This window comes from Lathamus discolor, chromosome 5 (assembly GCF_037157495.1).
Source record: "Lathamus discolor isolate bLatDis1 chromosome 5, bLatDis1.hap1, whole genome shotgun sequence".
NCBI classification, from domain to species: Eukaryota; Metazoa; Chordata; class Aves; order Psittaciformes; family Psittacidae; genus Lathamus; species Lathamus discolor.
In genome coordinates, this window is record NC_088888.1 from 100,712,068 (window position 1) to 100,784,156 (window position 72,089).

Consider the following 72,089-nt stretch of genomic DNA (forward strand, 5'->3'; position numbering starts at 1 on the left):
GCATAATCACACCGCACATTCACAGGGCTGAGGCTTTGAAGCCTGTGAAGCATTCACTTCGTAGGAAGCTTAGGCAAACCAAGCAGCTGCTGAAGAAAGAGAGTTTAAATACTTCTGGTTTTATTGCATCACGGAAAAAATGATCATTTATCTCATTAAGATGGAGAATTTTTACTGGAGAACCCCTGCTGGGTTTATAAGCTTGCCTGCTGTGCTGACTAGTAACTGAAAGAGCAGTGTTGTCCCTTTGCCTGGGGATAGATGTTGGGCTTTGTGGCAAGGTAAGGAAGGTAAATTGGTGACAGATTCGAGTTGTTTGGGTTTTTTAAAATGTGCAGTCTCCCCTGATTTAAACAGATGGGGCACATAAAATAAATACATGCAACTGCAATTTATTTCACTTGCAAAAATCTCAGCTCTAATAGTTACATGTGTGCAGGGAGGCCTGGCTTATAGCTATAGGGTCTGGGACTGAGAATCAAAAGAAAGAAATTTTTAAAAAAGGAAATGATTTCTTTCTTAATCTCTTGGTCTGTCCATGAGGGAAGTTCATTACAAGGGCACTTTCAAAAGCATCACAGCCAAAGATGAATAAATCATACTGCAGCACTTGAGGTCCATTTCGATCATGACATGGAGATGTTTCCTCTGCTGGGCTGTGCCTGTGTGCTTTCTGGCTGCAGAAGCAGACAAATGGGTATGTCTGCCTGGATGCAACTTTAAGCAACTGAGCCCAACACTGAGCTCAAGCCCAACAGATCTGCCCCCAAGCCTGATGTCTCACCCTTCACATACCAAAGCAGTGCAGGCAGCAGGCAACATGCCATGCGAACTACCCACTTGGTGCCTCAGCTCTTTGGTGAACCACTGACAGTTCTACTGTCTGTCTTATAAAATGAAGAATTAAATTGCACCTGCACACGTCAGCACACACACACACTCACACACTGATTTAAAAATGAACTTTTTAGAGTACAGTTAGTCTGCAATGTTGTTGTCGTACAAAATGGGACCACTTGGAAGCATTTCCACGTGCTGCTGAGACTGGCTGAAGAGTCCAGCGGGGAAAACATGCAAATAATCAAGGTTAATCACTGCTGTGGCCCTCCACCCCTCAGCTATGGCACAGCAGGCATTTTCCCTGTGAAAAGCAAAACGTCAAGGGCTACATTCTTGGGAGTCACTGCACCCTGTACACATCCCAGTTTTTAAATCCCAAAGCCACAGGTACGGAGAGCTGACCCAACACTGCTGGTGGACCCAAAATCAAATGCTCAAATTCTACCAATATATGTAAGACAACTGAAGGTACATTTGGGCTTTGGAAGGAGTTCACTTGTAACATTTATGTTCATCACAGACCCCAACAAGATCTATGTCCTTGCATATCCTTAATGTACTTGCCAGCTATGTGATCAGTTTGTGTACCTGTCGATGAAAGTTGCATTTCAATAGGCTTTGCATTCTATCCCCTGTCACTGCCTTTCACTCTAAAGTTTAATTCTTCATGGGAAGTGCCTCTTACCCTAGTTTAATAGTTTAATTTTTCATGGGAAGTAAGTTTGAGGGCAGTGGTGTTCATATGATGGTCTTCTTATGGTGGTGATGGCAGAAAGTTATCTGGAAGGCATCCTAGTTTTGGCTGCATGCTCTTCATACAAATTGTTTATATAATAGTCATATATAGAGCTTGCTACATCTTTCTGGAGGCACTGCTGTACTAGGGTGAAGTATGAAGTTGCTGATCTCCTCTTACAGCATCCTCTACCAGCTCCAAGAGGGAATATTCAACATAGTCCTCAACCCATAAACATGTCTGAGTTTACTAAGATCCTGTAGAGCAGAGCAGAGCAGAGCAAAGGTACTTCTTTTAACAAAATGCTTGGTTCTATCCTAGAGGGAGTCAGCATTACTGGTTGTTGAAATAAGGGTTCTCCTTTGGTTTTGCTCTTACATTTTGCAAGACCTGTTAACCTCCAAGGTCTCCAGTTCCTGGATGCTTCTATACTAACAAAGGCATCACATGAACAAATATTAATAGCAGTCTCAAGAGATTAATCAAAGTCTTCTTGTCTGCAGAGGCTAAATTACATTCAGCCTTGGAAGTGACAAAATTTACTGATTTCAGATGTTGAAAAAAGCTTACCTTTTTGTAAGTTCCTAATAATCCACCCTTCTAATTGTTTTCAGGCACTATTAATTCACTAATATTCCATTACAGGTATCATGTGATCACTCTCCTACTCTGGAAGGAGGGCTTTAATTTAGTTATGATTGTAGGAATGTAATCTCAGAAGAAAATGAAAACGAGTACTTAGCAGATGTATGAAGTATTACATGTTATGCAAGCCTGTGACATGACTGGGGACTTCTTATTACACACCTCTTATTTCAGTACAAACCCACCTTTGCTGTTTTGAAGGCAAGTGCACATCTTATGTTGGTCATTCAGTCTGAAAAACTATGTATCTCTCTGCTCTTCAGCCAGTTCTGGGGCGGTTCTTTATTACAGTATTTTAGGACTAGCTATCTTCTCCATCTTCCACTTTTGCATCCAAGGCTTTCCTTGCAAGAGGTGTAACGTTTCAGCAGTAAAACAATAGCGTTCCTTTAGATTTGCCATGGTAGTATTGAAAACACAAACTTGGCTTGACTTCTCTGTATTCTTACAGAGAACTTAATGCACTTTTAATTCTTTAGCCAGCTGTTTAAAGGTGCTCCATGCAGCTATTTACAAGAATTTAGAATGAAAATGTGAAATGCTACACTGAAGTTCAAAGCAGAACTTCTCTAAGCATATTACACACCTTCCTCCGGCGTTACTCAGAGGACTTTCCTCAACACACAAGAGTATGTTTTGACAGGACACCCATCTCTACATTGTGCCTTACAGTAAGCAGTGCAAAGCTCCTTTTTACGAGATCTTAAAAGTCTGCTCCACTTCACAGCTTGCCTTCCATCCCCACCCATGTCACTCATGCAGAGCAGTCTTGCTGTGAAGCGTAAGGGTACACAAGATCCAGTCCACTGTGCAAAAGTTATGCTGAGAGTCCAAGTAAACAATCATTCTAAATCATAGAATCATAGACTCATAGAATAGTTAGGGTTGGAAAGGACCTTAAGATCATCTAGTTCCAACCCCCCTGCCATGGGAAGGGACACCTCACACCAAACCATGCCACCCAAGGCTTTGTCCAATCTGGCCTTGAACACCGCCAGGGATGGAGCACTCACAACCTCCCTGGGCAACCCATTCGAGTGCCTCACCACCCTCACAGGAAAGAACTTCTTCCTTATATCCAATCTAAACTTCCCTTGTTAAAGTTTTAATCCATTACCCCTTGTCCTATCACTACCGTCCCCAATGAGGAGTCCCTCCCCAGCATCCCTATAGCCCCCTTCAGACAGTGGAAGGCTGCTATGAGGTCTCCTCCACGCAGCCTTCTCTTCTCCAGGCTGAACAGCCCCAACTTTCCCAGCCTGTCTTCATGGAGGAGGTGCTCCAGTCCCCTGATCATCCTCGTGGCCCTCCTCTGGATTTGTTCCAACAGTTCCACGTCCTTTTCATGTTGAGGACACCAGAACTGCACGCAGTACTCCAAGTGAGGTTTCACGAGAGCAGAGTAGAGGTACAGGATCACCTCCTTCGACCTGCTGTTCACTCTCCTTTCGATGCAGCCCAGGATACGGCTGGCCTTCTGGGCTGTGAGCACATACTACCGGCTCATGTTCATTTTCTCATCAACCAACACCAAGTCCTTCTCCACAGGGCTGCTCTGAATCTCCTCTCTGCCCAACCTGTAGCTGTTCTTCCATACTTATTCTATATACCTTAAAGCAGCCTTCCAATACCTAAAGGGGTCTACAAGAAGTGTGGAGGGACTTTTTACAAGGACAGATAGGGACCGATCAAGGAGGAATGGCTTTAAGCTGAAAGAGGAGCATGTTGCTCTTGGACACTGAGAAGATTCCTTCACTGTCAGCTTCAAGCTGACAGAGGGTAGATAGGAAGAAACTGTTTACTGTGAGAGTGGTGAGGCACTGGCACAGGTTGCCCAGAGAAGTTGTAGATGCTCCATACCTGGCAGTGTTCAAGGCCAGGTTAGATGGGCCATTGAGCAATCTGATCTTGTGGAAGCTGTCCTTGCCATGGCAGGGGGGTTGGAACCAGACGATCTTTAAGGTCCTTTCCAACCCAAAACATTCTATGATTTTATTAACTGCTAGAAAATCTTATAAATGTAGAGCAAAGTAAGAAGTCATAAATATCAATATGAATCCTCAAGTTGTATGAATTAAAAAAGTCACCACAGCTTTACATAATGCCCATGTATTTATTTGGAGCCCATTTTATTTCTCCCAACCCTTCACAACAGGTTTACTAGTACAGAAGAATCTTCTGCTTTATAACAAAGCTACCATGTCACAACTGTTGGTTGCTGATCTTTCACAGTGAAAGAATGAATGCTAAATCTTTTTTTTTAATATTTTTTATTTAAAAGAATATTCAGTAATATTCAGTAAGCTGCATCATACAGACTTATCTAATCTCATTACTGAGTTAAAGTGCCATCACCCAAGCCAAACACACACTGAAAAGCGTATTCTCTTCAGTCTGGGTGAAGTCTTATGAACTTTGAATGCAGAGGGTTCATTACATGCAAAGCCTTATAAAGACCATAATGAGACTGTCAAGTACATTTTTTAATGAAACCAGCGTGTCTGCAAATCAAGAAATAGCAAGTTCAGCACACATGAAAATAAAAACACAGTTTACACAACCAAGTGTATATACTCACTGAATAACAGTGACATCACTAAAAAAAGCCTTTGTGCTTCACAGCTAAACTGTATGCAGCTCAACAGTTTTGTTTGCTGCACAATCAGGCTGCCAACAGCACTGAGGCCTGAACAATTCCAGTGTAAGGTAACAGTAGAACTCTTCACTCCATTCTTCATGGTGATGGCTCAAAAAAAGACTACAACATATTATTATTAGGACCTATTTTCAAAACCTTTTTACAGAAGTGTTTCACCATCAGTACCCTGCATTGTCCAGCCCAACTGCAAGTAGTGCAACATGATAAATATACATATGTATTGCAAAACAGTTTTGCTTAATTTTTATTTCTAAAACATGAGTTTCCAAGCAGATTAATCAGAAATTATATTCACACCCTAAAACTATTTATTTCAGACATTTTTTGAATGCCTGTGTCTATTAAATAAAGATTATCCTTTATTTCAAAACAGAGTTCCAGCATAAATCACTCCCTTAATACTTACTGAGCAAAGTAATCTGCATTCCCACAGCATTTAAACTGAGAATTAGACTGTTGCAAATATGCATTGCATAGTTATCCGCATTCTTTTTTGCAGATTCCCCTGGCACTTATTTCAATAAGCCAACCATCACTTCACTGATATCCCACAACTTTCTCGCAATCAAGTCATCCATGGCTTTGGGCAGGAGTTCTTCCTCTTTGCAGTCCCCGAAGTATTTTCCTGACACACCTTCGACATCAGGAGAAGAGGCTAAATAAATAGTAGTCTGGGCTCCTTCCAAAGGTGTTTTGAAGAAAGCCCATGACACCAAGTTGAATAGGGGTTTAGCCAGCAAAGGAATATTGACATATCTGCCTAGATTTGTTCTGACAATTCCAGGATGAAGTGAATTGACGGTGACTCCTGTTCCTTCTAACCGACGGGCTAGCTCCCTTGCAAATAATATGTTAGCCAGTTTACTCCGACTGTAACAAAAGCTTTTATTGTAACTTATTTCACTGTTCAGGTCTTCAAAGTTGATCTCTCCGTATTTGTAAAGCTTTGAGGATACTACAATAACCCTGCTTGGAGCAGAATTTTTGAGGAGGCCCAGAAGAAGGTTGGTAAGCAAGAAATGACCCAAGTGGTTTACACCAAACTGCATCTCAAAACCATCCTCTGTCTTCATGTACGGACACTGGAATATTCCTGCATTATTTATCAGAACATCCAGCCTTGGCTCTTCCTTTAGACAGGAAAGAAAAAAATTATTCAGTTTTAGAATTGTCATGCAAAACATACCACTATGCTTACTATTTATCACTGGCCGTTGTTAGGAATGATTTCATTCCTAGTTTTCTGAATTGTAACTTCCTGATATTCTCTTAGAGCACTTCTGAAAAAAACACAAACCCTAAGTTGAACTAGCATTAAAGAGAGCACTTGACCCCACCAGTATACAGGTACATGAGGCTAGGTCTGTATCTACTTTCAATGCAGGCCAAGAAAACAATCATCTGCATCTCTAAGAGCAGCTTTTTCTATAGCAATTCAGTGATAATTTATCTTTGTAATGGATTTTGTTTTCCTCTAAAAAGTATGTGTTTATTGCACTGCAAAAGCACACACATTAATTTATGGCAAACCTCAGCCACAGGCAAGGGGTCTAATGTGCAAAAGACACGGATGTGGAACAGAAAGCAGTAGCCAAAAAACTAATCTCAGGATTGAAGAGAAACTATTACATTGCAGACCCAGCGTCTTACTGGGAGCATGTCATGAAGAACTTTGCAAAACAGCGTTTTCAAGATTTTAAACACTGTCTTATTTTAAAATCACATCATTGTACTGCTTGGTGAGAACTATGGAGCAGAACTCATACAAAAGTAACATTCATGTTCATACAACTTGAGACTTAGCAGGTCTACTCAATAACTAAGACAGGCTTGAAGTATTTATGACATGCTCAGCACATGCTATTTGACGGATCAGTATTCTGGTTCAGGTTGGTAGAAAACAGACTCAAGGACGTATGTTACACTCTACAGAATCAGGAAACGTAACCAACAGAGGGTGGTACAGATAATTTAAATATATCATGCACTTCATGCTCCAACATCCACTCAAAAATTAAGAGCTCTCCAATCTACCCAAACCAGTAACTTCTAAATAAACCCCAATCAAACAAGCAACAAATAACCCAGATTAAAGCAAGCTGCCTAAAGAAGCTGCAAATTCAACACTTTCACCCACCTCTGACAAAAGACTGTGAAAGTATCACAGGAAATTTATGCATGCACAAATCATAAGTGAATTTGTATTCCCTTTATAGAAAAAGCAGCATGAATTTTCTTTACTGTTCATTCTTTAAACCCAATGCAGGCACTGGAAAGCATTTTATCTGATGATAAAAATAGAGAACCTCAAAATGAATTTTGTACCATTTGCCTTTTATTTGACTGCCATTAGCAGCAATACTACATAGAGTGCAAAATCAAAATCTGCACTTAGCATTCAGTTAACAATGCTGGCATCTGATCACACAGAGCATCAAGTACTTCAACCTCAAGACTGACTTCTGTGGGACCTGAGGTTGCATAGTGTTTCATATAATTGGGTCCCTGAGGCGTGATCCAAAGACCATCACTCACTTCTCTCTACCCAAAGGGACATAATGGTTACCATCACTAAATTGGGGCAAGACTGAAGAAGTACTGACTGCAGATCTGCTCATTGAAGTGACCTTTCTTCTTTAGAGAAAAACACTGCTTTAGAAACTTTCTGCAGCATCTGACTGAAGGATTTATTTTGCAAGACTTTCACACTTCAAGAAGCAAGAGTTCCACATGTGGTATTTGCTGAGACTCCTACATTTTGTAACCATAGAATGGTTTGGGTTTGAAGGGGCCTTTCAGATCATCCTGTTCCAACCCTCCTGCCACTGGCAGGGATATGATCCACTAGACCAGACTGCTCAAAGCCCTGTCCAGCCCGGCCTTGAACACTGCCAGGTATGGGGCATCTACAACTTCTGTGGGAAACCTGTGCCAGGGCTTCACCACCCTCACAGTGAAAAATTTATTTCTAGTATCTAATCTAAATCTCCCCTTTGTCAGTTTAAAGCCATTAACCCTTGTCCTATCACTACGTACTGTTACAAAAAGGCTTATAGATAATCTAGAGTAGTATGATCAATGTGAAGCAAGTAGTGACTATGCCCAAGTGCAACAGACTGCACAAAACACTGCTCTGATAGCCAATCTTATCTCTTGTAGCTCCTGAGCTCACTTCCATTTTCTCCAGTTTTCCATAAACCCCACCAACATCTCAAAGTCTTTTATTTTTCTGCAGTGAGATAAAGGAGTGCAAGATGTGATCAACTGCAGCTGTGCAGAGGAAAGATCCCACAAATTAAGTGAGGTGGTGGGAGTGCACAGTTTCCCCATTCTGACTATATTTAAATATTCTTCATCTCAACACAAAAACCCACAAAACCCCCCAAAGAAACCAACCCAACAATCCCCCAAATAATGAGCTCCAAAAACAAGCCCCAAAAAGGTTAAAAAACATGAACTTGGGTGGCACAGCTCTTGAAATTATTTCTTGAACTCACACCCCTTGCAATTCAGATGATTCTGGGATTATTCTGAAAAGCTCAACTTAAAATGCAGGTGTCAGCAGCACCCTGTAGGTACACGCACTCTCTTTTCCTTCACTCCTTGCTTAAAAGTCACTTATACCAGCTTTACTAACAAGGAGATGCTAACAAATTCATGTCTGGATATTTTGTACTAAAAAAAAGGCAATTCTTAGAAGTCAGACGGGTTTATTTTTTTTTTTGGCATTTATGATGGGTGGGTTATATCCTTTCATTTATGTGTATTTTCCCAGAACACTGAAGGAAAGCTAGACTTTATTGCTGGATTTGAATGCATATGACCTCAAAGTACACCACTAATGAAGTTAAAACTTTGAATTTTCCCAGATATCTAAATTTTAGAAAAGCTATTTGAAAATTAATGCCCCGGGATGTCTGAACAGATGCTGACAAGTACGTAAGGACTGCTCTGAGCAGCAGCAGAAATACTAAGCCTGGCTTCCCATGACTTTGTGTCTCATGGCTTGAGTAGCTAGATGTGGTGAGATGAGAGTCCCAAACAACACTTTTCATGGAACTGAAATACTTCAATGGAAATGGAGGAATACTGCCTCCAACAGTGCCTCCATTTGCTTACCAGTGTCTAATAACACTGTTTAACTCACCTAGCGGCATTTCTGTCAGGTGAATCAACTGGATGCACCTGTTCTCCTTAAACTCAGGTTTTCGGGAACTCTGCAGAAACATTATATATTCAAAAATGTGTATCTACTAAACTCTGCTAGCACCGGTGAAGAGATTAGAAAATGTGCATGGGGGGACAGAGTCTGAGGAGGTGGCAGAAGGAAGGCTGGAGCTGTGAACAGCGCATTTGTGAACTTTTATTTCTCTGGAGACGAAGCTGAGCTGTAACACCAACCTGAAGCAAAAAAGGCAGGTTAAAGCAGAGTAACTGAAGATCGTAGGGCTGAACCACCTCTCCTGTGAAGACAGGCTGAGAGAGTCGGGCTTGTTCTGCCTGGATAAGAGGAAGCTCCAGAGGAGACCTTAGAGCAGCCTTCCAGTACCTAAAGTGGGCGTACAAGAAAGCTGGAGATGGACTTCTTACAAGGACATGTAGGGATAGGACAAGTGGGCATGGCTTTAAACTGAATGAGGCTAGATTTCGATGAGATATTAGGAAGAAATTCTTTCCTGGGAGGGTGCTGAGGCACTGGCACAGGTTGCCCAGAGAAGCTGTGGCTGACTCATCCCTGGCAGTGTTCAAAGTCAGGTAGGATGGGGCTTTGAGCAACCTGCTCTATTGGAAGGTGTCTCTGCCCATGGCAGGGGGTTTGGAACTGGGTGATCTTTAAGGTCCCTTTCAAACCAAATCATTCTGTGATTCTATGAATTAAGAGAAAAGACAAATCATTTATCGCAAGCAGAAGCACTTCCTTTTCAGAACAGGAAAGAGCTAGAATAGCTTGGACTATAACAGACCAAACTAGTACGAACTTTATGCTTCCAGGTACTAATCCACGGCCAATTTACTTATACCCTCCTTGCGAACCCTGCGGCGAACCCTGTAACACCCCATACCCCGACCCGGACCGCCTGACGAGCAGAGCTCGGAGGACGCCGCCGCGCTGTCAGCACCCAGCTCAAGCACCCCGTGGCCTCCTCGGCAGGCGAACGGCTCCACCGCACCTCGGCGTGCCCGCTCTCCCCGCAGGCCGGGCCCGCGCCCCGCCGCCGCCCGGCCGTACCTGGAGGACGCGGTGGCAGAAGGCGCGGACAGAGCGGAGCGAGGCCAGGTCCAGCTCGCGCACCACCAGCTCGCCGCCGCCGCCCTCATCCTCCGCCCGCTCGCCCACCTCGGCCCGGATCTCGCGGGCTGCCCGCTCGGCCCGCGCCCGGTCGCGGCAGCCCATGATGACGCGCGCCCGCATCCGCAGCAGCTCGGCCGCCGCCGCCCGGCCCAGACCGCTGTTGGCCCCCGTGATGATGACCGTCTTGCCCCGCATGGAGGCCCCACACACGGCGGCGGCCCGAGCCGCGCCGCGCAGCCAGCGCCAGGCGGCCAGCAAGATTCCCCCGCCCAGCGTCAGCCCCAGCGCCGCCGCGGCCATCCCGCCGAGCCGAGCGGCGCTCCGCCCGCAGAGCCCGCAGCGGGCCCGCTGGGGGCGCCTTCGCATTGGCCAACGTGCCGTTGTGCATTGTGGGGGATGTAGTTCTCTGCCGCGAGGCGGAGGGCTTGATGAACTCGTTCTTTTTTACCGAATGTATATCAAATTATACGTGCTCCTTTTCCGGGTTAAGTAGAGGAGGCCCGCACACCTAACCAACCTAACGTCACTGTGGTTTTGGCAGAATAGGTAACATGCCGTGATTCCGAGACTGGTTTTTTCCCTACATGCTGGCTTTGCCAATCATGACAAATGGCTATGGGAGGGGCTGGAGGGGGCTCTCGATAGATAGAGTCAGCTAATTTACAATTCATCCATTCATACAATTCACAGTACAAATTAAGCTCTTAAAATCGACTGTGCTTGATTAACAAATATATGTAACAACAACATCACATAATAACAGAATCATAGAATTGTTTGGGTTGGAAGGGACCTTAAAACTTGTCTACTTCCAGCCCCCTACCATGAGCAGGGACACATTTCACTAGACCACGTTGCTCAGAGCCGCGTCCAACCTGCCCTTGAACACTGCTAGGGATGGGGCAACCACAGCTTCTCTGGGCAACCTGTGCCAGGGCCTCAACACCCTCACAGTGAAGAACTTCTTTCTAATATCTAATCTAAATCTACCTGCCTTCGGTTTAAAGCAATTTCCCCTTGTCCTATCCCTACGCGCCTTCTAGAACTTCCCTCTCCAGATTACTTTCCCTTTAGGTACTGGGAGCTGCAATAAGGTTTCCCTGGAGCCTTCTCTTCCCCAGGCTGAACAAGCCCAGCTCTCTCAGCCTGTCTTCACAGGAGAGGTACTCCAGCCCACAGAGCATCTCTGTGGCCTCCTCTGGACTCACTCCAACAGGTCCTTGTCCTTCTTATGTTGGGGCCCCAGAAAATCACACTGTTTGATAAACTGTGAGTGACCTTTTCCTTTCAGGAACTGGAGAGTCTGAGTCAATTAATAAATCATAATTGTGTTGATGCCATTTCAATATGCTCCTGTAGGAAATCCCATAAATTTAACAGCAATGTAGTTTGCCAGTTCCCAACAACCTTTTAAGAGTTGATATTTGTTTACTTTTTTTTGCCACTGCATTTGCCAAATGTATTGATTTACTCTCATAACTAACTGTGATGTTGACTACTAAGGCCTGGTCCTCCTTAACAGCTACCAGGTCTGCTCTGTATTAGTTTTGTTCGTCCTTCAGCAACAGCTCCTGGATTCCCACCTGTTCTTTCTTCTTGGTTTCATTTGCTAATGTATCACATATCATCATTATGCCTCTTAATTCCAGCAATTTGGTGGCCATTGCAGGCCAAGCATAGCCCCAGAGGGCACTTACAGTATTTCACTATCAGTCTTTGAGTCTCATGGCAGACTAAATGCTTCTGCAATAGCCATTCTGTCTACCTTGAGTCTTCAGCCTGAGACACAGAGGCTGTGTCCATAGATGCGGTGGAGCTGAGAAGGCTCCCAGTATAGAAATACAACATTTCTGCTGATATACTGCAACAGCAGCCTGGGGCAGAATTCTGGCCCAAGGCTGTGGGCTAATCAGGGCTCTCCTGCAGCTTGTGAGCTCCTGCTAGGCAGTTTGGAAGCAGCCATCATGTTCTCAACAATTAGCATGTGTGTGGACTTTTCCATGCCATATGGCCTTTGTGCCAATAGAATGCTCTTGGAAAGTTTAGGGTAGAAGTAGAAAGAGAATATATCAGAAAGATATGCTGAGACCTACCCCCATGCTGCCTCCAAGACCAGATTTCTTTCTTAGATATTTCAGCACATTCTGAGGCTCTGGATCAAGTTGGATCATGTGTTTGAGAATAGCAGAGATGTTAGTACATGGCCAAGCATGTCTTGGTACCTGCACGTTGCAAGCAAAAATTATAGGATCGGGAAGTGTTACGAGGTTGTTATGGTGGTATCTGCTCTGATAGCTACTCTAGAATCTAAAAGAAGAAAATGAACTCTACCCAGAGGAAATCAGGACAGCATACCAGTGAGGTGACAGTCAGACCTGCTGAACACATAGTTCTAGGACCAGCCTTAGCTTAGAGGCAGCCTATTTGAGGTAACCAAATTTAGTGGTCTTCAGGACCAAGAGGGTCTGTTCCATCCCAGCGTGGAAGAAGTGAGACTGTTTGCAGAACATACGTGTATGTCCACTCACTCACCTCACAAGCACGCTCACATTCACTGGTCCCTTAAATATTAGCATGGACCCTAAATCCATCCAATATCTATATCCAGAGACATTGGCACCGGCTCTGCTGGTGTTTTTTCTCAGATGCTGGTTTATCCTGTTGCCCAGTTTGACATGTGGTGATGGTACACATATGCGCATAATGTGGGTCCCTCAAATAGCTGGTTTGCTAGCTCATGCCTCAAATGGACCTCTCCACCTCTTGTCACCAAGACCCCTGGGCTCCTCAGACCTGCAAACTTAATTTTGAATCCTTAACCCAAAACCTGTTTTCAGCCATCAACTTCATGTCATGTCTCCAGATCCTGCTTTTACTCATCCTAGACCTTGATGAACTCATCCAAGGCAACATGAACCCATCCAGGGAGTCAGGAGTGGCCACTGAGGGTTCATCATCAAAATCTCTTCCACCCTAGCCCTGAGAGAGATGCTAATAGAAAGGTACAGAGACAATTAAAAGTAACTGAATTTTTATCAACAGCAACATAAGTTAAAAAAAAAGGTGTTTGACAAAAAAAAAAAAAAAACCAACCAGACAACAAACCCCTCCCCCCCAGAAAACAAACAACAGTAGTAGAGTTCAGTGCAGATTTAGGAATAAGGCAGGAACAATGAGGATAGAACACGAATTAGGAGAAGTTCAGGATCAGGACTTGGTACCAGCATGCAGGTGAGTTGAGTCCCAGGAGACAACCGTCTATGGGGGAGACCAGAAACAAGCTTGGCTGATAATAAGCATGTCTGTCTTGAGTCAAGACCTAGAACATTTGGGTAAATGCGTAAGAAACACAAGAGGAAACCCATCAATGTTTTGTCAGGTTTCTGGTGGCTGGTCTGAATGCAAACGTTTGCAGTAGTAACCACCCCTTAACTGTCATATATTGATGCTACCCACAGTCACACTGCTGCAGTCTGTTCTGAGGCTGACTTCAGGTTACAGCTGAAGAAACATATCAGATTTTTCAGGAAGAAACCTCACCATGTCCTCTCTGGCTGTCTCTCATACTTCTCAGGCAGTTCAAGGGCTGTGCAGGTACCACACTTAAACACAGTGAATTCGCTGAGAGACCTGTCTTTGTATTGTCCTGGTTTTACCACTAGTCGTTTTTCTCCTTAGTAGCTGGTGCAAGCTCTGTGTTTTGACTTCCAGCCTGGGAAGAGAGCTGATAACACCAATTATTTTTAATTGTTGCTAAATAATGTTTGTTCTGGCTAAGGACGTTGTGAGTCTCATGCACTGCCGGGGATGAGGGGAGGCCGGGAGGAAGCAGAGACAGGACACCTGACCCAAACTGACCAAAGAAGTATTCCATACCACAGCACGTCATGCCTGGGATATAACTGGGGGTTATCCAGAAGGGAGGGGACTGCAGGGTTGGAGGAGGCATCGGTCTGTGCTCGGCTGGGGGGAGTGGGGCGAGTTATCAGTCGGCTGGTGTTGAGGTGTTGTATTCTTTCCCCTTGTTATTTCCCTTATCGTTGTTGTTATTAGTGGTAGCAGTAGTGATTTGTGTTATACCTTAGTTACTGAACTGTTCCTATCTCAACCCGTGGGAGCTGCATTCTTTTCGATTCTCCTCTCCGTCCCTCCGGGAGTAGGGGGAGGGCAAGAAGTGGGGGAGTGAGAGAGCGACTGTATGATTTATGGGTGACTTTGTTTAAACCACGACAGTATTCACCACAGAAAAATCTTTCTCCGTTCTTGGCTCTTCACTCTATTGGGAGACTCATGTCTACACCAAAGGGTATTTTAACCAGGCCACACCATTGTGCCTGCTTCTGATACAGGTGGCTTTTGGCATCCTTAACATGACATAAGAGCCATAATCAGTCTGAGGTGTTCTCCTATATGGTCTGTCATAGTAAATCATATCACTGGGAGGTGTCAGAGACATGCCTACCTCTGCTGCCCAATGACCTTGCACTGCTTTCTCAACCTATCTGTTGCACTCGAGATGGGTGTGTGCTCTTTAGTAATACTGCACACCCACACAGGTTACAACATCCAGCAAAGGAGTCCAAGGGACAGTGGGTACCTGATTACTGCGTCCTCAGGACAGATCACAGTCCAGGAATACAGAAGGATGCACGCTGGAACACATGTGATGATGACCATTTCCAAATTTTCACCTGAAATAGTTTCCTCCAGATGTTTGTTTCACTATGCTACCCTGGACACTCTAAGGATGCCTTGGAGGTGCAAAGTAAAAGAGGAACATGGGTTTATTAAGTCTTGGTAGCTGGTGTGAGGTATCCAACACACATGGAGAATATGTTCTCTTGTAACAAAAAAAATAAAAAAGTCAGCCTTCAAGAACTGATTTCCAACATTTCTGTCCACAGCAATTGGTAGCAGTAGGAGACATCATTACCTTTTGTCTTACCTGGACTCATCGCTGTGATGTGGTGCACAAACCTGGAAGCTAAGGGAACAAGGACTGGCTTTGCCTGACAAAAGTTATATTTCCACACAGAATTCGATCTGTGTTATCATTAATCCTCTTCCAGATTTTGGCTGGGATGACAGTTTCTTTTTCACAGGTCTGTCTTCTGGTGTTATAAACAAGCTGATAGACAGGACGGAATTTTGGCTGGGATGACAGTTTCTTTTTCACAGGTCTGTCTTCTGGTGTTATAAACAAGATGATAGACAGGACAGACCAGAACCATAGGACTCGTCTCTATCCCCCTATTGAAAAACATTATCAGTTGTTGTAACTGTGACTGAAGTTCCAGGACATAAACTCGTGGTACCTTCATGACCATGAGAAGCAAGATGGTTTTTGTTGGGTTTTGTTGCTATTTGCTTGCTTGTTTTGTTTTGTGGACTGGAATGCTACTAAGAGACAATTGTGGTCTAGGTGTACAAAAAATAGAAAGTCCTTTTCCTCAACTCTCACCCCATTTCAGAGAATTGTCTTGAAAATTATTTGGACACACTAGCCAAGTTGTGTCTTGGAGCAGCAAAGAATAATTGCAATGGGCAGAGATTAATTGGCAACCCTGAGTCTCCCCAAACATCCCGATTAGCCTGGAAGGCACTTGCATGAATGAATGAGGCTCCACTTACCCAATGTGCTGCCAGCTGGATATGCAGAGAAGCAGCTGTCAAGCTTGGGACAGTTGCATTATAATTAAAATGCAGTGCATAATCTGAACAAACATCTAAAGGCACTTTACTCAACTAGTTTAGGAGAAGTGATTGCAGGAGAAGTGATGCGGACCTTAACTTCATCTTCTGGATGTTAATCTCAATTTGAATTCTAGCACAAGGAATGTAAATTCTACTATGTAATTTTAATATGCGAACCCTTTCTCTTCACACATGCCTTGGTGCTGTCAGAAATGACACTGGAAGAGGTAGCTCTCAAGTACTACTGGAGCTGAAAGCTCCTCCTAGCCTGTAGGTTTAATTTTTTCTGTAGGAGGATGGTTGATTAGAAATAAAGACAAATAGACCAGATGATTCAGTTTCCAATTTATTCACTGATTTACATGCTTACTTAGTCAGGTATGAGACACTCAACTTCTGGAGTCCCACAGGGACCAAGGATTCCATCAGCCTTTTTCAGTATCGAGCCTGAATTGCTATGTTCAATGAGAGTCAAGGGCCAGCAGTCTCTACCCAGTGTATAGCCTTTGTTTTCCGGCACCCAACCTCTGTAGCTCTGACAACACACATATGAAGAATGGCTGATCCATGTTCTGCTTCAGTAAGGCAGGACTGGTGTTCCTGAAATCTGCAGCCATGCCTTTGTGGTGAAGGTACACACACAATTTATATTCCACAGCTAAGGAATATTTTTTTTTTCCTTGCTGATTCTGAGCTCTCACATAAAAACATCTGCTAATAACATTTTTTATCATCTCCATTTGGCGAGGTAATTCTATCCAATTCTGGCAGACAATGACCAGGCCTCAGTTATTCATGTCTTCCTTACCTCCTCGCTGGGCTGGGAAACGTGATACATTTTGGGCACAAAGCCTTTAGCACTTACTCAATTCCAAGTACACCAGAAATCTGCAGTGCATCCCATCAACACCACGTGCTGGTGTGAACATGTACAAACCTTTCTAATGGTCTCTATTCAAGTCCCATGTAGGATCATGGCTTTTGCCTTTGTTTTCAAAGATCTTTGTGGCTTGGATGCAGAACATTTAAAAGATTACCTATGTTTCCGGGGAGGAAACCATCATTAATGCAATGAAGCTTTCTGCACTAACAGGACATTTCATCCGGACAGAGGAGACTAAACTTTCTCAGAGGTTAACATGAGATTCTGGAGTGAATTCCTCCAGGAAGCACAGATCATCACAAGCCTTCACTATCATCTTCTACTCCCACTGCAAAGCACATTCTTTTGGTTTTGTCTCTTCTGGTATAAATACAAAGCAACAATAAAAATAAAACAGGACACTTGTTCCATCCACTTGGGAGAGAAAGAGAACAAACACCACCTGACAGATGTTAGTTGCGTCATTTGGATATCACATAGCTACATGGATGACACTGTGATACAGGAACATAGCATAAAAGAGGTAGCATAGACCAGTGGTGTAAATTTCAATTCATGTTGCAACAGGCACCTGTCCCCTGGAAACCCATCCGAGAGTGCCAAAGTGAGTTCATGCACATCACAGAACAGCTGTAAATCCTAAGTGAATCTAATTAAGAAACAAGTAGTTCCATCAACAGCATTATTTCAGGGTAGATTCTCTGCTGTTACAAAGGTATGCTTGAAAGCTTCAGCCTTTGACCCAGCCAAGATACAGCATCTCAGACTTCCACCCAACTCTGTGAAATCTACTGGGACGAAGTCTTTGAGACGCCTAGCTCGCTCTCAAATTTGGCTTAAAGTTGTCACTTCTGGTTCTAAATATCTGGAGGAGTTAAGGGACTGATTGCACTCTGAGACAATGATTACACAAACTGCATAGAAAATTGAGGTAAAACCTCTAGACAGAAAAATGACGACGTTCTGTAATTGTAAAGCCAGATTTATTAGAATAGGAAAACAATATAGAAAAATAAAGGGTTCCTGTAAACACAAGATAAAAGAAGCTAACATTGCACTGGAAGCTGAAACCTTGCGATAACAGATCTACTGGACACATATTTAACGAGCAAACCACAAAGAGGTATACATATGTAAACTGTGCTTTTGGTAACTTTGGAAATAACCATCAAGGACTAGGATCACAGCATGTTTTTTGTTATAAATAACCTGCCAGCAGATTTTTAGAGAAAATATAACTGTTTTCTATGTCTCTCAAAATGTCTCAAGCTATAAAACAATACAAATCTTTTCCTAACATCAAAACCACAGTCTTAGATCCAAACAGGTAAAAAAATCTAAATGGCTTAAGAATGCTATTGAAATAACTCTATTAAAAATGTACCTACATTAAAAATACTTCCTCTAAAGGCTGTTCTAGCCAGAAGTTAAATCTTTAAACAGTGCTTACAATATACAAATGTAGAGGTTTTCAGACATAACTATTGCTATACTAGAGGCTGGCTGACTTAAGAACCTTATTGTTAATTGTGCCACCCAGTCATGCAGCTTTGTGGTATTTCTGAGCAACGCCGTAGGGAACATGAGCAGCAATGGTGCCCAATTTCTGAGCTCCTTCGATGTGAAACATCTGGTCATCAAAGAAAATGTGAGGGCGGATTTTCACAAGGATCGGGCCTTTAGGAGCTCCTGCTAGGAAAAGCGCCTCGTCAATCTCCAGACCCCAGCTACGAAGAGTCTTCAGCACTCTGGCTCCAGAGCTCGCTGCACTTCTGGCTGTGACCAGGAAGGTCCTTATGGGACAATTTAATCGTTCGTTTTTGGCATAGAACTTCTTCTGGAGTTTCCCTAAGTCTTCCAGAAAACCTTTCAAAGGTCCCTAAGTAGGAAATACCAGAAGCATATTTAGTATTTGTCCACAGCTCCCTAAATCATTCTTTTGCTTTCTTCCATGTTGCCACTGACATACAGGGTTCCTTTCCTAATGATGCACTACTCAGCAAATTCTCTACATGGAAAAAAAGTTAAAACCATAATCCTACATTCTGTGATCAGTAGGAAACTGATTCTCAGTAAAGCTTACAAGATCTTCTACAATTCAAAGTCTTTAACTGTAATAAAATGTTCTTTAAAAACACCTAACTCTTTTTACTATGAACCATGAGCTGCACCTTTTTTTTCTGTGCAAAAACCAGCAAAAGACCTTATTACATAGACATCACTAAACTCTTTCCAGATTAATGACACTATTAGAATTATATGATGATTAATAGGTGATAGTTTGCATCAAATTGCAGTACATTGCACTGTCCAGTACTTCCATAAATCAACCTTTTATTCTGAATTTATATAATTTTTAACAATAGCAGAATTGTTGTTTTTTTTTTTTTGTTGTTGTTCTTTCAGTTTAAGCTAATGTTTAAATATTTGTAGTTTTTTAGGCAAATGGCATAGTTCTGCTTGGGAATAAGCACAGATATTACGCTGTTTCAATAACTGTATAGAATCACTGAATCATAGAATAGTTAGGATTGGAAAGGACCTCAAGATCATCTAGTTCCAACCCCCCTGCCATGGGAAGGGACACCTCACACTAAACCATCCCACCCAAGGCTTCATCCAACCTGGCCTTGAACACTGCCAGGGATGGAGCACTCACAACCTCCCTGGGCAACTGATTCCAGTGTCTCACCACCCTAACAGGAAAGAATTTCCTCCTTATATCCAATCTAAACTTCCCCTGTTTAAGTTTTAACCCATTACCCCTTGTCCTGTTACTATCCCTGTGCTTAACATTACCTACACAATCCGATAAGAAAAATAATCAAGGAAATCAGTAATAGGCTTTCCTTTTTGCTAATAATACAATTAAAATACAACTCTAAGTCACTGTCTCCTATATGCAGTTTGCTCAGTGAAGTGGGAGACGTGGTAAAAGGACTACAGTGGTGGGCTCTTTTATGTCAGACATGCATTTTAAAGATTATCCTTGAAAAAGGAAATAAATAGGGCAATCAGCTTCCACAAAGAAGAATACACACTGGGGAATATGGAGAAATACAGCAGCAATGAATATTAACAGATGTTTTGAAAACTCACATATTCAGGAAGTACCAACCTGTGCAAGAGGCTTATTTTCATTCAGCTGTTCATGCTCAAAAAATCTATCTAATCCTTGCTCTTTGACAATCTGTTCTGATTCATCAGAAAAGAGAACCGCATCCCCATCAAACGCCACCCTCAACTGTGTATCCGAGTAAGCAACATCTCTGTTGGCAGTGAACATCGTAGCTGATGCAATGCCTGAAAATACGTGAGAGAACCTCAGAAAGCATGTCTCAAAAAGTCATTCATTAAACTGTCAGCAGTTTGGTTCCAATAACTTATTTGTGGTGACCTTTATAAATGGTGAGCAGAAACAAGCACTAAAGCCAGTGAGTAATGGCTGTTCTGTAACACCAATGCATGGAAACTATCCCATTGGAGTAAATTTTTAGACATGCTTCCTTCCAATTCCATATAATAATATACAGGAACAGTCCCCAAGGTGTGCTGCAAATGAGACATTGCAAGGAGACCACCAAATCAAACTATTTGCTATTTTTTAACTTCTTACAAAACACGTAAGTTGTTTTTTGTAAGAGATGACCCCATTCAAAATTTAATAGAGGTGAGTAGGTATGTATGGGAGCTCATTTCCTGTAGTATGGGAGAAGACAGAAAGGTGTGACAAAGGTAGAGGCTGATTAAGTTCGCAGAATCATAGAACAGTTTGGGTTTGAAGGGACCTTCAATAGCCATTTAGTCTAATCCCAGTGCAGTGAGCAGAGGCATCTTGCAACTAGATCAGATTGCTCAGAATCAACCATAAGTTGTCATTATCAGTAGGCTGAAGGGTCAGAGAGGAACAGTACAGAGAAATAACCTGATTTTATTTGATTAGACAAAAATAAGTGATAAACTTGCAAGATACAAAGTTGTGACTTTCTGCCTTTGATGAAGCAGGACTAATTTCTGTAAAAGACACGTTAATATATTCATTTTTTAAACAAGCACAATAGAGAGATGAGATAGGAAAAGAAACTCAATTCAAACCTGCTTCTATAGCTTCTTGCACTTTTTCAGAGTCTGCTGAGAGGTACAAGTTCGTAAGGTATGCAGTCAGGTAACCAATAGGACTTTTTCCTCCCGTCATACAGAAACGTTCAATTGTTAAACCTAAAGTAAGAACAGCACAAGAAGGTGTGACTATGCCTTTACACTACAAATCTGTAAAAAGAATCTGTGGAAAAGTACAGTAGCCTACAACTGACAGTAAACTTGAAAAAAAAAAAGTTCACTGTCATTTCAGCAAGTTAGGCTAAAACTGACTACAATGTTTGATCAGCCCTTGCTTCTTGATGATTTAAAAAAATACCTCTTAATACGGCCAAATAACTGCTGTGAAGGTGTATATATGATGTTTGGTATTTGGTGGATTAAATACCAAACAACAAAAAGCTTAAGGACTTCTTCTCAGAAATGAAGATTCACACCTGACAGGCTAAATCTAGAGCTTTAGTCCAAATCCTGTTCAACACTATCTTATGCTGACACCCCAAAGTAAGTATCAGCCTCTCAGCAATGGGTGCCAGTATCAAACAAGCTTCTTTCACGAAGGTCAGAACCGGAAAAATGAAATTAATCCATTTTATTATGTAACAGCAGGCAGTTCAACAAAGTAGTATTCATTTTACTTACCATAGTGATTGATGCTGTTTATGAGTCTCACTCCCACCTGCGCATGGTTATTAGTCATCAGGACAATATCAAACCGTTCTTCATCATCAGGGTACAGCTCAATAAGTCGGGCATTGACATGCTCCAGCGCCTGCAGGTTCAGAATGCGGAAGTCAATAGACAAGTGGAATGTGCCTTGCTTCTAATCACTGTGGTTTCAGTGATAGGACAGTCTTGAAGGAGAATGTGAAATACTTGAAAATTTAGTTTGATGAACTTGTTTTATCCCTTTCTGCTCTGCTGCTCTCAACAACCATTTGACTGGGTTCACATGAAAGGAAGGAAGTAAGTTTCTTATGATGAGCTATAGAATTTAATTTTATCATGGAAGTCTTTTTTCTGGGACACACCATAACCATCCAGAATAAATCAATGCATTGCTGAACATTATGACAATCAGTCAATATTTTTTCTTGCCCACTTCAAACTTGGACTTCCTTGTTCATCTGAAAATTGTTCTTGTGAAATGAAGGAGAAAATATAAAGGTATTTATATGTGCAACTACTTGTTTTGCATGCACAAATGTGAATTTGGGCCACATATTTACGCAAGATTTACTGCCACAGTTCAGGAGGTCAGCTGTCAAAGACTGTCTGTCCTTAAGTAACGAGTACAAAACCATACCCTGTCAATCATGATTACCTTGGTGATTTCTAACTGCAGTACTGAATAAGGAAGATTTTGATTCAAGATCTCTTTAAGGATAATGGGCCAACATATCATAACCACAGTCTGGCATTCTTATTTTCTTGACCTTGCATGTGCTCATCTCTGTATTCATCTGTTCTTTCTTCTTATTTAGAATCTTGCGCCTTTGAAGTAAGACTTGCTTTTTCTCTAGGTTTATACCTCTGCTTTGGGATCTTGACACTTGAATGGAATTTTTCGGGATTATGACAATAAAGTCAACATCATCAAATGGGTTAATTTTCATTAAGGTACTTTAAAAGTCAAGCCAGTCATTAAGGATTAAACACATAGATTTGATAATTCTTGGAATCTCACTATAAAAAGCATGGTTATGTTATGGGGGACTGTGCTGATGAAAACTGTGACTTGGTGTAAGGCCTAGGAAAAATCTCAGTGATCATAACCCATTGCTACTGCTAATACTCTACTACACTGTCGGTTTCTTAAAGTATCAGAGAACAGGCGGAGTAGAGATGAGGATGACATTTTTTGCCCAATGCATGTACACTTTGCTGCCCAAGGAGGTCCTGGGCTGTGATTAAAATTCTTAAGTGTTACAAGCATGAGATAAAATACTTTTAAGTCAGTATCATTAAGATTTCAATAAAGGAATCAAAACAAAAATATATTACTTTTTTTTGCCTTTGTCTTCAACTAGAAAGTGTCACCCAACAAACCCACGGTTCTCTAGCCTACTGATTCCTGCGACTAAGCAATTTATGAACCTTTTAAAAAATAAAAAGAATCCAAATACAAACAGCATACTGGAAGGGAACAGAAGTCAGGGGGCATTTAGCTACGTAGAGCTAACATCTCTGATTTTCAAAGTGCGAGGGGTTAAACAGTCAAATCTTGCTTATATTCAAAGTGAATTTGACATTGATATCTAAAAAATCACTTGAAAACAGTCTGTGCTAGCAGAGCTGCTACAGATAGGAAAAGATGCAGTAAATTCACTAGTCAGTCTAGCCTCACTGGTGTACAGTGAAATACTTCATGATCACACTTTTATGTTAAAACCACATTTGCAATGCTTGTGCTATTAATGCTCTTCACAGTTACCTGTTATACTTACAACAGCATGGGTATTGATATAAGTAAATTTTTTCACTCTGTATTACAAAAAAGTGATCAATGTGGAAAACGCTTTAAATTCCTGAGACTAAACCTGAAGTAACAAAAATATACTTTTAAAACCTGAATCTCTAGGCTTTCTTTGGCCATTTTTCTTATAGAATCATAGAGTGGTTTGGGTTGGAAGGGACCTTAAAGATCATCTGGTTCCAACCCCACTGCCATGGGCAGGGACACCTTCCACTAGACCAGGTTGCTCCAAGCCCCATCCAACCTGGCCTTGAACACTGCCAGGGCTGGGGCAGCCACAGCTTCTCTGGGCAACCTGTTTGTCCTGGGTTTACCAGGAGCCGTTTTGCTCCTTCTTAGTAACTGGTGCAAGCTCTGTGTTTTGACACTGGAATCGGTTGTCCAGGGAGGTTGTGAGTGCTCCATCCCTGGCAGTGTTCAAGGCCAGGTTGGATGAAGCCTTGTGTGGGATGGTTTAGTGTGAGGTGTCCCATGTCCATGGCAGGGGGGTTGGAACTAGATGATCTTGAGGTCCTTTCCAACCTAACTATTCTATGATTCTATGATTCTATGACTTCCAGCCTGGGCAGAGAGCTGATAACACCGAGTGTGGGAGTGGGGAGGGGGGGGGGGGGGGGTGTGTGAGTGGACGACCTGTGTGGATTGGTTTAAACCACGACACTGTTCCACTGACTCACCACCCTCACAGTAAACGATTTCTTCCTAATATCGAATCTAAATCTCTTCTTTCATTATAAAGCCATTCTCCCTTGTTCTATCTCTACATGCCCTTGTAAAAAGTCCCTCTCCAGCTTTCTTGAAGGCCCCTTTTGCATTTACCTTGTGCACTGAAAGCCAAGTATTCCATTCCACCTCTGCTTAAACCCTGTCTCCCAGCTACGGGGTCTATTTCTTTTGCTGCTCCTCAAGAACAATTTCCAATGAAAGAAAGGAAAAAATAATAATAAGAAAATAATAAAGTAATTTGCATAATACAGAATCATAGAATCATAAAATGAACATCATAGTCATAGTAGCCCTATTATAAGTAAGACATAAAAATGGAATGAGGCACCAAGATAATTTGTCTTCCTGATTTTGTTTCTTGTGCACCGTGCCCAGCAGAACACGCAGGCTGCCCCATACCGACCCGCAGTGCTCCCCCCGGGGAGCGCCGCCGGGTACAACCGCGATGCTGAGGGTGAAACTCTGGTCCCGGCGACGGGAGCAGTTACGTGACCGCCGGCAGGCGTTCGGCATTAGTGCCGGCGGGCGGGAGCGGTCCGGAGGGGAGCGCAGAGTGGGGCAGCCGCAAGGCCGTGTCCCGGCGGGGACGCGCGGAGATGCTGGCTGGCGCTGCGGCCGAAGCGCCATCCCTGCCGCAGGAACGCGTCCCCAGAACGTCTCCTGGGGCACGACTATCTCCGCCCAAAGAGGCTCCTCCTCTTCCCGAAATTTGTCCTCGCAGCACCGTCCGCGCCCCGCCGCACTCCCCCGCCCGGTCCGGGTACCTTGACGAAGTAGAAAGCCGGTCCGGGTTTGAGGGTGACGTTCTCGTTGTCCTGCTGGTACTCCACGTACTTCTCCACCCCTTGCTCTTCGTAGATCCGCCGCTCCTCCACCATGTCGAAGAGCGCTCGGGAGGAGACAGCTACTGTGATGGCATGCTGGGGCTTGGGCTGCGGAGCGAGAGTGGGTTAGCGCCGGGCAGCGGCCCCCGAACCTCCAACCCCCGCCCTTCCGCACTCACCGGCCGGGGTCTCTTGGACACCAGGTTGTCGTAGAAAGCCTTCGCCGCCGCCCAGTCCTGCTCGGCCTCCTGCAGCCCGTCCCCCCCGGCCTCGTTGGGCCGGACCCCTTCCGGGCCGGAGCCGCTCATGGTGCCTGGCTCGGCGAGGGACGCGGCCGCCGTGCCTGACAGGCGGACGGGAAACGGGCGCGGCCGCAGCCGGCGACCAGGAAGGGGTGGCAAGGGCCGGCCGGCCGCCCGCCCGGCGCGCCCCACCCCCTGGCGCTGCCGTTCCCTATCGCTCTGCCGCGCCCTGGGCCACCTGGAACGGCCCGGCCCTCCTCTGGCACGGGGAGGCCCTGCGGGGCAGCGGGGCCGCGCTCTCCCCCCTCTCACACGCGAAGGGTCATCGCGGCCGCAGCATCTCTCCTCATCGGGCGGTTCGTGGGGGCCGGAGCCGCCGCCCTTCCTCGTGGGGCAGCTTCCCCTTCCCAGCCCACGCCGTGACGCCGGCTGCTCCCTTTCCGCAGTGCTTGAAGCAGTGCAGCACACAGCTACCTAATGATAGGCAACAGCCTCCAGCGATCATTTTGTCTACACCATTAGAGATTTATTATTTCGCTGAAGTGGCTTAGTTGATTTAATTGTGATGTTATTTCCAGGAGAGTTCTTGCATAATATAGTAATGATTTTAGCAATCAAAATGGGCTGGATGCCACTGACCTGGGGTCCTTTGTGTCACACAGGAACACCGAAAATACCTAGAAGAAACATTAATTTGGGTAGTGGGGTCAGGGGTGCATGCAGCACACACAGTGAAGTGTTGTTCTGAGGTGTGGTTTTGGTGGTCCTAAAATAAGATTCCCCCCCCAGAGCTGCAGGCAGCATCTAATGTGCACCCTTCTGAAATGCTCCCAGCTGCCTCTGCAGATGTTCTTATCTGAACCACAGCAAAGGTCCTCAAACTGATGAGCTTCAGGAGGGAATGGAAAGTGAGGAAGGAAACATATTTTCTCCGGAGTTAGTATGGGGTCTGGCACAAAGAATGCACAGTGTTGGCTGTTGGCAGCAAGTGACTCAGTGGTATCTGTAAGTTGGAGCACATGAAAGCACTGTCCAAAGGACTCTTCAACTTTTTGAAGGGATACTCTAAACATTGCTTCTGACCCTGGTCACTGCGTAATCTTCATCAGATTGTCTGGTCTTTCTGCCTCAACCCAGTCTCCAAAAAGGAGCATAATTATTTTTGCTACTTTTGCCTGTTTTGTTCTGTGTTGTTTTTATTGTTTTGGTTTGGGTTGTTGTTCCCCCCGCCCCCCCCCCCCCCCCCCCCAACGAAAGGCTTATGTAATTACACCATCTGTCCGTCATTCCCCGGTGATGTTCAGTTGCAAACAAATTTGACAGAAGGATAAAGACCTCAAAGAGATTTAAATTCTTAAAACGCTTAATGCGAATCAACAGCAACATGCAGTTTGTTGCCCTACTTTGTTTGCTTTTCTGCCATGTAGCAGCAAACCAATGCTCCCTGGCTGATCTGCCATTTCCAAATCTGCCACATTATTGCCCTGCTAATCAAGGAGGGATCCAGAAACAGAGAAGTGGTGGAAACTGGAAGGTTAGAGTAAATTGGAAATGGGTGTTGACCATACTGGGGAATGGGAACTGGAAATACAAGGCAGAAGGAGAGGTACTGAGAGTAGCGTATTGGGAAGACAGATGTGAAAAGACAAGGTAGGATCATTTTAGATGGCTGTTGTCATGGGAAGATGTAAAAGGCATAACGTAAATCTAACAAACCTGATTTTGGTAGCTCTGCTACTGATAGGCATGCTTGTTTTCCTTGGATTTGATCCTGAATAGTCCACTGGAGTATCTCTACTCAGAGCTGTAGCTTGTCATATGGCACTGACAACACCTGCTCCCTTTCCCACAGTCAGGTCAGACACATCTCCACTTTCCAACCCTCTTCCTGTGCAGCTGCAAGCCTGTTGGCCAGGCTGGGCACCCAGGCTGAGCCTGGAAAAAGGGCTTAAGCCACAGAACAGCTGCTCCTGGTCCCACAGCCACCATGGTCCTGCTCAGAGACTTCAGCATCAGTCTAAGAAGGTGATCTCAAAGAAGAGGCTACTCCTGGTTAAATGCTGCAGGTCAATCCTTTGCCCATGGAGAAGACGGCTAAAAAAGCCAGGAAGAATTGGGAACCAGTTCTCTGGTGGCTACAAAACAGAACTGTCATCTCTGTGTGAACTTGTGGCTATACATTTCCCAGAGCCATGTGCAGGTTGAATGCTTGTTGTGCTGTGTCCCCTACCACCCTGCATCTACTCGGGAGCAAAATCAAAGGTCCTTAAGCATGTTCTTTGTTTTTATTTTTGTTCCCCACTCCCTGTCTGCCCAAGAAAAGACACATCACTCAAGTGATGAAGACTCTTTTTAACCTTTGCAAGACACCTGAAAACTCAAAAGATGGTAACTTGGTACTGGGCCCAGGCAGTGCTGTTGAAGTGCTGCTGCTGAAAGCAGTGCTATGCTAACATAAATATTTTCCTCGCCAGACCCACATGGTATATCTACATAGCACTCAGCTGTGTGAACATATGCACTGAACTGAGATGTCTCTGTTCTGTGCTCACTTGCTTGCTGCTGACATACCCTCCATTTCCTCTTTTGCTGGAGATTGTGAACTGAGGGCCTAACATAAAAGCCTTCCAGCTTCAGCACCTTATAAATGAAATCTTGACTTTCCACATGCAGAGTGTAGCAGCCTTATCTACATGTAAAATATGTAGTAATGCCCATGGGGTTCCAAGAAAGAGCAATGTCTTGCTTTTACTAAATCTCCTGGGGAGTCTGAGAAATAGGAATGGATCCAAAATTAAATGACTTCATGGTTTCTGAGCTAAGCTAGAAAGGAAAGGAATTTTCTGCTATTGACCATTAATTTGGAGGGCACTTGCATTTAAACAAACAAAAAAAGAATGTGTGTTACTATCTTTGTATGTACTTTTTTTTTTATTTTTTATAGTAAGTGTGCAGAAAAGTAAGTCATGCACATAATCTGAAGTCTTGTATAAGTACTCAAATGAGAAAGTTCTCATGCCTGAGCTGCCAGTAATTTTCCTATGTTAAGAACAAGCCATATTTTGATATGCTTTTGTTCAAGAAGGATTTCATAGTGCATTACTAATAAAAAAAAAAAAAAGAAGAAAAGTTCTGGTTGTGGTTTGTTTGTTTTTTTTTTTTTCTCCTTCCTTTGATGCCTACATCTATCTGCTGCTGTGGCAAAATGTGTGATGACACTGCCACATCTGTCCTGCTAGATAAATAATTTGGAAAACCCTCCTGTTTGTAGATAATAGAAGTACTTTTAATTCAACCCTGAAATTCAAGACCTGATTCATTAAAAACAGTTACCAAGTGGTTTTCAACATAGAATCATAGAATCAACTAGGTTGGAAAAGACCTTTACCAAGACTATCAAGTACAACCATTACCCCAGGATTGCCAAGACCACTGTTAATCAATATCACTGAAGGCCTCATCTAGAGTTTTTGAACACTCCAGGGATGGTGATTCCACCACATCCTTGGGAAGTCTGTTTCAATACCTGATCACCTTCTCTGTGAAGAAATTTTTCCTAATATCCAATCTAAATGTGTTTCCTACAAATCCTCAGTGTGGATCTCAGGCAGTCTGTATTCCTTTGGTTGCCTGCCTCATGTTGACTGAATTTAGTTTTAATGTGAGCACAAATGACAAAAGAGAATTTGGATGTGTGCCAAAGATGTGCATGATGAAGCTGCGCCATGCCTTGAAGGCATATGTATTTCAGCTGAAGAAATCTTCCTATTGCATTATTCACTTCCCTTTTCCATCTTACATCTCATGACGCTTTCTAGTTTATCTAACAGTTGTTCAGATTGTTTTGGTCCTTCCTCAGCAGTGTTTTCCATTGTCTCTCTTTTCCTCCCTCCCCTTTCTTCACAATGTGTTTGTGCAGGAAAACAAGAATGCAAAAACCTGTGGCATCACATTGTCATCTATGGCAACTGCCTTGTGTCTTTTCCTGGCTTTGCTTTGCTGCTGGTCTTTGCAACAGCCACATAAATTACTTAGTGTTCTTTTAAGGTGATCTGTTTCATCTCTGTCACTTAAAGCGTGTCACTGCAGTGTTCAAGACAGGTTAGGTGGCAAGGAAAGCTGAATCCAGCACAAGTACAGGGGATTGCTACAGAAGAAGCATAAAGTTCACTGACCTGTCATCTCTTTTTCCTAAGGAATCCTGTTTAATTATTGCAATATAAATTTAATTTCTTTTATTAATGAAGTTTTCTATTCCTTATCCATGTCAGGATAAAATCTGCCAAGTTGTGTCTTCATTTTTTTGGAGATTTCTTCTCTCTAGAGGGCTTCATTTATTTATATATATATATATGAAAATATAATCTGCAGCATCATCTTTTTAGATCTGAACTGTCCCAACTTTTCTGAGCTGAGCAACAAATTAGCTTTCTTTACCCCAAGAAAGGCTTATCACATGATTGCAATGTTTCAAAATATATCAGGAATTCTGAAATTCAGATAAAATACTATTTTTACCTAGATATTAACTGAAAAGGTTGAAAAACAGTGCCTTAGCTCCAATGCTGAACATGCCTGCCCCATCTAGTAGTTTGCCACAGGGAGAATTAAGAAATATTCAGTGACTTCTCTTACAGTAGAGCAGGAGTCCAGCTTCAAGCAAACTTGGCCATCTCCTCAGGAATGTTGAGTAAGATAAATAAGACAAGATTACAATCTTTTTGCAAGTATATGATCAGAAAAGGCTCAATAAAAGGGCACATATGCTATCACAAAATATTTGTATTGGTGTTTCTGAGTTGGAAAATAACCAGTAATAAAGTCATAACTTCACTTGTGGTTTTTTTTAAGTAAACCAACAGCAATAGCAGGAGCAATGATAGGTTTAGCTGGACAGGATTTGGTTATTGCAGTGCTGGAATTACTCTGTGGGCACTTCCAGAACAAAGCAAAAAAAGAAAAGAAAAGGTACACTGCAGGAAGGTTTGTCCTTGTTCCAAGCTTAACCAGAAGAATATTTGCATTACAGAACAACCACACATAAGATGGAAGGTGGATAAATTATACACAAATCCCTATGGGCTTCCTAGGTCCTACTGAATAAAAAGTACAATATAATGAAAAAAGTTAAATTCAGCTCTGTATATTAGAGACAGTTAAGTATTTTTCATTATGCACCAATTATCTCTTTAATAACAGAAATAAATGGAGGCTACAGTCACACAAACAGCTCCACACAGGGACATGTCTGTGCAAGACTGAGACCTAATGTTGAAATCCTATTGATTCATTTTAGCATAACAAAAGAAGTTAAACTATTCTAAAATTCACTCTGGTAATTGCATGTTCTATTCTGCATTAAATACCCACGATTTAGCTATTAGGTTGTGCTAGCTTCCAGAAGGGTTCAAGTTAAGTATTAAATTAGGTTAAAATCTTTAATAAGAAAATCATATTGAAAAAGATTCTTAGGTCATGTTTTTGTGTGCTTGTACAGAATACCATTGATAAATCACTTAATCCCTGCTGCGCTGTGCTAGTTATGGTTTTTAAAATATGAAAGAACAAGCAACACTGTTTGATATGTTTCTCCTCCCCCCTCTCTGAGGCATATGTAGAAAATTCATTCAAGCAAAGTGTGATTTCCCACCCATTTCCTAAATGGAAGAAGGCATCAAGTGATGTGTGTGCTTGAGTGACACCATAGCCCCTGATGCGACAGCTGATCAGTCCCATGGGCTTTGGTCAGCCAGAGCAACAGCAAAGCAGAACCATCAGAGGAAAAACATCCACTGGATTGTGTTGCAGCAGTGACAGCCTGTCACACATATGTAGAGAAAGACAGATCTTCTGTTTTGCTAAAACAGAGTATCTGCCTTTCCTCTCTACATGCAAAAGAAATCTCATTCTAGCCTTACCCTATAGTTTAACCCACACATAATGGAATCTACATAGCAGACTGGGAAACATGATTTTTGTTTAGATAGCCAGCCATCCTGCTACTGTCCTTGAGGACAAAGCCTATTTGTTTCTGATGAGCATGTGAAAAGAACACATTTTCTACACACTCCTAGGCAATGAGGGCTAGGGGTAGAGTCAGAAAACGCACAAATAGCTCCAAGCAAGGGGTGTGGAACAGTGTGATTATACCTGTTAGTAAAGGAGACAAGCTTTAATTGCATTGAGAGTGCTTTAGACTGCACAGTTACCATGCAGTTCCAAGAAAAGGATTGTAAGTGATTAGTGAAGTGCTCTTGAGGGGGAAAGAGAAGCCAGAAGTGTAAATACAAGAGGAGATTTAAGGCTTCTCTAAGCTATGGCTTCAACCCTGTCAGCAACCTGCACACAACATCTCTGTTATTTAAGTTACGATGTGATTCTGTTTTGCAGGGAATGTATATCCCATTTCTGGTTCAAGTCCCCTCCTTTTGGCAAGTTAAGCATTTGGGAGAAAATGAGTAAGGACCAAAAGTGATGATAATGTATTACTGTTTATGTTATGCTAGTTTCCAAGGGCCTTAAAAAGCCTTGGGGAGCTGTTGTGTTTGATGCTGTGAGAACACACAGGATGGTGGTCCCCATGCAACATCCCTCCTCCCTTCTTGAGTCCTCTCAGTAGAAGGAAGATTATTCTTGCAGACCTCTCCAAGCCCGAACATTAAGTGTGAGGCTTGCACAGATGCCCCTCTCGGCATGCTTTCCCACAGTCAGACTGCTGTCTTGTGCATTTGCAAAGCACTGTGTCAGTCCCCCTCCTGCATTTGGCCCCTACATGGCCCCCAACACTCCTTGTGCTATGGCTTCTCCTTTTGTCCTGTTAACTTAAGTGTTCCTTGGACATGTTCACCAATTCACAATGTGCATACATCGGGGTAGAAAATACTCCAGCTGTCTGCTTTTAGTTCCTTTGAAAGAGATTTTCAAGTCGTATTATTTACATCAAAGCAGTATTTACATGTCTCTGTTTTGAATATTTTTCATGAGGACATGGAAAGATAACGATATGAGCAGCAATGACAAGACTAACGACAGTAATAAGATAAAAGCAATGTTTCCAGTAGGAGGCTTTTATGATGTATATTTCCATAAATGTCTGCATCACAAAACCCAACCCTCATTTTACGTGGTGCTATAAAATCACAAAACTAAAAGATAAATACAATGGGATTTCAGTAGGCCATGGACCAGATAACTGCGTCATCAGCTTCAGCTCCTGACTTTGAACAAAACACGCAAACTGTCCTGCTTTTATCCTGTTTTCTCTCCTGTACAGAAATCTCAGGGTTAGATGCAGTCATGTTCTTTCTCTGTGGAGAAAAAGGTATGTGTAGAAGGCAGTTCATTCCACTGCAGGTTTAATTTGCACCCTGTAAGCTCTTCTCTTTCATATAGAGAGCCTAAGCTGACTGAGGTCAATGCCTATGGTAAATGTGTGTGTAATGCTAGTGCAGTGTGAGGGGAACAAATCCAGATCTCTGAATACAAGACATTTAAATGAGGTTAATATTCAGTCTCTTCAAAGATACTGTAGGATTTCTAGCCTGCCTGGCAACCCCTGTATGGACTCAAAAGCTAGAAGCTACAGGCTTACCAAAAGATGAAAGGTCTATGAGAACTGCAGTCAAAGGTAATCCAAGGATCTTCACCCAAGGATCTTCAAAGGAGCTATGTTGGGTACTGGTATGTCAATGTGGCAGCAGTAAATAGCACAGCACAACTAGCAAGTTTGTTTGTAACCTTATAACCTAGGCTGGCCCAAAGCTGCTGTGTCTGTTCCTGTCAGTACTGAATAATTCAGGTTTGTCCTCATGAGCTGTAGTACCACCTTGGCAACCTCCTGCTGTGTAAGCATACCTCAGCAAGTAGTTTCTGTTCTTTTGAAATACATATTCTGTGGTTTGTTGGGCTTGTATATATTACTGTGTGGAATTCAGTGGTCTTTGACATGAGGGAGGCTATTCAAGTTAATAGGAAGGGTTGTTCATGTGTTTAGACGTAGTGAATTACTGAGATGGGATTGAGCGGAGTGTTTGGAAAGACTCAGACTGAAAGACTGTGAGCATGCAGAGAGCAGGGCTTTGATAGTTCCCAATGGCCTCTTCATCTGGTGATGGTTGGCACTATCACCAGATTTGCTGGTTCTTTGTTCATAGTGCCAACCACTGCCTGCATTTGGTTTTAATTAAATTGCACTGTTTTTGTGACCTGCAGCCATGTCCTTGTATACTGCCCTTCTGCTTGCAAAGGCTGAAAAGATTATTGTACATCGAGACTTATATGATGCTGGGGTGCAGCTCCTGAGTCAGAAGGCTGACTGGTCCTGACCTCACCCTCTAACAGCATTATTGCAATACTCACTGCTAGGCACGAGTCACAAAAGTGAGGCTGAAAATCTGGTGCTTGACTAAATTTTGATTTGGGTGACTAAATTTTGATTTGGGTAACTAAATACTATAATGCACTGCATAGAAAGCAGAAAAAGCAATGAAGAGTAAGAAAAGATTTCCCAAGTCTATTTCCTTGAATTAACAATAATATGAATATATACACAGCTTTTCTTGTCTCCGTGGTAGGGAATCTTTATAGCCTTTATTTTGGTGAGATGTCTGCCTCCAGTTGTCCTTCTCTGCGTCTGTTGCAATTCTAATAAGCCTTCCGTGAACCAAGAAACACAAAATTTCATTGGGTATACCAACATCTTACCAGGACTTCTTGGAATTACATTTATCGGAATACAGAACGTGCTGTTCAGATTGTTGCAGGTGGTTATGGACCACCTGTTCATCAAGGCTCTGTACAAAGTGACATAAGCCAAATGCAGTGCTTCAAAAAGTTGCCAGTAAGCAATTGAACAGGAAGAAGAAATCTGAGCTTCTTCTAAGCCTTGACTTGTGTGTCAGTCAGTATATATTCATAGTACTTTAGGCATATATAGTAATAATCATTGTTTCTTTCTTAACGGCTTTTGTTAACCACTGAGATACTAGATTTCTTTTTTTTTTAAGCTCATGATCTTGTACCCTGTACCATTATATTTCGTCTCATTTTTAATCTGCTAGCTTTCAAGGTCATTTAACCCTACTTAACAAATAAAAGCGGACCTGATAAAATTTGCTGACTTCCCAAAATCAGGAAAGATTTTGGCTAATTACTAAGGTCATTAACAAAAATTGAGTTAAATCAGATTAATGAGTGACTCAGGAGCAATTAACAGCAGCCAATGAGTTTCCACATGTCCCATTTAGTAGTTCCTTCCATGCCCTAAAATTCTTTTAATAACATCAGTTTTTGTATAATAAGAAAACTATCTCATAAAATGTGGTGTCATATCACATAACCCAAATCCACTTTTGCATAGACCTTCAAGTTTAGTTTTTAAGTAATTCCTCTATATAAAAATCAGATATTAATGAAAAAAGGTTTATTTGTGCATGATCTTCCATTGTTATGTAAATGAATGTGATTTTCCTTTAGTTTTAGTTTTGACTTTGAATACTACTTAGTATCTTGAATTTATTTTCAGTTAACTCAACTATTACTTGATAAAAAGCTGTATCTATGCAGCTATCTCTGTAGATACTGCTTTTCTAATATCCTTACCATTTATATTAATCAATAATAATAACATTACTTCTTATCCAGCCAGGAGGTGTGTGATGAAATCTGTCGTTTGTCAAATCCAGAAGTAATTAGTGCTTATCATTACTGGTACCATTTGTTCTCTGGCCCATATCCATTACTTCCTACCATAATGACGCAGTTCCTGGTGATACTTATAGCTCTAATAATATCACAGATATTTGGATATGGTATTTCTCACTGTCTTCTCTAATCAGTTTTAAAGTTTTTCTTCTTACACATGATCCCCTTCCACATGACATCTTTGAGTTAAGGTGTATGATCAAAATTCTGTTTTTCCTGCTGGTAGTGAGATAGTTTCGTCAGAATTTCTCTCTTCAGGAAGTAGCTTCTCTGTCCCAGAAGAGACTCAAATGAGCAACAGCAGACATGCTGTGACAAGGGGCTGTGTACAGACCCACAGAAATTAAACCTTTAACACTTAATAGACCATCTCAGAAATGGAAAATGGCATGTTCTGTTGCCTACAAATTCTTTTGAAAGGGAAAGGTTGCACTATATCTGGGCAGGAGATTTCTTGTGGTCCTGTAAGAACTGTGTGAGTTAGAAACCCTATGTATAATTCCCTTAGATATCCAGTTCAGCTGAATTTCATCAATTTACTAATCCTTGCCAGTCATTAACATCAAAAAGATACCACTGAGAGTGGGTGTGGGGGGTGCTGTGTAATCCTGTATTTTGTTGTAGTTTCCCTCACCATAATAGCTTCTGAGGAGTACAAAAGCACTGATAAAATAAAAAAAAAAAAAAAAAAAAAGCTCTTGATAGTATAGAATAGATTTTACTGATCCTTTTTTTTTTTTTTTTTTTTTTCTTGTGCGGGTCTTGAGGCCCTGGCACAGGTTGCCCAGAGAAGCTGTGACTGCACCATCCCTGGCAGTGTCCAAGGCCAGGTTGCGTGGGTCTTTGAGCAACCTGGTCTAGTGGAAGGTGTCCCTACCCGTGGCAGGGCTTAGAACTAGATGAGGTTTAAGGTCCCTTCCAACCCAAACCATTTCATGATTCTATGATATGATTCTATGTTGGCAGAAGGTTTAGGGGCATCCAGGTGAGTACAGAATATGCTCAGTATAGATTACATCTTCAGTATATTTTTGGTAACTGAAGTATATCTCCCCTGAGCATGTGTAAACAGATTTTCCAAAGCCTTAAAACTTGGCAAATTTAAATTGATTTTCAGAAGTATGGCAAAAGTTCCTTCAAAATACTAATGTGAGCCAAACAATATATTGTTCCCATACTACATTCAAGGAGGCAAAAGAACAAATTTTGCTGAAATAACTTTCTGAAATGCCTTTTCTCAGTCCAGGCTGAATTCAGAATAATAATAATTAAAAAATTGCAAACAACTAAAATTTGGCAAAGTGGAAGCTATTAGCTTAAACTGTAGTTATTAATCCATATCCTGCCAACAATGTATTAACTTGAAAATGGGAGAACTTTGCAGCTGAATAAAAAACTGTGAAATAACTGGTAGCCATATTCTTGGTGCCAAGAAAAAGATTCTCAATAACAGGCCTTGCACCACATATGATTCTGATGAAATGTAAAAGAAGGTAAGTATCCAATTAAATTATACTACCAAAAAAAAAAAAAAGATGAAATTAGTCTTTCAGAGAATTTGGACACCAGTTTCATAATATGTCGCAATAAAGAATATTGCAAAAATATGTGAAAGCAGCAACCATAAAGTTTGTTGTACTAACCATTCTGATATTTTAGAAAAAAAAAAAAAAAAAGAAAATAAGCACATGTTTTCCTATAAACCACTATGAGATATGTTTTGCAAGATGGACTCATAACGTGTTTCATCATTAGGGAGTTCAAGTCCTGTTACCATTTCAAAACACTTCTTCCTGGTTCAAGCTCCAGAATTGAACTGAGATAATCCAAACTCCTTGTAGATTCAGCTATTAAAAAAAAAAAAAAAAAAAAAGAAGGAAAGAAAAATGTAGATCTCCTTTTACTCCAGACTTTGTCCAGTTTGGTCTTGAAGCCCTTCCCTTCTTAAAAAAAAAAGAAACCAAAACCAAAGCAAAACAAAACCAAAAAACCCAAAACAAAGAAAAAAAACCCCACCCAAACTAAAAAGCTAACTAACAAAACTTGTCAAAATGCATCTGAAATGACACAACTATAGGTGTGATTCTTGATGTAGGCTTTCAAGGAAATCATCAAATGGTATTTTCCTCAGCAAATGAGGGGCACCATTCAGTTCGTAATTCTTTTGAGAATTACCAACAAAGTAATTTATTCGCTTAGCACAGAACAGTGACGATTTGCTTGCATAGGATCCTCTCCATCTTCCACTAAAATTACAGAGGTGCTCCAAGTCTCCATGTCTCCCTCTGCAGCTGCCAAGGGCACTCTAACTGCGAAGCACTCATGCTGTGCTGGAATAGCAGCTCCTTATCCCATGATACCACTGAAAGTAGCCTAGCATCAGGCCCACCAGGACACCTGATTCCAGCTTGTGTAACTCTTTGCAGTGCAATGGATGCTTTCATTTTTTGAGGATGCATATTAAGTGGCTGGTAATGTTTATAGAATGAGTAAGAAATCTAGACAGTTTCTGGCTCTGTAGCTCCCTTCCAGGACAGCCATCTCCTTTCAATTAGTGGTGAGACTGAAAATTCCTTCTCGCTCTTGCCATTGGATTTTAGAGTCTTATTGCATGACCTTATGGATAATGAGTGAAAACAACATCTAAGACCTTTAAAACTGTGTTTTTCTGCACTCAGCCACTGCTAAAGTAACAATTATATAATGTTTTAGACACCTTTGTCTATGTGGCCTCAGTAGTTAACAGTACCAGGGCAGATATGGCACAGGAACAATATGGAGCAATATTATGTTAGTGATATCTCCATTATTTAGCAAAGGTAGCTTCACGCTCATTGACATATCACCCCTTTCCCAACATGTACAGTAACATCTATTCAGTATTGACTTCTGGAAAAAATATGGAGATAACAAGGTGATTTTATATGACTTTTTGTTATATTTGTTCCTAATCTCCTGACAATGAAATATATCATCTGAGTTTTACACTTCAACAGAAACATTTTCTCTAAAGGGGTGTTTTCCTCCTCCGTAACACTGAGATGATCAGAGTCCTGGCAGAGCTGTGGCCTGTCCAAGTGCCAGCAGAGAAGCTCCAGCCTGATAGCATACTTCAAGCTTCTTGTCTAACGAATGATGGTGGTGCCAGTACTTGTGTCTTCTAGGAGATAGGAATGTCGATCTCACGCTGTGGCAGGATTTCTTTCCCTTTGCAACAGCTTTGAGGAGCAGCAGTGGTGGCATTGATCCCAGCTGCTGCTGCCCAGCTGAATTCCAAGACAGATAAACTGTGGGATGTTCTTAGCGGCTCCTCCATGAGGTAGTAAGATAAACACAAGAAACATAAGGAGATATTAAAGAGGAGATGATAATCCAGGCTGAACTTTATCAAAGGGAAAACTTGCCCTGGAGGACTTGCCAAAGTAAATCTTTTTGATGCCAATGGTTTAAGCAAAGACATTCACCTTAATCTACTCTCTGTGGTGACCTGGTCTTCTGATACAGAGAATAATTATGTATGTTTTCAGAATTGCTGTGGTCTGCAAATCCTCCAAACCTAAAATAAGTACTTACGGTGTTCCCGCTTCAACACTCTGATCTTAAAGTCACCTACATTTCTCTTGAATTTAATAATACCTAATGCCTTTAGACTTTGCTGCTTGAAAAGACTTCACTGGCTTGTGAAGGACAGATTAAAAAATGCATGTTCTCATTAACAAGTTTTATTATTGTGCCTGTGCTAAAAGGGATAACATCTAATAAAATGAATGGCCCACAAAGTACATGCCTAAAGGGTAGTACGAAATGGAGAGGAAAAGATGAGTGTTTAGCTGTTGAAATTAGCATTTTCACGCAGGTCGACCTTTGTGCCGGTTTGCCACCCCAGACATTTTCAGTTTGGTTTATTTGTGTTACAGTAGTAGTGACAATGTAGTTAAATTTAGCCTCTGAAAACAGGATCTCTGCCTGTTTCATTTGTATTCTACTGTTCTTTCATTAAACATTTCTTCATCTTTGCAGAGCCAAATTCTTACAATAATAAATCAGAGACACCTAAGGTTCTTGCCAAGCCAAATATCTACAGTTTCTGGCAATTATGTAATTTCCAGATTTGCTACAATGAATCTTGCTGATAAGTCAATTGTCATAAAAAGAAATGTTCCAGACCAATCTTTATTAGGGTGCCCTTCAGTGATCTGTGTAAAATAATCCCCCTCCTGCTCCACTCTCTTTTAGAAAAGAGAAACATAATTACAGCTTTTTCCCTTGTTTTGAATGACTCTTCATCATAACAATTTATATCTGGAAAGTGTCACAAGAAAATGTGAAAAAGGTAAGTTTAAACCAAAGAAATCAGGCACTGCTGTTATTAATAGAACAGCTCAAAAATGTTTCCCATGATGTGTTATAATGGCTCTGTCTTATAATAAAATTTAACAGTGATGTATTTCCCTTGTTCTCAAGTTGATTTTGTATTAGAAGTCCAGACAAAAGTAATTTGTAGCAAAGGTCCCTGATCCAATGTCTGTATATGGGAAAGGCTCAAAGGACTTCATGCCCATTTAAAAGCCCTTTAAAATGATTAATGGCTAAATGCATTACAAATTATCAAGAATTTCACACTGACAAAACAGAGGACTTGTTATGAATTTTGGCCAGATTTTCCTTCCTTAGTTCTTAGAGTTTAATATCGCATAAACAGTAATTGTGAGCACCCATTTGGAGTAGTGATGAAGTAAGGGCAAATTTAAAAAAAGCTCTGCACTTTTTGCCCTTTTATTTTTTTTTTTTTCATGTAGTTGAATTATATTTAAAAAGGGGCTTGCAATCCTCATTGTCACCTCTACTGTGAAACATTCTCCAAGTCCTTCATTGTTGTGATGGCAAATGAGGAAGAACAAAATGAAAACCCAGGATTTAGCTGCGAATTCCCAATATCTTGTCATACCTGGAAGTGATTCTGGCACCAGCTCTGAAAAAGAAGCCTGTCCCTTTCTATACTTGAAACCTAATGATTTACTTTTCAGTTTTCATTATAGCTTTTTCTTGAGTAAAAAGGCAAAGCTAAGTTATATACTAATGGGGCCTGTCCTGGCTGCTGAAATTTTACAATCTCATTCCCTGTGGTTCATTTGAAATAAAGTCCTAAAATATTATTGTTGGTGTTGCTCAAGCAAAATCCTGTATTATTAACACAAAACCAGACAAACACAAACCCCACATACTTTCAAACCCCACAAACCCCACTTGACTTTCAGCTCTAGTCAAAATAGAAAACTCTTACTACAGTTTTAATTCCTTGTAACTACCAAGTTTGCCTCTGATGGCATTTTGGACTCCTCAGTGCTGGTGACAACCTCAGAGGAAAGCGCAGTTATCTTCACATACAGCAAGCCCAAACACAGCAGTTCATTCATTCTCCTGGCTACGCTGGCATCCCCAGAAGGCATGCTCAGGGCATCACTCCACCTCTGAAAAGCTCCCTCTTCTATCAGCAGCCAGCACTCAGAAAGCTGGCAGGGCGCCTTTCAGGGATCTGCTGGCTGCCACCTCTGCTTGAACTGCTACGTAGGAACACCCAGAGCCCAGTCCAAAACCTGTTGACAGCTAAGAATATATCGAATTATAATAGCTATTACATATGTTTAATGACAGTATGTTTACACAACTTTATTAGGTCATACGCTTACTTTATGCAGAGAGCTGCTAGCTGTTAACAAATGTGCGAAACTGCTGATCTTATATGTGGGATCACTGATATCTTTTTTGCAGTTGCAAGAGGTTTGAAACACACATAGGAAAAGCAAATAAAACCGAATTATCTACCATCTCAGAAAAATTGTAGGGTCATAACATGGAGAAGACTAATTAATCATGCACAAGACACAGCCAGCCTGTGAAATGTCACAGAACAAAAAAGTGAACCCCTATATGTCTGTTTATCCATTAATGTATTATTTTCCAGTTTCTGTCTCTTTCCACAAAACATTGTTTTTTTCCTCCATGCGCGTTGTGCCTTGATACTGTGCATATATCTCAATAACTCTTCTGAAGTTTGGCAGGTTTCCAGCTGCCCTCATGTCATCTTTATGAAATTTGAAAACATTAGGGTTGTACATATTATCTTTTGAAGTGGTGATGTGATTCATTATCCTGCAGCTCTCATTAGCCACAAGGGGCTAAGAAATTTATATCATGTGCAAACTCAACTGATTAGTGGTTTGTCCAGGGGCAATGCTGGGGTCAAAATTAAAAATGCTGAACCTCTCTCTTCCATCTTTTATGTTCCTGCCCTCTTTATTAGAAAGTTCTCTGTAAAAAATAAATACAGAAATAAAGAATTTTTGTTCCTGGGTATATATAGACTTAAAGAAAAAGTCTCAGCCAATAGAAAAAATCCCAGTATTCATTCAAGCAAGCTGAAATTTGTTACAGTGCTAACATTTTAGGAAGTAAGTGAAATAATTCTATTAAAGTCTTCCATGATACCAATGCTGACAAAATATCACACCATCATCAAACTTTGCTATATGTTGCAAATGAGGGATTAGTGAGACTTTCAGGTGTTCTCCACTGGCTGATCCCTGGGGTCAGAAACTCATCTCTGGGTCTTAACCTCCAGGCTGACGTCTGTTATACTCATGTCAGTAAGACTTTCCCTTATGGCTGGGGTCCTGGAAACATTTTCCAGCAAAATTTTCTTTCTTCCCACTCTTGCTAGGATGCTGGACTTGACAGGTAGGTCCACACCAGTAAATGATAGCAGGATGGGGAAGAACTGAGGCATCATCCCATGATTATCTCAGTGCTTTGCTGTCAGCATGCTCCTGTGAGTGATGGAGCTGTGCCAGGCAGGGCTCTTCTCAACCATACCCAGACCTGCTGTAGGGATTTCATAAGGTAGGTATGGCTTCCAGGAAAGTGTTTCAACACAGCCACTCTGCTTATGGAGAGAAGAAATTTTACTCTTGCAGATAAGAGTTGTACTGTACCATCTGTCCTCAAAATTCAAGAATAGACCCCAAGCTTCTTCTTCTTGTAGGTATGCCATAAAATACCACTGAAGGCTACTCTCTTCTGCTGTAGCATTGCGCTTGGGAAAGAAGACACGTACTCAGCTGGGGGAAAGGAATACAGTACGTGGCCCTTCTTTAACTTTTCCCATAGCCAAATGCTGGAGCAGAGAAAGAATTCAAGCAATCTTACCTGTTCTATGAGACAGCTACTGGGGCAGGAGCAAAGAGCTCACAAAGGGACTAGGAATAAGACACAAAATTAGCAAAGTGAATACAGCAAGTCTATTAAAATCTCATAATTCTGGCATCGGGTTGGAACAGGAAATATTTAAGAGCATTTCCATGGTATTAGTACATTTCTCATCACTACATCCAAGTATTAAAATAAGGATTATAGCTAGCATTAAAATTTCTCACATGGGAATCAAAAGACCATTTGCAGTTTGGTGGATTACAGGAATATTTTCAGTGAAGTAGACTCATTGATGCAAACAGGGGAAAATCTACTCTTCAAATTTATGGCTAACACCATAATACAAGCTCAGTCTGAGGGATTTTTGTGTGTCTGTCTAAAACTATATATCTACAGTTACCCTAGCAAGTAAAGCATTGGTTTTGCAGAACAGTTATCTTTTGGGTCTGTGGAACTGACTTGAAGTATCTTGGCAAAAGCAGTCTTACAGTTGCAGTAGAGCCAATATCTTACAGCTGTGACTGCACTAGGAGAACTGCCATCAGTATGGTAGTAAAAAAGAAACAGGCAGCAAATAGGTTTCATATTCTGTCCAAATATAACAGTATGGAAAAATGTTTATGATGTCCTCAATCAAGACAAAGAAATCAAAATCTAAAAGCATCATGGGCTGTAAATCCAGAAGATATGGGTTTGGTTCAGATTAGCTGTAACATTTTGTTTTGGCAATTTGGGAACATTTTGGTTGTTTTCAATATATACTTCGTGATTTAAGTAGCTTATATTTCTCTGTTAAAAGTAATTTTGAGCCATAGAATGGTCATTTCTGGAGACAAAGTCTTAGTTACCTCAAAAAACATTTGCAAGTGTTTTTCAATCCATTTCCCAAAACCAACATTTCCCCTTGAAAAAGTATTGTATGAAGTAATCAATACGTTCTAATTTGAAAAGTAGAACAAAAATGTTCCTGACCAACTCACTGATGTATCTGTAATGACAGCAATTTTCCTTGGTAAATGAGGTTTGGAACAATTCATATAAATTAGACTCATGTCTGTGGGTGTTGCAGGACTGGCAGTGATAGCTTTATATGTTTTGATAGTTTTATAGCTCTGTCTTCATTTGCTGGAGTTGATTGTTAATTTTTTGTTTTCTGACAGTACTGGGGATTCTTTCTGCCACACTCACAGATGTCAGTGCGCAGAGCTATTCCCACTACTTAATAATGATTTTGGATGGGCTTTAGGTCTGAACTGGACAATTACAGAATCCTGAGTACTGAGAGAAAGAATTTAAGGAGGTAAGGCAGATCGGAAATAAAAAATGGAGTAGGAACTGTAAACATTTTTGCAAAGTTGTATCCCCTTTTTGTGGCTTACAATATTTAAGAAAAACACATCTAAGAAGGCATTTTGGCAGAACTTTCTGATATGTATTCATTTTCTTCTGGAGGATGACATATTCTATCATTAATACACGTGCAGAACACCCACAAGTCTGCACACAAGGCATTCACTGATGTTCACAGAAGAATTAATATTAGCTGAACAAAGTGCCATTAATAGAGGATAAATTATTAACAAATGTGATAACAAGGCTAACTCTGTGATAATAAAATCTAACTCTATCCACAGCAAACTGGTCTTTATAGGTTTCCTCCATGGCTGGGGGAGACCGGTGGATTCTTCTAGGGGATGATTCAAAGCAGAAACTTCCCACAGGGGCTCTTTGGCTGAGCCAACATGATAGGACTGACAGGTCCTCCAGCAAAACCTTTCAGGCTCAGTTCACGCGGCACCATGGCCTCATTCCAGCTCTGTGACGGGAGTAGATGGGGTTGTGTTTCAATTGCCTGTGCATCAGGATTTCTTTCCAAAGGAAATGCAGGTCCACAGGTAGAGAGAATATCACATATCATTCCAGTTTATTCCCTGATGGGAAAAGTTTTGGGGCAAACTGCAGAGCATATCTTTCCTGCTGTATGGATGCACCTGGGGTGCACATCTTGGGATCTGGCTTACAAGGGGCACTCTGGAGTGCCCTCGTGGTATTGCAGTGTAGCCTCTTGCTCTCCAGGACCTCTAACTCCCTCAATCTGCTACAGATGAAGTGTAGGGTGAATAACTACTTACTTCTAAAGTTATGCTCTGGAATTTTTCTCCCTCCAAACTCTGAAAAACATAAGCTGTGAATCCGGTTATTGTTTCTTTATCATCTGGAGTGAAAGCCAAGTGCAGTTGAGCAAAGTCTTGCCTCTGTATTTTGACAATGCATATCCTTTAAAATATATTATCTCCTGAGAGTAAATTATGGAATTGCTTGCTGATGCTTTTTAAAGACCAGCTTTAATGATGGCTGTGTCAAAATAAACCTTCTCTGGAGACTGCAGATATTTAAAACCATGACCATATCAGTGCTGATCAAACTGTTTTGCTTGATCTGGAAATATTAGACCTCCCTCTTTGTATCAATCTGTGAAATGCTTGTTTTTATATATACATAAGTAGAGTTTCTGGAGTATTACTTAAGTATTGTTATTATTCAGCTTAGTTTACCCCTATCGTAATTTTCACTGTATGGTCCTTTGCTGCTGTGCTGTAATAGCTAGAGGCAAATGACTTTGCAAAAATGAAGAGAGAATCTTGAAGCCATTATGCTTTCTTATTCGAAATGTTATTTTATATACCTATAGAAATTATATGTTAGCTAAACCATCTGCTAAAGTCATGTTATTTAACAGGGTCTGCAAATGATCAGATACAGCCTCACAAGCAGGTCAGTCAGTCACAGCAAATTGCAAATGCGTTTCAAATAGGTTAATTTGACCAGCTGAAAGATATATAGAAATATTTTCTGAGGAAAAAACCTTGCTTGCCCGTTACTAGGTTTTAACCTTGAAAATATCTCCAGAAGAAGACTGGGGTCCAAACCACAAAATAAAGAGCTAGATTTTAAAATCCTTGAATTTGGGAGATCTGGTCTGAAGCTTTAATGCTGCTCATTGTTCAGGGGGATCTCATTTGTGAAATTCAGAGCTGCATCTGCTTTTGGGTTCTAAATTAATACAAGAATGGGGTTATTTGCTTCCAAGAAGCTTGGTTCAGACCCCACTTCTAATTATTGTCCCAGCTGAGGAAGGAATGATCACTAAAGTGCATCATTCAGAAACTCTGTACAAGTATACTTGCGCAAAAGTTTCACTTTACTCAATTGGAAGCAAATGTAGTGGTTGCAGCCAGACCTGGTTTGGCCATGAGTAAAAGTTGCTTACAGCTCTAGAGAATGCAAAAATGAAACTCTAAGGTTAGAAGATTATGGTTTCTACAAGCAGTCGAAAGGACTCTCTAAGCCTGTTATCATAGTAGAGGTGCTTCAGCCCCCTCACCATCTTCATGGTCCCCTCCTCTGAACTCACTTTTTATGTTGGGGGCTCCAGGCTGTACTGCAGATGGGGACTCACGAGAGTGGAGTAAAGGGGGAGAATTCCCTCCTTTGATCTGATGATGACCCTTGTGATGCAGCCCAGCATACAGTTGTATAAAGTAGTCTGTTACGAGTCCATTTTCCACCAAGCATTAAAAAATGAGCCAAAACTCAGGAAGTTCTTTGAAAAGTTATTATTTGCCTTTTTTTATTTTATTGATTTTTCTATTTGTTTCCAACAGAAGTAAAGGCTATGAGATGACATGAAGCCTTGTGTTGGATGGTTTAGTGAGAAGTGTCCCTGTCCATGGCAGCGGGGTTGGAACTAGATGATCTTGAGGTCCCTTCCAACCCTAACCATTCTATGATTCTATGATTCTATGATTCTATGACATGTTTGTACCTCTGGCGGCTTTTGAAATTCTTGGCTAATTTCAGATAGACCTACTAAAAACCCCAGGCTCCTGCAGGTTTCAGGTAGGCTCTGTTTGAGAGCCCTCTCTGAGGAGAAGGCTGGTATGTGATTATCAAAGGATTTGCCTTATATGTAAAACCATGATGAATTAAAGAGTGTCAGTCATTGTTAACCCTTTCTGAGGTACTGCAGAATCTGTCCCTGAAATTCCAAGTTATAGAAAATCAGACCGAATTAGCTTTGCTGCTTTGTGGGCTGTTACTAGGGCTGTTAGGTTTTGGTTGTTTTTTTTTTAAGGTTTCTGTAACTATTATGTTGTGTCTTGAAATCCTCTTCTTAGGTGGGCTCACAACAGATAGGAGCTGATTGAATAAGGAAGATAAATATTTGTGAACAGATTCCTAAGCCTCTGAACCTGCTCCTGTGAATGATGCTGGCAAAGGGGATTCAGCTGTGGAAGGTTGTCTTTCAGTTTTATGAAGCAAGTAGTACTATCTTACCTACTAGGAATACCATAGAAAAAATAAATAAACAAATGTAAGACAGCATGTTTCAGTTAATTGTAAACATAGTTTATGTCTACCTTCTCAGAGGAGATTTTTGCATTGGAAAACTGCTTAACATACTTTGGGAAGAAGACTATAGGAACTGCCACAGTCAGTTGGATCCATCATCTACATAGTACAGCAGCAGGTACCCAACAATAAGCGATGACCAGAAGGGGATGTTTCAAGGGAAGTTATGGTTCATCCTCTCTTTCCTCAGCATCTCTCAGTTTAGGTCTATTTTAACATAATAATTAGAGATGTGTTTGTGCCCTGAATAATTAAGTTTATTATGTCAATTACGCAAACTAATTCTGCAAAGGAAGAGAGGTTGTAGGGATTTTTAAAAGGGCTTAACACTGGTTATTCAGCCTGAGTAAATTTGGTTTATTTTACCATTCAGCAATAGCAGAAACACAGTAAACATGATCGTGTTTTTTTGAAGACTTCACATCAGAGAATCCAACACTCAACATGCCTGTTTATTGCTTACTACAAGGGCAAGTGTAGAGTCTTGCATCTGGGGAAGAACAACCCCATGTGCCAGTACAGGTTGGGGGTTGACCTGCTGGAAAGTAGTGAACGGGAAAGGGACCTGGGGGTCCTGGTGGATAGGAGGATGACCATGAGCCAGCAATGTGCTCTTGTGGCCAAGAAGGCAAATGGCATCTTAGGGTGCATTAGAAAGGGAGTGGTTAGTAGGTCAAGAGAGGTTCTCCTCCCCCTCTACTCAGCCTTGGTGAGGCCGCATCTGGAATATTGCGTCCAGTTCTGGGCCCCTCTGTTCAAGAAGGACAGGGAATTGCTTGAAGGAGTCCAGCGCAGAGCCACAAAGATGATTAAGGGAGTGGAACATCTCCCTTATGAGGAGAGGCTGAGGGAGCTGGGTCTCTTTAGCTTGGAGAAGAGGAGACTGAGGGGTGACCTCATCAATGTTTACAAATATGTGAAGGGTAGGTGTCAGGATGATGGAGCTAGGCTTTTTTCAGTGATATCCAGTGATAGGACAAGGGGCAATGGGTGTAAACTGGAACATAGGAAGTTCCACGTTAACATCAGGAAGAACTTCTTTACTGTAAGAGTGACAGAGCACTGGAACAGGTTGCCCAGGGGGGTTGTGGAGTCTCCTACACTGGAGATATTCAAGGCCCGCCTGGACAAGTTCCTGTGTGATGTACTGTAGGTTACCCTGCTCTTGCAGGGGGGTTGGACTAGATGATCTTTTTAGGTCCCTTCCAACCCTTGGGATTCTGTGATTCTGTGATTCTGTGATTCCGTTAAGGTTACAGGATTTGTTGGAAACACTACAGAGTATGCAACCTCCAATTAACTAGAATTATTTTTTTAATTAAAGCTGAAAAATAAAGGTGACCTGAATAGAATTATCCAATACCGGAAGCAGCCTGTTCTCTGTCTCAGACATTCCTGAATCTCATGAAATCAGCCCAGGATATTACTGTCCCGTTTGCCCTCAAACCTAAGCTACAACCCTGACCTGGGTTATCTGGACACTATCAGCTCATTCCTAATAAAATAATCCTTTATCGCAATGTATAGTTTTGTCAGTCACTGTCCTTTGAGATCAAATGTCCTAACATAATGCTAATTCTCTCATCTTTTTTGATATCTCTTTTTTAATCATATGAAACCACTTTACGAAAATCGGTTATGACATATCTGAGAAATATGCATTTGATATGATATTCTTTATGGACAGTTCAGTGCCCAAAGACATTTAGAACCCAAAACATAAAGCTTGTCTGTTGCACCTAAGAAAAAACCGTGAAATCTAGCATTCTATTACTGTGACTGGAAAAAAAGTTATTTCACAATAGCTGAGTTTCTGATACGGTGTGTGTGTGTGTTTGTCAGTTTTTCAAGCTCCTGTGTTTTCCCTCATAGCCACTTAGACAATGCGAGGCAGTGTGAATTTAAATCGATGAGCTCCTCAATGCAGAAAGCACAGTGTAGAGGATACAGCTATGTGACAATGACACTAGATCAAACCACAGGACACAAAGATTCACCTCATTGATTAATCACGGCTACCTGGGGTAACTTTGAAGGTCACATAAATGCTTTGGGGATAGAGATGTCTGTTGGTTTAGAGGACTAGTGGCACTACTGAATTTTCATTTCTTTGTCTGATTTTAAAATCATCAAGGACAAAGCTTCCATTCATTAGAAATCACTGAAAAAAACCTGATCATCAGGCTTTGATCTCAGCTTGGGCCTAGAATGCACTAGAATGCAAATTAGAAATAACATCATAGGAATATTATGTATTTCTCTGGTATAGTAATTTTCCTACAAATAGGATGACTTATGTTAAAGTTTTGAAGTTTTTCCTTTCATTTTATGGAAGCCAAAATCTAGTCACTAAAGTGTGAAGTGATTTTGCATCCCACGCTGTTTCTGCAAATGGACTCTAAGGAGCAATCACAGTAAACCCTTTAGGCTCCCAGCAGCACTTGCTAAGTAACTTAGCGCTGACTGACCACTGGGTGGCTACACTTCCCTTCGGCATCTCCTCACCGCTATCCAGTCCGTCATCCCACTGTTACATACTCATTAAGATGAACAATGGAAGGATACATCCCAGAAATCTGGAAGTATTCAAAAGCCAGGCTTTACCGTTTTCTTATTTTTACACTGTGGCCCATTGGCCTGTACACTGAAAAGTTACAGTGCTATTGGAAAACACCATCAAAAGGCAATAAATGTGCAGAGGAGAAAGGGAACTACAAAGATGAGCTAGCAATAAAATGAGCATATTCTGTACATTTATATTGTTAGTATCCATGTCCTGGCCACTTCCCAATTTGAGCACTTCTACTGGATATCCTACTGCTTCACAACTGTTTTGGATTTTGATTTCCTTTCCTATGATGGCATTCACCAAACCAAGAAGCCTCCTGCCATGTTCTGGGATGATCTCGTGGTTACTGATATTAAGAAGAAGAGATTCTGACCTCTGCCACCTGACATCTCTTCATTACAGCCCTAACAGGAAGATGATGTTATATTATGGAGGCTACATGTGGAGAATCATCAGTGTAGCTTTACAGCATTTCCGTTTCAAACCAAACTTGTAGCTGAAGGTCTATTTAAATTATCTCCAAAGAGCTTTTTACATCAGGCAATTGCTGGTGTTATAGCAAGACAAATAATATTAAATGATAAACAGCACCAGTGTGAGCATCAGAGCAAGCAGCTCAGCTATATCATATCCTAGGGTACTGTGAGCTGTAATAGTGTGCATTATTTTCTTAATAATCATTGCTGTAGGCTGCTATGAACAGCCCTGTTGGAAATGGTAGCAGGGAAGCTCTGGGAAGAGAGAAAATGTTCTGATTAAATCTGTTTCTGTGCTTCTACTCACTTGTCTTCAGTATTGCTTGGGCTTTTTTTCCTATTAACTGAAACAGTACAGGAAAAGGCAAGTTGTTTTTTGTGTTTTTTTTTTTTCTTCCCTTTTGATCTTGGGGGGGATGTGGGAGAAAAAATAAACTAAGGTTGCATTTCCATAGCTAGGGCATTGCTGTAAACAGAAGGTGTAGTATCTTGGAACTGGCAGATGTTTAAAGCTTAAAAAGGAGAAAGGAAAAAAAAAAAGCCAGTAAATGTGAATGTGTCAATAGTGCTCCAGCATGAATGGATAGATGTGCCAGGGGAACACCCAGCCACCACACTGCCATTTCAATTTGAGAAAAAGTTTTATATGGTAGCTAACAAAAGTCAGGAGGAAGGGAAGGAGAAAGCAGGTGGTATTTTAGCAGAGTGAATGAAGTCAAGGAGCTAATTCTGGGGCTTGTATGCAATGCAATTTCCAGTCTCTCAAGGCAGCAGGAGCGAAAGGTTTCTCAGTCTAAATATAACATTGGCTGATTGTTGTGTGCTGAGCAGTCATGCTGAAAGGTTTCTGTTCTGATGGCCATGAGAGTGGGAGGCAACCTCTTTGCAACCAGGCACTGTACCGTTATGCATTGCCGTGTGATAGGATTTCCTGTTGTATTGTGTAATTTGTGCCAAGAGCTTGCAACAGGTAAGGGATTTGTTTCAGTCTCTGCAGTCTCAGCAGTCTCTGCTCATGGTCTTTAAAAAAAGAAAGTTTGGGAGAACATCTGACTTTGTGATTTAAAACTTTTCTGTGTGTTTTAAGGTGTTCAGCAGTTCTACATTTGTTCACCAGAACTGCAGTTGCTGGGGTATTATTACCTATTAGATGCGTCTGGCCGAGCCAGACGCATCTGCAGTGTGAATGACAGAAAGATGCCCTGGACAGTCCTATGGCCTCTCCTTCATCACATAACCTGACATATGCTGCAGTGGGGAAATATGGTAGAATGAGTGAATAGAAGAACAAGATTCAGCTTCTTGGGTTGCATAAATCTGATCTGATCTGATTTAGCTGAAATTAATGGCTATTTTTAGGCAGGTGAATTAACAGTACCTTGATTTTTCTGTCATGTAAAATGGGGATGATATACCTTACACATCTCTGTTAAAGGCATCAAAATATCTGGATGAAAAATGCTTCTTGAAGTCTGGATGTTATTTTTAGAACACTCTGCTGCCTGACTATTCCAAATGCAAATATTCACTCCTCTTTCTTCAATAAAATTGAACAAGATGGGATCAGAAACTTGGGCTATCTCATGAACACTTTCGGACACAAATCTGGGCTAATAGTACCTTTTTTCCTTCAGAATAGCATGTTCTAAAGGCAGGCAAAATACTATTTCTCGCTTAATTTCTGTTTTCTCATTGACCTTCTTTGCTTCTTAGAATCATAGAATCATAGGATAGTTAGGGTCGGAAAGGACCATAAGATCATCTAGTTCGAACCCCCCTGCCATGGGCAAAGACACCTCACACTAAACCATTTCACCCAAGGCTCTGTCCAACCTGGCCTTGAACACCGGCAGGGATGGAACATTCACAACTTCCCTGGGCAACCCATTCCAGTGCCTCACCACCCTTACAGTAAAGAACTTCCTCCTTACATCCAATCTAAACTTCCCTTGTTAAAGTTTTAATCCATTACCCCTTGTCCTGTCACTACAGTCCCTAATGAGGAGTCCCTCCCCAGCATCCCTGTAGCCCCCTTCAGGTACTGGAAGGCTGCTATGAGGTCTCCATGCAGCCTTCTCTTCTCCAGGCTGAACAGCCCCAACTTTCTCAGCCTGTCTTCATACGGGAGGTGCTCCAGTCCCCTGATCATCCTCGTGGCCCTCCTCTGGACTTGTTCCAACAGTTCCATGTCCTTTTTATGTTGAGGACACCAGAACTGCACACAATACTCCAAGTGAGGTCTCAAGAGAGCAGAGTAGAGGGACAGGATCACCTCCTCTGACCTGCTGGTCATACTCCTTTTGATGCAGCCCAGGATACGGTTGGCTTTCTGGGCTGCGAGCGCACACTGCCTGCTCATGTTCATTTTGTCATCGACCAGCACCCCCAAGTCCTTCTCTGCAGGGCTGCTCTGTATCTCTTCTCTGCCAAGCCTTTGGCTGTGCCTGGGATTGCTCCAACCCAGGTGTAGGACCTTGCACTTGTCATGGTTAAACTTCATAAGGTTGGCATCAGCCCACCTCACAAGCGTGTCAAGGTATCTCTGGATGGCATTCCTTCCTTCCAGCATTATCAACCGAACCACACAGCTTGGTGTCATCAGCTGTCCATGTCACTGACAAAGATGTTGAACAAGACCGGTCCCAACACCGATCCCTGAGGGATACCGCTCATTACTGGTCTCCAGCTCGACATTGAGCCATTGACCACAACTCTTTGCATGTGGCCATCCAGCCAGTTCTTTATCCACCGAGTGGTCCATCCATCAAATTGATGTCTCTGCAATTTAGAGACAAGGATGTCATGTGGGACAGTGTTGAATGCTTCAGAGTCGAATCAAATCTTCATTGATTAAAAGCAGTGCTTGCTAAGACAAGATCAGAGTTGTTATTTTGCTGTTTTAACTTCTATCTTGCAAGTTTCTAGGGTGTAAACTGTAAGTAGTATCCCTGTGGTACAACTGCTTGCCATATGTATTGGAGGGAGGAACATGTGATTGTGAAGAATATGATGATACCTGGACAGATACATTCATCCCAAGGTGAATGGGTGTATCAGTTATATATTTAGGCATTCTCTTTTACCATCAGACTTAAAGCAATTTAAAAGCATAAAATCATAAAAGAAGGAGAGGTTATAAGGGTTTGTGAGGAAGACTGACAGAAATGGAAGAGAAGGCTTGTTATGAGCCCTAGTGATGAAAACAATGGGAAGCATATAGATGAAGTGGAACCACTCTGGGGTTCTCCTTCTTGCACATACTTTATAGTAAGAATGGCTGGTTTCCAAATCAAGAATCAGCAAGAATATCAGTTTTGCTATTGACTCCCTTTTACTCACTTAAAAAAAAAAAAAGAAAAAAAAAAAAGAAAAAAAAAAAGAAGCCTGTCTTTGTTCTCAATTTGGTTTTGTATCCCCCATCCTGTGTCTCACTATTAGAGTCCGAAGCATCTCTAAAATTGGCACCGTTAAGATGATACTGGCATAGATCAGCACAGTGTATACTAACAGCCCAGACTAAGATAATCCTATCTATCATAATAGACCATTATTACTTAAATTTTTTTCTTTGCCATATGTAGAGAAAGAACTCTACCTAAAACAAAACTGTACCTTTGGTGCTTCTTCCCTCAAGTGGAAGCTTGTCCTTAGACAGAAAAGAAGCAAGCCCTATTTGAAACCTTCGGATAGAGCATCAGTGGATGTGAGCAGTGCAGACGTCCTTCTGAGGCTTCATGGAGCATGCACATTTGGGCTTTGGAAGGAAACACATAAAAATTTTCCATGAGAAGTATTACTGATCAGCTTCCTTTCCCCTCTGCAACAGTGTCTGCTACTGCAGTAATGCTGAGTCTGTTCTAGCTGGCCTCCGCTATGCACATCATGCCTAAGCTGGATAAGTAAAGGGTTGTGGGTTTTTTTTTTTGTCCCCTTGAACTCCTAATCCGTTTGGGAATGTAATACATCTAAGATATTTGAAATATGCGAGATCTTTTGAGATTCCAGTATTATTTTTTCACTTGGCAGTGTTATTCAAGCATGATGAGCATCACATGACTGTAGATGTCTTTTGTTTTTTTTAAGCAGAGAAAACAATTAATTACCAAGTCAAGTACTACATGATTAGATGACCAGGGATGAAGAATTGGTAGAAAATCCAGAAGCAGCAAGTAATTAACATCATATCCAATAATAAATAGCTAAGGCACAGGCTTGAACAAAAAAATTGTCCTTTAAAATCATTAATTTAAATGGGAAACAAAGTTACTGGTCTTTTTTGCAGAGAATTCGAAAAATAACATATCCAATTAATAAAAAAAAAAAAAAAAAGAAGAGATATAATACAGTGGGTACCTACATATGTTTCTGTACTTGTAAGAAAGCTGGAAAGGACTGCACACAAAAATTTCAAATGCAATCTGAATAGGTAGAAGCATTCAATATGTAGTAAGATGCTAATGTGTAATGTAAGGCATGATTGTGTCCCTCTACTCTGCAGTAGGTCCTAGTGATTGTCTGTAGTTGTATCTATTACTTGTAAAGAAAATTCCCGAGAGTGGCCAGAAACGTGTTTTCTCTGTTTGACACATCTCCCATCTTCCTAAGGACCATCTCAGGTATCCAGATGAAATGCCTGATAATAGCCTTCTGGCTATACAATGAAGTATACGGATGAGCAGTCCCAGAGAGGTGGCATCTAAAGGGTGTCCCACTACAATGTGGGACTGTGCTGGAAGGCATTTAATGGCCAGAAGTCCAGATTTGAGAGGATAGTCGATACACTGTGTAATTCCTATATCAAAATGGAACTAGGTATTCATATGCAACACCTAATATGACCAGAGTTTGTTGATGTTTTTTAAAAGGCAGCAGGTTTAATAGCTTCTTGATGCTTGCCATATGTATGGTCTGATGTAGATCGTCAGCTAGAGTGCTTTGTGCTTACAAGGCATAGTGGAGCACATATATTTACAGTGCCACATTAAAACTCGATTGGCTACTGCTTACCCTCAGAACTTCATTGCAAGCAAGGCACAAGTTTTAAGAGAAAAATCCATAAGGATGTGTTTATGCTCCAAAGAGGAGATTTAGATTGACTTCTAAGGAAAGACTGAAACAATTTCAGAGTAATTAATGGGCTTCCTGTGATCAGGATGTGATCTCACCCATAACTAATGATTGTAAAATACATACACAGTGGATAGATATGTGGGTCAATAATTCAGTAGTACAGCAGGTACAGCATTTAGCTAAGATATGGAAGAAATGACAAGTGAATGAATCTGTATGGGAAGTGGAATACTTAAATAAGCATAATAAGTTCAGTGACTAAAAAGAGGGATGTGCTATAGAGTTCATGGGTTTTATACTTTTCTTGTTTCAAAATAATACTTATTAAAATATCAGTTTAATGGCTTTATATTTATAATTTACACTACCAATATATAAATATATTTGACAAGGCTTAATGCTAGATAGGATGACTGTATCATTTAGTCTAACTCTTTGTGAATTTCTGTGTATTACTTTTCATGCAGAAGACCCAGCTGGCCAAGGAATTCTTTGTATCCTCACGGAGTGCTGTTCTGTCCTGCTGACACATCTCCAGCAGCAGCCAATGTGTAACATCGCAGAGGGAGAAGAAATGCAGCAAACCAAACAACCCAAAATATCAACCCACTAGCTAAACAAAAAATGAGCAAATAAACATAAACCTTTTGAAGTTGTTCACTGGGATGGAGAGAATATTTTTCTAATTTCTTTGGGCAACAGCATGAGATTCAAACAGCCACTGTCTGAGCCCAGGGAAGTTGATACTCTACTGCTGCAGCAGCTCACACACCCCAAATTCAGAAAGAATGGATATTTACTGAATCTGCACCCAGAAGAGAACATAAGCCCTTAATTTAATGCTTATAAACTTAATCCCAGCACCTGCTTGAAAACACATTGTAAAAATGTACTGGACTATTCCAGTCATCAGTTGATGATTGGAATCCTATCAATTGATAGGAGGTGATCATCTCCCCTGAGTATCTCACACAGAGAATATATCCTCTTATTACAAGGCTGTTTTGTCTAATTTGTCCTTCCAGCTCATTAATGACAGAAGCCTTGTGTCAGCAGTTCTGTTCATCTTTCACCCTTGTCTGTGTGGTGTGATCGCTCACCCAGCAAACTAAAACCTTTATGAAAGCCCTTTTGAATAGTGAGGAAAAAAAAAAAAAAAAAGAAAAAAAAGTGGAAGCATTTGCTTGTAGTTGTGTGTTAAGCAAGAGAAAAGCAGAAACTGGCTTTAATTGCAAGCTTTTTAACCATCAGAATGATGTGGTTAGGGGAGTTGCGTAGATCTCTTTCTAAGTGAAATTCAGTGGGTGTGAACAGATCCTGTGAATACATCACTAAGCCTTGCCAGGACTCCACCAAGAAACAGTACATCTCCCTGGAGCATGGCAGACCTTTCAAAAGCAGTAAATTGCAGATTTTGGTCCTTAAAGGACTTTGTTATTCAAAGCCCTACATCTGCAGATTTAAGCATTTATACAAGTTGAGCATTTAGTTAATATTATTTAAATAGGGATTGGAATGTTGTAGGCAGCCAAAATTAGTCTTTCCTCTTAACATATGGTATGGTATGGTATAACAGAACATTTAAGCCTTTAATCTTGCTAAGTAAGAAAGAGAGAGAGAAATCAAACATTTTAAAGTCAATAGGCAGCTGATAGCAATATTATATGCATGTGAAGTACAGCAGCCAGTGTTGGAAAAGCCATGTTTTTCAACGGCAATGGAGAATTGTTATAGTATGCATTGCTTAACAAAATCCAGGTATTTAAAAAATCCCTTAGAATGAAACTAACTTACACATATAAGACCACTAGTGCTGTGCAAAAAAGTACATTTCAATATGCCAAGCCATAAGTCACACAGATCCAGTGTGTGTGACAAACCATTATACAGTAAACCCACAGACATCAAAGGTTTTGTTCATAAACTTAAGGACAGACATTCACTTTGCAGAGCCAGAACCAAAATTTCATTTTCTTTAACTTGTTTGTTCTTCGTCTTAGAGAGAAATTTCATGAAGCAGAAGGAAACTCAAAGGTTTCATGTTCAGCTTCAGGCCATTGTAACATATTCATCTGAATTCAGGATGAAGAAAATCTGTGCAAAGTTTTCTCTGAGTTCTCTGAATTCTTATTTTGGGCACAGTAGATTACATTCCTGATCTTGTAAACACTTAATGCATGTTCTTAATTTTGTGCAACCCTTTGATCCATGTAACCATAAAAGTTTACTCTTGTGTGTTAACATTCGAAGGAACAGGCACATCAGAGTAGCAATATGTGTTTACTGTATGAAATAAAAAGGAACAACAATACCAGAAGCTGGAGAATTTCACAACCAGACAAATTCTCCTTTGGGGCACATCTAGCAAATCTCAATTCCCACGCTTTTCTCCAAAATAGCACTTGAAGTTTAACTACTGACGTAACTAGGTAACTACTTTAAGTAAGGATGTATGTTTTGAATGGCACAGCTAAACCTTTGCCTTTCTGCAGTAGAGGACCCCAAGGACCCTTTTTCTTCCTCAGTGCAAAGGTGGCAGGAGACATGGGACTGCCCAGGTGTACCTGGATGTGGTGAACCTGCCAGTGAGCGAAAAGAAGGTGGAGGAGAAAAAGAAGGAAGAATTAAAAGGAATTGACTCCTCATTAACACAGCACCCGTGATTTATGTCATATGAGAAGGGACAACCCTGCAGCTGTTCATTACAGCTGGGGCTGCATCCAGCCTTGCTCTTCCTACCAGAAGGGGGAGAGAGTGGCATTGTGTAAGCAAGTTTCTGCTGGTGGGATAGTTATCAATCCACTACTATATAGGAGAGAGCAAACAATAGAAAACAAAGCATACAGTTCCTTTGCTACATCTGAACAAGACCTACAGACGTCAAGGTGCGAATGGACTCTGAACAAACCAAATGAATAGATATCGTCCCTCTTCCACAGCTAAAATCCCATTTGTTTAAATACCTGCCATTTGTTATTAAAGCTGTGCCAAATAGAAGATTGAATTCAGTAAAAGATAGAAGTAATGCTTTTAATTAAAACAGGTTCTTAGAATGTTTCATTTGGTAAAGAAATCTCAAGATAACTTTGTTCCTTAGTGGGGCAGTCTTCTTGATTTTGTATTAATCCAGTGATTTCTGTTACTTGGAAAAAAACACCAGCTATAAAGTGTTTGATTACTCTTTTTATCTTTATTCCATTTTCTTCTGGCTTCATTAAAAAAAATAATTTTGTTATCTGCTGTGCAGCCTCTGCTCAGTCCTTGTCAGAGACATGTTTCTTCTTTGACGCTATCAGTATTAGTACATTTGCTGAAGTTAAACTATCTGTGTTGTCTAGAAAGCAGTTACTTTGCTGGCTCTACACTTAAAAGAAAAGGAAAAAAAAGTTGGCAATCCACTTTTTAAACAACACATAGTATTTAATGAAGCATTCCCAACTATAAAGGATGTAACACCACAGGTGAACTGCAAGACTATCATTAAAAGCAAGCTCCTCTGAGAAGTCTGTTTTTGCCTTCCTGATATAATGGTCCCATCCTGACACTACTATCTGCTCTCTGCCAAGCAGTAGCAGACAAGAAACCTTTTGTGCTGATTTCTCAGTGGAAGATCAATCAGTAATGGTGAAACTGGGTATAATCCAAGAGTAACTGTATTTCGTTCACTGTCTTGGGCCAGAGGCAGTCAATCAACAAGCAGAATAAAAAATTCTTTGTGTGTTTCCCAGAAAAATTGACTCACAACTGCTTTAAATCAGGGACCAAACCAGAAAGTAAAGCCTGTAGCTTTTTGCGTAGCACTTCACCCTAATCCCTTGTTTCTCTACTTAATCCAGCATAACCGAAAAACCTAACTGTTCCATGGTTCATCTTAGATATTTGCTGTTGTAGAAAGACAAGTGCAGCCCTCACACACACACAGAGTATATCAGGAGCCCATGTTTAACTGTTTTTTTTGCACCTCCTCTAAAATGTATTTCTTTATGAAAAGTGTGATGCTGCTGAAGAATCAACCTCAGATTCCACAAGTCCTGCTCTAAAAGATAGTTAGCAGCCTGGATGACAAAGCAAATTTTGAAAAACCAGCATGATCTGCATCATAGCATATTTGTGTCATCTGTCTGGTGAGGGAGCAATTTCAGCACCATAATAGTTTTTAAGAGTTTTTTTTTTTTTTTAAATCAAGCTTTATCTCCAGTGAAGCACACTGCTGCTTCAGACGAGGAAGCATGGAGAGTACTTTCCTCTGTGGGACATGTAGTGGTACTTAAAACTTGCAGGACATAGTAATTATGATACAGCCATTTCCTCATCCTGTCCTGAGTTGCTACCAGGTGTTTCTCCTCTCCTCTGTTTGTGTGTGTGGAGTGAAAGAAAAGAGAGGAGCCACTTCTAGAATGAGAAAAGTTTTCCCCACTGATCGAGAACAAGAAAAAAAGACTGAACCCTCCAACATGTAATGGGTGTCAAAAATAAGATGATCCTGGGATGAGTAAGAATGACTTGCCCCTCATTTGAACAGGGGAAACAAAGCAATACAGGTTCAGAACACCATGTGGGAGAAGGGCGCAGGAGGAACTGGATATTGAATGGCTTTTCATTTACATCTGCCAATGAAATGAAGCTCAATCCCAGAAGTTGCCTTGAAAATAAGTCTTCTAAGAGAACAACTTTCTTGTGTAGGTAATCAAAAGGAATGAGAAAAGTATTCAAAGAATAGAGCTTTTTATATGTGGGTATGGACATATAAATGGTTGGGGGCTATAAGCTGAATGGCCCAGACATGAACCATCTGCAATTTGGAAACCACAAAGCTGTCCTAGCACCCAGTTTTAGTATAAATAAAGGCTAAAACATACTAATGTGCTGTGTGGTGTCTGAAAAGGAGATAGATTTTGTCTGTCTGTTCAGAGAATAGACAGAAAGAGGTCATCCCTTCCATAGAGGCATGTGCAGCATTATCATTAGGTCATAATGCACATTAGCCAACTTAAAGGAAACATTTCCAGGAAAGTAATGGATCTATTAGTTCCTCTAGTTCAGTAGCCAACTTTTCCTTTTGTTCCCATGATGACTAGCCCTCATAACATATGAGAAAAGTAATTCCCTTTGTCTAGAAATATTAAATAATGGTATCATTAGAAGATCAACACTTGGCAATTTGTAAACTAGATATTAACACCGAAACAAAAAAATCTATGGCTACTTAAGGTGTTTCACCAAACTGCAAGGCCAGTTTTGACTTTCAAGTACTGTGGAGGGAGGAAGACAGCTTTTTGTAAATTAAATATTTCTCTGGCAACATTTTTAGAAAATATTTCCCATTTTTAAATGACAATTCTGGATGCTTTTTCACTAGCTTTGTGTAAAATATATGCTTCTGTGTCCCAAATGAAAAATTGGAGACTTGGTGCTGCATGCAAATCAGACTTTGGTGATGTGTTCATAAAAGCATCAAGGAACTTAGAGTCCATCCAGCAGCTGATGTCCATGAGCCAGTTCATTATGCCTTTAATCAGAACTGTGCACAACTTTTTGATTTCCTCTTTGCCAGAGTCTGGCTCCAGAAACATCAGTAGTGAAGCAAGAGCAAAATGATTAATCTCGAGCTCTCCTTCTGAGATGGAATTACATGAACCTGACTCTGTATTAGGTAGTGGGGACAGCAAGAGTATCTAATTTTCTGAGGAAGAAGAGAGAAGGCCAGCTGGCAGCTCCTGAGGACCACAGGGAGCAGGAAAGGAGCCAACTGGAGCAGACAGGCTAAAGGGCCGGGAGGTGCTGGGAGAGAGACCGTGGGAATGGGCAGAGGGAAGGCTTCAGAGGTAAGGGGGAACTGTATTCCAGAGCTTTGGTTGACGGGAGTATGGAGCTAGCTTCTGACACGATAAGACATGTCAGACATGCTGGTAAAGGCATTTGGGGAAGAGACAGGAGGGAAAGGAGAATTTAGCTATGAGTTTGATGAGTGGAAAAGCTAGAGCTGAGAAAAATCACAGAGCCAGTATAAAGAAGCAGTCATGATCTGAACCTGGCTTGTACTGGGAGAAACTGGTAGAATTTCTAATACCAAAAAGGAATAATTGACTTGATTTAATGACAGGGTTCACATCAGAAATAGATATGTCATTTTTGATCCATATAAAAATGGCATATAACTAGCTATCTATCTGCATACCAATGAGCATAAAAGTGCTAATCTCACAAATTCTAATTTAAACCCTACTCCTCCAAGTTAATGACATGCAAAATTTGATCTGTGCTACGATTGGTGAAAGTTTGGAGCAGCTTAGCTAAGGAAACATGGAGTTTTAAAGTGTGCAATTAAATATGAATTGCTTAAATATCCAGTATATTATCATGAAATGTTATGAGAGAAAATGCAGGTAGTGTGTTACACAACAGTTCAGATGATCTTTTACAGAAGGCTTTAATTCAGTTTGCAGAAAAATCATAGATAAAGATCTAAATTTGATACTCTGAAGGCTTTGCTGTTCTGTTCCGGTTGTCTTCTTAGCTGGTTTAAGGAGATACACAGGCAAAGCCATGTTAAAAAACAGATATGAGAGACTGCTATGTGAAGTGGTACTCTTTGGTGTCATGGGAAGGCCTTACATAAAACTAGGTCAATTTTCATTTGGTAAATGAAAGTGGGTCTCACCCGCCTGGGTAACCTGTGCCTACGCTGGAAGGAGTCCTATTTGCCATTTTGTTGTGCCTAAAATTAAGGAGCTTGAGTCTTGCAAAGCAGACCTTCAAAGACACCACGTTTTCTCCATTGACTGTGTGGGAAATTTAGAAACTTCCTTTCAAGTGACTGCACCTTTAGGAGTACAATGTACACTAGATGCCCACATTAGGTTCACACGGCTAAAAGAGCTGCCATGAAAGGGTTGCTCAGTCATCCCATTAATGTCCTATCTACTGAGGCAACTTGAAGTAGCATTTTTCTCTTAGGTCTAGTATTTGTGAAATACTTGCTACATCACCTCAGATATCATTAGATGAGTGCCAAATAAATTTAGTATGAATTCCAGCTCAATGAAAGTAGCTTTCCAAAAAACTGTACATTTTGGACACTTGCAAGTATATCAATTAAGGAATCCCATGAGATATGTACAGTGCCAGGAGATGTTGTTCTTTGTGATTCAGGCTGATAATATTTTCTCAGGAGCCCAGTATGTATGAAATACCATCTTTGGTGAGTAAGAGCAGAATCACATACCCTAACTGCTGAATACCGAACATTTGCAAAACATATAGTATTATTTCATAATGAATCTCTTGTTTGCATTTTCTGGTCTATACTGAAAAGTTCTCCTCCTGTTTCACAGTTTGCACTAATTTCACAAAGTATGCTGATGACCTAAGCACAGTTTGATTGTTATATTCCTCCATGATCACAGAAGTTTTCTTCTCCTGCTTTATGAAACAGAAAGTCAAAACAGAATAGAAATACAGGGAGTAAAATCAAGGTCAGACCAGCAATGCGCAACAGGACTAGGAAATGAAGCCAGACAGCCTTGTGCTTCCACTGCAAGGTCTTTCTCTTCCTCCAGCTCTTTTTTAACAAAAATGCTTAACACCTTTGTGCAGGTTTCCATACTTGGCACATCTCTGGAGGTCAGTGAGGAGTGGGAAAATCTGGCTCTGTCAGTGTGTGGGAGGGCTTTGACAGCTGCAGGGTGGAGCTGGGGCCCATCTAACCAATTTGGCAGCCCTTGCTCTGCTCTTGCCTCTGGAGATGGTGACCTGGAATGCAGAACCTCCTCCTTTGTGTGGTCTCATGCCTATGCATGCTGCACAAGCCTAATGCTGGTCTTGCTAGAAGAGATAGATTAAAGAAATTATTCAGTTATGTAGAAATTTTAATCAAAACCCATGAGCTCAGCGGAATCCATAAATATCTCAGTGTTATTTCTGGGAGTGAGGTTGAAAAACAGGAGAAAAAGAAACAATAAAATGAAGGAAAAAACTACCTTACTACAGCCAATTATTGTGAAAAGAGTAAATATGCCTTTGCTGGAACTTTGAAAAGTTTTGGCCTGGTCTGTACTGTGGCATTATCTCAGACTAAGAAATAGGATGATGAATTTGTTGGGATACTCACTAGAGAAACTACTTGATTGCAATCTGGCCTGCAGTTTAAGGAAAATAAAATTGAATTCTCATCAGGCAACAAGCCTGTATAAGTTAATAGGCTTTAATAATAGCACCTCATTACATTTTTATAAAACTGCCTGGGAAATGAATGCTGGAAATACAAAGGAAAGCTCTATGGGATCACAGTTATAAAGCAAAGATAACATAGTCAATATTACAGCATTTCTAAATAATGCATACACTATACTGGATACCACACAGAATTCAGTGACTGGGATTAAGGCCAAGTAAGTTTTTTTGAATGGATGTCCAAAGCAGATGGGAAACCTGACTTATGATTTGGAATAGAAAAGTGATTTCTGGGAGAAGGTGTTTGGGAAGCTTGATAGCAGTCAGAAAATTAGGGGTACTAGCCTCAATAAATGCTGATGTATAGTAACAATATTGTGGTCACTATTGAAAATAATTCTACTACTGAAAATAATTCTACTTTTGTGTCCAAGACACACCATTTCTTTCCCATGGATTTTTAAATCCTCTGTGCAGCAACTGTTGACAAACATATACATTTTTGAAAAACTGTGAGCACTGTGTTTGTGAACTTGGAGGCATTTCTATTCCCAAAAATTGGCCATTAGTCAATGCAGTGGTGAAAAGACTATTAGACTCAGTGAAGGGTAAAAGCAACAGAGAATGCTTCTAAAGAGATGCACGAACAAACAGCATGCACTACAGATTATGTCTGTATCAGAGATGTCATCCACATTACCTGCAGTAAGGATCTAATTTAGGTATTTCATATGGGAGCCAGGGCTCCCAAGGCTCACTGATGGCGAGCACCTCTACAGGATGATGCAGAATATCTGAGTTGAGCTGTACTCAGGATATTAATTTAGATACTTCTTTCCATTTACTATACACAGAACCTGAACAGGTACCTAAATTAATGGATTAAAATTAGTCAAAACAAATTCCATTCCCTCTGCTCCAGTAAGTTCAGTGCCATGAAATGCTGAGGCCCCTGCAAGCTCTGTATGCTCTGTGCTTCACAGAGGTTTTTAGTACATCAGGGGGAGATCTACTCTGATCTTGTGTCCTCAGTGGTAATGCTATATTTTAATTAGTAGATACAATATATCACCTTGTCACTGTCAGTTGCAAACTAGAGATGAAGCTTTCATGGGACACTCACTGACCCCTCTGGAAGAGTGATATATCTTATCTTTATCTTATTTGTCGGGTGTTCTTAATGTGAGTTTCTGATGACAACTCTCAACATGTGTGGCTAATTCTTACCTCAGGGAGACTGGGTATTTTGACTCTGAGGAAGGGTGTCATAAGAGATGGACTCAAAGCAGAATGTGACACATTCTTTAAATGTGGAGAGATGCTTGTCTCCTTCCACCAAGGAGACCTGAGGGCAACACCAAAGCCTTGACAGTGAGATGTTTCAGAAGGAAAGGTTCACATCTCTGACTTCAGCAAAGACTGAGTGCAAGTGCTCATTAAATACTAAATAATAGTATAGCTCAGATCTGAATCCAAACTTCTCATCTTGCACCATTCCAGCTAAGGTGATTATGAACAGGAACACTACTCCAAAACCCCTTTGAACTTTGGAGGAATTTTGGTTCTGGATCTAAAACCTGAGTTCAGTAGTGTGTAACAAGGGCTTTCAGTCAAAAGGGAAGCATGAAAGGATATCATTCATGATTATTTTTGTAACATATTGGAGTAAACAGCAGAGAAAAAGAGGTCAAGTAATTTGTGACTTGTATTGTAATAGCCAAAAATTGTCTAAAAATACAAATTAAAAATACGAAACAGGCTTGTATGAGTACATTTGAACTACTATTTCACAAAAGTTTTTACTGCAGAAAAAACCTTTATAACACCACCTGCTGTTCTGCTGGTTTTGACCTGACCCCTTTCTCCTTTTCTTGTTATTATAAACAGTGAGCTCTTTAAGTGAGAGCTGTTTAAAGGATAGGGGGCTGTAAGTGTTCTTTCCTAGATCCCAGATGCACTGGGAGACTGATGGGCTTTTTGATCTTTATTTTATGAGTGTCTGATAAATTGCCTCTGGCACCTGGCAACTGAAATTTCGCTATCTGAAAACTAACCCTTATGTCAAACAATGTGGCCAGTCTCATACTCTGAGTTAAAGAGCTGCATGCATTTAAGTACAGGATGTTTTCCAACGTTCAGTACAGTATGTGGTGAAGCCCTGCTTCACGTATCATTATTAGACAGATCCTCAGCTGATGTAAATTGGCATAGCCCCATATGATTAAAGGAGCTGAACTGTTTTACATCAGCTGACAATCTGGTCCAAAGCGCAACACAGATACTTTTTGATTTAAAATAGTATTTTGTATGTGATTCTTCAAAGGTTGGTATGGTTCAACTTTTTCAATATATTGCTCCTTGGCCTCTGTTTTTCGTTTCTGAGGCAAGTAAAAATAAAAAAATGTATTGAGGTAAAGCATCATGGGTAAAGTTTTCTGGTTTCCTTATTTGTTGGCTGCTTCAGATGGAAACTGAGCTATTGTGTATTTGAAATCAAAGCCTCAAATGGTGCTCTGGTTAATGACTACCAAATTGTGTTACTACTTGTGCCCCGGGGAAGACACCCTGGTCTCCACTTTGTTTCTCATGTGTTCTAACAAACGATAGGAGAACTCATGCCTGTTTGTGTGAGAATTAAGATCAGCAACAGAAGTGCCTGAAATACTGGATTTTCTCTCTAATAGGTAATCCCAACATTTGGTATTTCTTTTCGTCTTGTTTTACAACAAAGATTTGTGAGGGAAAATTACAAAAATGGAGGAGAGGGCTTTTCATGATGAACAGTGATGAAAACCACAGTGGGAGGAATACAGATGAAGTGGAACCACTGTAAGGAAATAAGAGCAGAGGCAGCAGCTCACATATGTAAATTAATCAGAACATGTTGCATTCTTAAGTATAGAGGTTATGGGCCTGTGAATACTCCATGCATGAACACCCAAGGGTGGCTCAGAGGCCACTGCTGGACTGGGGAGCAGGAGGGCAGTTTTGAACTCTCCCTTGATCAGGAGAGTTTTGAAATATCAGGAGGGCAAGAAAAAACATTAAATCTGCAATAAATAAAGAAACACTAAGTGACTGAAGACCTTGACCAGCATAGCAAACAATGTCAGTAACAATAAATGAAGGTTTTCCACACTGCATCCTTGAAGAGATTTGAAATCTAAGGTAGCTCAATAGGACCATGAAGGTGTGAAGTCAGGCTAAGTTTTGTACTTGTTTTCTTAGGCAGGATCCATCACTTCCTGTGATGGGCATCCAAGTGGCACCAACGTGGCTGAATATACAACCCAGCCACATTCACAGTCATAATTGTTTTGTATTGACTAAGACATGCAAACTTGATTTTTCTCCAGAGGGGAGAATACTGTCACCTACCACATGTGCTTCTGCACGCTTGGTACCAGCCTCCACCTCCATCTCTCCCTTTGAAGGGGCTGGGGCATTGCCTTTGGAAGGGCGGCTGCATGCAGCACCTAAGTGTGGGTTAGATGGTTCTATGGAAGACATCCCACTGGAGGATGACATCCCACCCAGAGTGCTAATAAAATAGTTCCTTTTACAGGAAAGCTCATGCTGGCAAATTGTCTTTGAAAACAATGATGTTTGCTTAGGTCAGAGCACTCTGTATTCTCTTGCAGGAAAAGCAGTGTGGCTGGCAAGGCACTGGGTGAGGACTCCAAACATCCAAGCTCTGGTACTGGCTTTGCCTCCAGGCTCGTGCAGGGGTATGGGCAAGCTTCCCTGGAATTACTGCGCATCTGCTTCTCCCCTCAGCCTTGCTTATTAAAATGGATTCATGTAAAACCAAGCACAATTTGAGCCTGGAGCTTGAAGAAGGATGTTAGTCGCTACTGAAGTGTAAATAAAAATAATCCATAATTCTTCCATAGAACATTTAAAGCAAACAATCTGGGAACAGAAACAGCCACATTTTACTTCACTGAAAAATCACACAGGACAAAAGGAAATGCAGATGTTCTGACTGAACTGTCTGATGAGCTGTTGACTAGTTAATTAATCAAAATTTTATAGTGATTTATTGATTAACAGAGGTTCTGCAGTCATGAACACACCAAATTTCACAATGGAAAATTCAGCAACGGAAAAAGTCTGGTCTTTAATTCATTCCTCAATTAAGACAGAGAATGGTAAGAGAACTGAGGACATTTAATGAATTAAGCTTATGCCAGGCAACCCAATTATGCGATAGTATTGCTTAGGAAATTTTGATTGATTGTTTTTTTCCATGCAGCTTTTTTCTAAGTGGAGTGATTTTTTTTTGTATTTTACCAGTGCTGTCAAACGCCTACATATAAGGACTCCTATAACGTCTTTGCGCACATACTGCCAAAATTATGCAGTATTCTCTGTCATCGTAGGCACTTTAGGTAGCCTAATAAAGGATAAATACTAAAGTAGTTGCCTTTGCTGTAGTTGGGAAATCACAGAAGTAAAATACATTTAAATTTTCATGCAAGACTGAGACATACCTTAACTATCAATTAGGCCTTGCTACCATATCCATCCCTTTGATAAAGAAGACGTGATAAGTTTGTTTGCTTGTTTGCTTGCTTTTCCACAAATACCAGCCTATCTGTAAAGCTTTGTAAAGTATTTAATTAACAAATGCAAAAAGCTAGTCAAATAAATGTATTTGAATTTCTATTCAGAGAACACTGGGGTCTGTCACTATGCTTATATGTCCTGGAAGATTAAGTTTCTCTGTCATAAGACAATCAGCAGAAAGCCTGTCTTCAATGGTCATAAATCTCACTTTTGTACTTGGCGGAGATCAACTGTAAAGAGATCTATTTCTCCAGTGCACAGGTATGTTATAAGCCTCTCTAAAGAAAATTGTGCAAACATCTATACTGGATAAGACTTGTTGTATCATGCAGGAACATCCTCCAGCAAAGCAGGGGGACAGAGGTCTCATCAGAAGAAGTTATGACTACACTGTCAAAAGGGATAGTTCTAATTGTCCGCTAATATCAGAAACTGGTAGAACATTCAGTGCCTGATTTCATAACTCTTGAACAATACTAGATTTAATTATTATTATATTGTACTTTATTGTTTCATATTGTATTATACTACATGCTATTATACTATATGCTATTATTTATATAAGCAAATCTGATTCCAGAAGAGGAAAGGTGATATAAATGTGATTCTTCATTACATCTTTCTGGCTTCTGGAGCAGCCCATTGGAACAGCCCCCAGCTTCAAAACTTAGAGTGGCCCTGATACTACTGTATTTGACACAAGTGCTGAGCTAATCTTTGGCTCAGTAGGTGCTGAGGAAATTCCATCAGATCCCTTAAACACACCTGCACTGACAGTTTAATGAACTTAAAGGATGAGGTAATACTATTTCAGTGACAAGAAATCCTCAGATTCTTGTGCTGATAACTTGGTTCTGAGAATGCAGCTAATGCTTACCTCCTGGGAAGAAAGAAAATAGTTTCTTCCATTAATTGCAATATAAGGATATTGAATCTGCATGATATTTTTAATATAATTTTGAATTACCTATGTAAACAAAATCTTAAGAGCTATTTCTGGTTAAAAAATGAAGCATGAAGAATACGAAAGGGTGTCTTTAAATATAAACATTACTCTACTGAAAATACAAGTATTTTGAAAAGACAGGCCTATTTTTACAAGTCTAGTGATATAGCCATGTACATATATTTGTCCTGTCTTGCAAACATGAAACCACCACACAAATTAGTAGATAGAATCATAGAATCATAGAATAGTTAGGGTTGGATAGGACCTCAAGATCATCTAGTTCCATGGGCAGGGACATCTCACACTAAACCATCCCACACAAGGCTTCATCCAACCTGGCCTTGAACACCACCAGGGATGGAGCACTCACAACCTCCCTGGGCAACCGATTCCAGTGTCTCAGATAAGAATTACTCAAATAATTAAAGAAAATGTAGCTTTCTACTTTTCATGTTCTAACAATGAACATATTGTGGTCTTCTTTTAGATGTTTTAAATGTTTAAACAGAATTTTAAATGTCTTTTTAAGGGGGTTTAGATAAATTACCAGCTTGCTTTTTTTGAACCTGCACTGCATCTTTGCACACAAAATTTCTTTTAATGTCCAAAAAAGTTACAGGTGTAGGATGCACAATAATTGTCTGAGGAATAAAAACCTACAGTGAGGAGAAGACAAAAAGTACTTCCCTCCCAAAATCATAGGGGAGACTTCTAAATAAGCATCAAGTCTGAAATGTATAAAGAGCTACTTCTGTCTCTGTATCCAGCTGCTTTCTGCCACGTGAAGCACTTTCTTCTGGGTACCACAGAGATCACAATGCTCTCACCTATTAACAAACAACAGGGAAAATATGTATCTAAATAGCGAAACAATGTGCGGTCTTCAAAATCATCTCCTCCTTTATTCCCTATTTCCCAGAAGTCATTTGCTTTAGTGAACAGTTTTTTGTCTCTGCGTGCATTTTATTTGACTTACCCCAGCCTCACTAATAACCACAATGACTTAAGTCACTAATCTTCCCAAGTTGCAGCCTGCCTAAAGCCAGCACTTGACACAGGATTCTCAGTTAAACCTGCAGAAAGAGGTGGGGTGAATCAGGGTCTTCCAGTGTTACAATTAATAACAGTTTGGCTCTTGGCCTGTACAAACTTGACATAGTATTTATTACACCTATGGATTGCAAGGACTGTACTCCAGTAGTAAATATTACACCCAGCGTTTGCAGAATTTCACTCTGATGTTTCATACATTCTGTAATGCATGCTGCAAAAGGGTGATTTTGGCTTAGAAATTTCTTCACAGAAGTGGAAAACAAATGCAGCAGCCCCTGTTTAGCAGCAGGCTGCAGAACCCTTTTTGGAGCCATATGATACCTAAGTTTTGTGATGTTTGAGATGCATGAAGGGGACAATCTTCACTTCAACTGAGATCCCAAGCTGGTAAGCCTTGCAGCCTGAGCCCCTGTTCCCAGTCACAGCACACCCTGGGGAATGAAGGATTGACCCAATTGCTGCAGTGTCTCCAGAGATACCTACCAGGGCATCCAACTGGTGCTGGGCAGAGAAGCACACAAGAGCCATAGATCAGCTGAATCTTCCTGGTTGTACAGACATCTTGTGGGAGCTTTTGGCTCCTTGGAGGCATTCCCTTCAGGCTTCTTCCTCGTTTTCTCATCTTCCTTTCCTTTGTTTTTTCTATCTTTTCAGAAGAAGCTGAAGAAAATGCAACAAGACTGCTTGAGTGCTCCGCTTCCTTTCACTGGTTTTGTGCTGTACGAGGACACATCACCCTCTGGTCCTGAACTGACAGTGGTTTGAGCAGTGGCTTTGTAATCCAGGTCCGGCAAGAGCCCAAGGAAGTCAAACCTTTGATCAGTCACACAGCACCATAGGTGATGTGGCATCACAGAGTCAGAGAGTGCACTTTTTACTCAGGGGTTACCTTTAATCTCTAATTTGGCAAAACCAAACAAAGCAGAAATCCCCCTAAAGCATTTAATTTTTGTCTTTAATGCCAAAGAGCTTAAGCATGGCAGTTTGGTGATGTGCTATGCAAATTAAAGCTGTGAAAAAACAAAGCTAGTTAAACACAGGTTTTTCTTTAGCAGGTAATTATTCTTAGCTGTTTCCACATGCCTCCTTACAGCCATGAAAACCTGGTACATAACGATGAAAGACTTATTTCAGAACTCACACATGCACTATTTTGTTAGCAGTGGAAGCACAAGCAGAACATCTGGGTGCCAAGTTCAAGCAAAGTGCAAAGTTTTTTCTGAATTCAGTGTTGGTGTGTCCCATCATGTAACTATGATATATGATAAAAGGAAAAATCACAGCCAAACTGAACCTTCTTCAAAGCAAGGTGCTAGTGAAAGGATGGGATGGAAAATAAGTACTAATGGATTAATGTTCCATGATAAATGTTTTATTATAAAAGCTAGTGAGTGATTAGATAATTCTTGCTTCCAAAAGCAAGATTTAAATATTCCTGCTTGGCTTGCAACCAAAATAAATACATCACTTAACTATCTGGTTTATAGGAACATCTATATGAATAAAAAAGTGATAGAGACTTTCTTCCTTCTGTACAGTAAGTGTAATAAAAATAGCCAGTTACAGCGCTATGCTGCTTACTGTTTGGAGCTATTATGATACATAAAAAGAACTCATTAAGAGTATTAAAAGGCATAGCAGGAATTCTTCTCTGTTCAAGCTTCATTGCCACCAATTCAAAGTTATTTGAAGTGTGGCACAGTGAAAGTTCAGATAAGAAATTGTACATTTCAAGGAAAATGAAGATATAAGCTTTGAGCAAATCTGAATATTTAGATTTGTAAAATCTATACAAAGACTTGAAATAGAACAATTTTTGTTTCCAGCAGTACAGCAAATTTGAACACAAGTGAACTTGCCAAAAAATTAAAAAGATAAAATATAACCACTTACAAAACTTTGCTTCTGTGGCTATCTTTACTCATTAATGGATCTCAAAGGACTTAGAGAGAAAATTAATGTTATCCCTCTTTTGCTGATGAAGAAATTGAGGTATTTAGAAATAAACCAGCTTATTCAGCACTATCCAACTAGTCAGACTGCAGATGTCTCAGGTCCAATTCAGTACTGTGTTTACAGGATTGCAATAGTACTGATTGCATTGATTATACTTGATGGAAATGGTTGAATATACACTTGACACTGTTTAGAGAACTGTCTTTAGAGGGACAGTGTCCTCAAATCAGGCTGCAGTTGTGCCTTCTGAGCATTTTGCTCAGAAAAACCAGCATCACTTCCAGTAGCATCTGTAAGAATTCAAACAGTATTGGAAGGCCTGGCTGGACCTTGAAAAGAGTCAGAGGAGAAAAGACAGACCTTATCACATACATGAAAATACTCTCCTCCTGTGTACAGTTACTTAAGCACGGATAAGAAGATCAGAAAAAATGATGCAATCTCTAAATCACAGATTCAGGGACAGTCACAGGTCATTGAGTTATCAGGCAGTGAACAGACACAGAGATGTATGAATTGTGGAGAGGAAGGCACAAAAGTTATATGTACTATTTTACTAGAACCGAAAGAGGAAAGCAGTACAATGCCGGCTTAGCATCTAAGTCTGCTCTCTCTGCTTCTTGTTAAACACTCTGTATTTTGTTTGTTTCACTCCGACTGCCTGGATTAATTGAGGGATGCATCAGATGCTAAGGGAATAGAAAGGACATGCCCAACAGTCAAAAGGATCCTAAGCTGATCGATAGATATACATGCTGAGGTCACACAATTTTGAAGTATGACTTTGAGGTGCTGCAACACTCTCAAAGACTATACTTAAGAACTCAGGCTGGTC

At 40.9% G+C, this 72,089-nt stretch overlaps 2 protein-coding genes across 2 annotated transcripts; both read right to left on the reverse strand.

The window, feature by feature from the left end:
* Positions 1–4,402: 4,402 nt before the first annotated feature.
* RDH14 (retinol dehydrogenase 14) lies at positions 4,403–10,495 on the reverse strand. Its single transcript, XM_065681683.1, has 2 exons — positions 10,111–10,495; positions 4,403–6,010 (listed from the first exon to the last, which is right to left on the reverse strand). Exons 1-2 carry the CDS (start codon positions 10,471–10,473, stop codon positions 5,393–5,395), a joined length of 981 nt encoding a protein of 326 aa, XP_065537755.1. The 5' UTR covers positions 10,474–10,495; the 3' UTR covers positions 4,403–5,392.
* A 7,216-nt stretch (positions 10,496–17,711) lies between these two features.
* NT5C1B (5'-nucleotidase, cytosolic IB) lies at positions 17,712–25,498 on the reverse strand. The gene is made up of 6 exons (XM_065681682.1): positions 25,054–25,498; positions 24,815–24,982; positions 21,491–21,620; positions 20,846–20,968; positions 19,869–20,053; positions 17,712–18,629 (listed from the first exon to the last, which is right to left on the reverse strand). Exons 1-6 carry the CDS (start codon positions 25,180–25,182, stop codon positions 18,291–18,293), a joined length of 1,074 nt encoding a protein of 357 aa, XP_065537754.1. The 5' UTR covers positions 25,183–25,498; the 3' UTR covers positions 17,712–18,290.
* Positions 25,499–72,089: the final 46,591 nt, after the last annotated feature.

Excerpts from the sequence above, each read along its gene's own strand:
- RDH14 (XM_065681683.1), bottom strand. The coding sequence starts at position 10,473 with ATGGCCGCGGCGGCGCTGGGGCTGACGCTGGGCGGGGGAATCTTGCTG. Across the intron at positions 6,011-10,110 it reads TCTGCCACCGCGTCCTCCAG|GAAGAGCCAAGGCTGGATGT; the intron begins GTACGGCCGGGC and ends TCCTGTCTAAAG.
- NT5C1B (XM_065681682.1), bottom strand. The coding sequence starts at position 25,182 with ATGAGCGGCTCCGGCCCGGAAGGGGTCCGGCCCAACGAGGCCGGGGGG. Across the intron at positions 21,621-24,814 it reads CGGCTTTCTACTTCGTCAAG|GCGCTGGAGCATGTCAATGC; the intron begins GTACCCGGACCG and ends CTGAACCTGCAG. Across the intron at positions 20,054-20,845 it reads GCAAGAAGCTATAGAAGCAG|GCATTGCATCAGCTACGATG; the intron begins GTTTGAATTGAG and ends ACGTATTTTCAG.